Below are 72089 nucleotides of genomic sequence, written 5' to 3' on the forward strand. Positions count from 1 at the left end.
TGCATAGTAATAAGCCATATCGAATAAAAACAAAGACATATGTACTTCCAAATTACCACCTCTTTACCTGTAGCCGGGAAGCGGCTAGCTGCATACCTGAAAATCACGGGTAGCGACATGCATACGAAAATGATATAGCCCAAAATTAACATGAAAATAAATAATATATTCTATTTGTGACCAACAAAAATGGAATCATTACAGGTCCCCACACTTGCACTCTCACATTCTCTCTCAGATTCAATCCTCATGGGGTTATCGACATTAGAAATTATACATGACATGTACAGGTTTTATGACGACAAGCCCTAATTATTGCATTCTCAATTAATTTTATCTTACTTTTTGTCTAATCAGGTCATTTGTGATTTTGCTCCAGTGCTACTTAAATCCTAGCCAGCCCTTACTTAAGTTCACCTTTTGTTTTTTAAAAAAGAAACTAGTCGGCGCGGTGACCATACATTACTTGACCAGTATAAACAAAGGCGTCTCAACGGCAATTACATTCACGTGGGCGGACGTTTTCCTTTTACAAGACCTCACGTGGTTCAAACATAACAAATAACCTCCGTTGAGTGACGCAAACATGTACTCTCCAGCAGGCGGGACTTAAACACTTCGCCGCGACGAGCAATTCACATTACCAGGCAAATACTTTAACAAATAATCACATATGCGACCGGACATAGCTAGCAGCGACACAGCGCTGACACGTAAAAATGAACTAACCTCAAGTAGAATATGCAATTAAGCGGGCGGCGCTTTACTCTAATAATACGCACTTTAAACAAATACAAAGGAGCACAAACAACAATGAATTTAAGATCATAAAAAAAATATCACAAGGAATAAGAAAAATTGACCTGAGACGAATAGATTACAAATGACAAGCGCGACGGGAGTTTGGTATGAAGTTCGAGTTGAGTGGGCGTTTTCAAAATGTCGACGAATTTCAAGGGCGTTCTCTAAATCAATCGGGCCGTCACGTGTTAAGGTTCACACAGATGAATACTTTACCATCTCTCAGCTTCCGGGGTGCATCCTGGCGTCGTTGTGGGCGATTGAAAAACACATAGTATTCACACGGAAGGTTTCCTTGGTCGCGACGATGGAGATGCGAAACGTGTTCAAACACCTAGTTCCCCGGCTCCTCTTCCTCTCGGGATCGGTGGATCTCCGTGGTATGGCGCGGTTCGGACGTCGCATCTGAGCGGGCGTCGTCGGCGTCGTCGGGGCGTCAACATCTCTCTCTACGTCTCTCTGTCGCGGCTGGTAAGCGTCGTCGGGACGTCAACGTGGTGGATGGTAGGCATCGTCGGCGTATCAATGGGGCGGCGTTCGACGTTCTCTCTCTCTCCATGGCGGCGGATAGGCATCGTCGGCGTATCAATGGGGCGGCGTTCGACGTTCTCTCTCTCTCCATGGCGGCGGATAGGCATCATCGGCGTAGCTTCTTCTGACATCAGGCGAATCGACGTAACGCCCTCATCTCCTTTCTTCCTCTAGCCCGCCATAGTTTCCGGTGTTCCTTGTTTCTCAAAAATATAAATGGCGCAAGGTAATCACGGAAACACGTTTCGCTTCAACTTCCCCCAGCGGTTGAGGTAGGCGCACTCGTGTAGACTTACTGCCTATCACACACACTGGTGTTCGCACAACACAACAAAGTCCACTGTACACGGAAGGTAGCGCAAAGGTGCTCTCGTTCCAAGAATCGCGGCAAAAACTGTATCTGGAGAGGTAGCTCGGAGCTGCTCTCGCTACATGGATCGCGGTAAGACTGTGTGTCGAAAAACCATGTCCTTCGTTTTATTTAGATTTTGAAAAACGACGCTATGCGCACGTTGGAGTGACGCTTCCGAAGGGGTCAGTCCACTTTGCTCTATTGTCTCCAAACTAGGACGTACCGTGTCCGAAGTTGACTTGCGCGGATTAAGCTTCCGCCTGGCTGTCGCCCATAGCTCAACTGCAATCGCTGTCCACAAACTGATCAATTAGAACCGATTTGATCTGGCGTCCGTAATTGTCGCTTGATCGTGACGAAACTCCACATATCCGTCCTTGCACACATGCCGCTGCGCTGGTATAAGTTTCACATGAATCTGACCGTTGGAAACCGAGATATTTAAATGTTTGTCATTACGGTCGAATTTCCTAAGCTTTAGCCGCATAGCGTGACCCTTCAGGTGCTCGCCCTTAACACAAGCGGATGTCTCGTTCCTCCCGTCGGCTTGGCAAAAATCAAATATGTAATCTCACAAATTAAAACACTTAACACTTTGAATCAACTCGTCTTTTTACCGCTACATACATGAATAATAATGATAATAATAACGACGGTAAATCTGACTGTCACAGCATGAGTGTTTATTTGCAACCACTCTTCACCCGTTTAATTTAATCAACGTTCATCGTCATGGCAGAAATTAGGAAAAGCAATGGAAGAGAGAAGAAAATACAAATAATTTCCTCCCAGTGCATCTGCAGGGCACTGTGAAATCAGGAGCCTAGAATTCTCTGTTTATGATTGTCCCTCACGACTTTCCAAGCTCTTAGCTACTTATTCCGATTAAATCTATACAGCTAGAAAAAGCGATGGGTAACAAAACACAACTTTAAACAAACCATTTTTCTACTTTCTTCAATGATATTCATTTGGCTTTTTGAGTTCTGGGATACATTTTTCATTTCTAATTTTCTCATTATCCACTGCAGGCAGAGTACAACACATAAGAACAAGAATGCACGCTCGTCACGAATCCCGGCCTGAATTGTTCTTTGCGAGGTCCCTTCATCAATTTCATTATATCATCACTCATCCTCATTTTCGCTATAACCAAATGTGACAGAAAAGCGAAGTAAAATAAACCAACAACAAGAATTAGAACGAGCGTTCACTTTCCCAAATAAATAAATCCGTATTTATGATTGTTTAGCTTATCCATTTTTTTATTGGAGGCCAAGAGATTAGTATATTTTAATAAAACACTACTAAAACGAGAGCAAGAGAGAGTGTGAGCACATATTTGTTATTTAACCATTATATATTCCATATTTTAAAAAAAAGCATAAAATTTTGTCTGCACAGAAGACGTTCCAATTGCATAAATGATAAAAGCACATCCCATAGTGTACATACATATTGTACAACGTGTAAAAAGTAGTGTAAATACAGAAGACGGAAGTACTGCAGAAAAAAATCCCCTTAGTTCTTTAGAGGATTTCAAAGAAATCGAAGGGAAACCAATCCCCTATCTGTCCTATAGGAGATAGACTGGAGGACCTGAAAGCACGGGCTTTCAACCATTGCAGCGGGGGCGAGGGGGCAAGGGAGGTAGAGGCAGAAATCTTCCCTTTCCCTTCGAAAACCCGTTTCTACCTGGAACTGTGAGGCGGAGAAAGAGCGAGCTAGGCCGCTGAGCGCACCGAGGGACGAGAAGCGCGTGAAAAAAGTGTTGCATATAAACTGTGGCTTCAACAAAACAATAAATATTGTGATTTGAAAATAATTAGAGATTTGAGACTGATTGATCTATCTCTGCTAGACTAGCTACTCCTCAGTGCACGTCACTGCTAAAAATCCTGAAATAGGTCCTAAAAATCTTAAGTTAGACTCGAAAAATCCTGAAGTAGGTTAAAAAAAACTTAAAATAGTTCAAAATTTCTGAATACTGCTGATTAGGTATAGTCACCGGCAATGAAAATGGGACACATATATCCTGAAATATGCACTATCTTGCATAACGTTATGTGTGTTGCCTAACCCTACGGCGATGGCAGAACTCAACATTGGAAATTTGCTATTAAAATCCACTCATCGCCGTATAGTTAGGCACCAATCTGTTTTCATGTTATCCACAGTAAAACTCCGCAATTTTGTCTGTGAGGATCATCTTATATTCTGAAAATCTTACAACAAAAATATAGTGAGTGGTACAAACTTCAATGCTGAAATGTTAGTTTGCAAGGCGTGAATGCCACAAAGCATGGAAGTGACGCCAAAGTGAGCAAGACCACACAGATCAGACCACTTTGTATTGCACAGGTCACAGTGTAACCTAAAATAGGTTCTAACAAGCAAAATAGGTTTTTAGGCACTAAAAAACTTTTGTTGCGTTTTTTAACGAAACGCTGACATAACTTATTATTTCTTGCATGAATCCAGTATAGAAAGATCCAGTTACTCAACCAGTCGTTGCTTTGTTGCTGCACAATATAAAGAATTAAATTTGATAAATCATGAACTTTTATCACTAATTTTAATTTTACGTGTGGTATTTGAATGTAACTTCACATCAAATATTTTCAAGATGGCTCTAAGCCTTTTTATATTCAAATAAGAGCTGAAAAAACTCTAAAATAGTTTACATCTGTTCCATCTTACTTCAAAGTGGTCCCAAAACTCAGTTTGATGTGGAGTCGAATTATCCCTTTGCCCTAAGGGTTCACAGCGTATGGGTTAAATGTTACCATTATTTGGGGGCATTTTGTGAAGTTCATTTTTCTTCCATATTGAAATTCTGTGGACATTTCCTTTTTTCCAGTGTGTTTTTATTTTATGATCTACAGTGCTCGAAGTGGATACTCCTATAGCTGGTATGCTTGGTCGAGGAGGATTGGATTGATTTGGTGTTTTAAGTCCACTTTATGCACAGTAAGGCTAATCGGGACTGGACCTACAGTTTAAAGTGGGATCCGAACCACTTGTGCCTCCACCGGGTATCGAACCCGGGACCCCTTGATTACAAGGCGACGACGCTACCACTGCGCCATCGGGGAGGCCTCTTGGTCGAGGAGGGTCTTTGTGTAGATCAGCATGGAGACAATGAAGAAGTGGGGGATGCTTATGCAAATTATCCTAGCAGGAGGCGATGGTTAATGGAAATGTACATAACTGGGGGAAAAGCACCCCTCTGCACTCCTTCTCCATACCCACAACTCCAGCACTGATGATCTATTATTAATATAAAAAGGTCTTGTTTCATGAAATATATCGAAAAGAAATGCTATTGTTGAAATTATTATTAATAATGTCCACTATTATTAAAATTGAAATTCTTTTCGGAATTCAGTCTTTCCGATCGACTTTCATTGAGTGACGAATTTTCAGTGAATGAAGTCCCATCACCGCCCTATTACCCGTCTTTCAAGGCTGGAGTCCGCCATATTTCCTTCTACTAGATTTCAATTGAACTTGTGATGCTGGGTTAACACTGGAAATCTAGAGGTCCAGTTCAACCCCCAAAACAGAAATGAGCACTTTGTTGAATACATTAGTTACTATTAGTATTAGAAGCCTAATGTGAGGGGCAGAGGCGGCCGCTCATAAGGACGATACGGACGCCGCACTGCCGTGTGTAATCACAAGTGAACAAACATTACTTTAACATTTATATATTATATTTTACATTGTCTGAATTACAAATATCCCGTTGCTTATAGATCGTTGGTTAGTCGGTTCTGTGTTCATTCTTCCGCGACAATTGCGAAGTTTGCAGGCCACCGTGCGGGGGAATACGGAACTTCGAGAGAAATCTGGCAGGGCGGCGTCCTCCCACCTTACGAGACGTAGAGCATTTTCAGGCGCTGCCGCGAGGGGTAAGAGGCGAGGGAACTGGCTGAATAACACGCGCGGGATCTGTGGCTGGGAATGGGCTGGGAGGACGGAGGGTTTGTCGTCCGAAACCAACCCCCTAGGCGAAACTGGCCCTCTCTCCGGAGAACGGTAAACAATGAAGAGTTGCCAGAAGCAATGAAGTTAACGTAAGAAAGAAAATTACCAACCGTCGAAAGAAATCATTCTGTATTCCATAGAGCAATAAATAATGCAATTTCCAAAGAGGAAAGAAAATATCGGTAACTGAAAAAGTACAGACAGGTGCTTGATATTTGTTATTTACCGTCGCTTTCTGCTACTTTTCGGTAATCACGACGATGAGGATAAGTGATAATTAAATTATGGAAGGGCACTCGCAAAGAACACCCATGTCCAGGCCGGGATTCGAACCCAGGATCCATGGCTTTTTATAGTCACGGAAGTCGGCTACAGCTTCGTGTTACTCACAAAATTAGATTTAATTACATGTTTTGATTAGCACGTTTTGAAAAAACCCTGATAGTGTGACAAACTTTCACAATTTCTTTTCAAGCCGACTGTTAAATAAATTAGAAACTAGTCATCTAAACTCACCAAGAGCCGCTACAGGAACCTGTGTACTCGAATTTCTGAAAAATTGGCAAAATTGTCTGGCAACCCCGAGGCAATAAAATGACTGCATGGGGAGACGATATCATTGACACTTCTCTTCAGCGATGCCATCCCTAGCATAATGGTGTTAAACCTAGCATAATTTAACCATCTTTGGCACCTAGCACCCTGTGTTTAGCATAACAGCCAAATCTAGCATAATCTTAGTCTGTGGCATAATCTGCAACCGTCGGTAGATATTGAACTCAAAGGAATGTGCTCTGAAGAAGTAAAAATAAAAGCAACTGCACATCTCTATTTCAGGAGTGGACATATTTCCAACCATCAAAGGAGAGTAAACCTGCCCAGGAATCCCGTCTCCCACCAACGCCTTTCATGTCTTCCACATCTTCCTGCCATAAAATCGAAGAGGAGGGTTGGGGCGGCCCACCCTCAAAAGTTTGTCCTTTCTCAGCACCGACACAAGGGGTGCCATTTGCAGTGCCTGTATTTTCGCAAGGAATGTTTAGTAGAAAGTTGGATTGACAAATAAAATCTCATGTGCCAACCTTCTTTGTCGGCAAATTTTGACAATCTTTGTCTTCGGCTTGTGTTCGGTTCGGTTCGGTCGGCACCATTTCGGAAGCCGTCTCCAGCGGCGAAAAAAGCGTTGTTCGTGTGTATGATTTTAATTCTTCGTGCTTGCGTTTTTCAGTGTATTTTTGGGCGTGTTTTTGAGTGTGTCTGTGAGTGTTTTTTCCCCTGCTTTTTAAATATTTTTTTTGTAAAATATATATTTGGAACAATTTCGAAAAATGAGTACTAATAGCAAACGAAGTAACTGTGAAACTCCCGAAAATAAAAAAAAACCGTGGGGATTTAAACCAGAAATGGGAGTCGTATGCTCAGAAATATAGAAAGGAGTGGGAAGGAGGCAGTTTTTATTTTTTCGTTTGGTGAGTACCTTTTTCCCTTTCCTTTCCTTTTTCTTATTTGGAAATGTTGTTAGTTTACATAGAAATGCATTGTATGAGGATTTGAACGTTGTAAAAAACTATACACAACAGTGTGTGTGTCTAGCGGGGTGTTGTTGGAGGTGGAAATGGATTAATACGTCCTTCCATATAACGCAAAAAAATGCAGTAGTATACGAAATATATTTGTGGATTATACACCGCCCCCGCCCGTAATTGAAAGGTAACGACGCTTATACTGTGTCATGTCATTTTCCGTCTCCCCACCTGCTAGAAAAAAATATGTGAAGTATTTTTACAAATTTACTGAGCCACATGCCCTAGTTCGACCCTTGGCATGGTATGGACATGTAATTATGTATTTTCCATCACATAGTCCATAGACCATTTCATCGGTTCTTCATTCACCCTCATTGTCGTATAATCTTACTCCCAGAGAACCTAAGGCAAAAAAGCGACTTAAAATAAATAGATCTTAGGGTTGGATACAATATAACATCTAAAAATAGTAATAAAATATATTGTTAATAATAATAACAATAGTAATACTGCCCTAGCACAATTGGGTGGCGTTCTAGCATAATTTCACAGTTCGAACAGCACTTTTCGTAGCTGAGGGGTTGGCAACGCTGCTTCTCTTTGCTTGTTGTTTCTTCGTTTTCCATGGAAAAGTGAAGCTTTTTCGGTAGTGTGCTGTAGTTGTGCGTTTGTTGCGATGAGCTATGTGGAGAACTTGTTGGTGCGAAGTTTTTCTCCCAGAAGTCTAGATGAATAAAATAAACATAAAAAACCTAGGCCGGCCTAGACCGAATTTGAATCTAGAACAAGCATGTCTGAAGAAGATTTCTGGTGAACAAGCATGTCTGAAGAAGATTTCTGGTAAGTTTGAAGTTTTTACTTTAGAGCTTGAGCTTCTGGTAACGCAGATATCACCTTTCCAGTGAGATATTTACTTTGCTGCCCTATTTCATATATCAATTAGTCATGTTGGACAGGAAACGTTTTTTGTGTAAGATTTTTACTAGAAATTTTCACGTTCAATGCACTTAAATATTCGTCATCGTGCTTATCAAATTACCCCTCTGTTAAGTTAAAAAAACAAACAACTAAATCTGTTAGAACTCTATTTCTTCTTCCATCTTTCGTAATCTTCGCATTACTGTTAAATAATTATTAATTTATCATAATATGTGCAAACGTGCAAAGCATGATATTCGGTAAAGACGAATATATCAATTTCTTATCATGTTGGCTGTTATATACGAAATTAAGCAATTAAACTCACATTACAAGTAGAGCAAATTTATGAGCTGTCGCCCCTCCACTTTGGTTCACCACGAGCCGCCACTGGTGAGGGGATTTCTTTATATCATACATTTTAGTCCGATGAGAAGGTCCGTAAAAATGCAGATAGATACCTCAAAAATTTTTAGATCCAATTTGTGCAATTGAAAACAATATTGATTTATTAGTGCGCAATTAATTTCCCTGGACGCCATGGCATTCTCTCTTTTACAACTTTTTTTTAGATCATTCGTGCCCAATGGCTGGCTCCCGCCGCCCCTCTGAACTTGATGAAAACAAGAATAGCAGATAATGCGAGCGAAACAAGCAAGAAAATTTTACAAAATGAATTTTTATTTGCATAAAATTTGAAATCGAAGGGGTAATTGCTCGCATTAGCGCCTGTCCCCCCTGTAGTTGAGTCACTGTATAATGCAGACATAATATTTAAGCAATATATGTTTACTTTGGATACTTTAGGCTCACTGCCATTGTTAGTCAACCTTATTCTGCACAGTTGCTCGACTAACCTTGTGTTAATATGAATACCACGCACCCTTCCCCCTTCCATCCTAACCGATTCTAAAGGCATAAGAGATAATGTTTTATTTCAACCCTATCGCCGCGATCACCCACAGGTAGGTAGAAAACCTATACATAATAACCAAAACTAAAAATCAATAACAAGTCAATCAAACGATAGTTTAAAGTGGGATCCGAACCACTATGTGCCTCCACTAGGTATCGAACCCGGGACTCCTTGATTGCAAGGCGAAAACGTATTCACGGCGCAATCGAGAAGGCAGTTATAAATATCTGATACATAAAAAATATCAAATAAATTCCCTTATATGTATTAAATACTAATGTATTTTTACATGTTTAGTAATTTACTTTTATATTTAATAACATTATAAATATTAATCATATAGGCTCTTTCTTCTCAGTTGCTTGGTAGAAAATTTGAAAAGTTTCATGCACATACATAATATATATGTATAGTTTGTGTATGTCTGTGTAGACCACAATCTTCTTGCCCCCCCCCTGAAAAAAAAATCAATCTTCAATGATTTCGCGCCCTGGTAGGGTATGTAGCTGCCTGGCAAAGTCCTCATTCCGTAAATTCACGAACTGCATGAAATCAGAAAAAGACATATATTCCCCCCTCGTTTTCAGAAAACCTGTTTCACAACCCACCCCTGTCCTTTCTGTGGTGAAGGACACTCCAGTGGGACAATGAATCTCCCCCCCCCCTATTTACTGCGAGCAGCAAAAGAAGACGGCCGCGCCATCTACTGGCCACCGATGGAAATGCAATTTCAAAGCGCAGCGAGGTTTAAATGTAGCTTCCACTTCTATTACCTAACTTTTCTATGCTCTAGACCTAAAAATAGAATAAAAAAGTAACAATGCAGAAAACTTCGATATTTTACCACTTTTAATCATGGTAATTTGGAATTTTTCAACTGTTCGGGATCACGAAAAGTCGGAATCGGGACGGGAAATTATTTTCCCGATCCCAGTACCGACTTTACGGGATACCCCATTCCCCTACTATGGCCCTACTGACTCGTGGTAGTCTTGACACAGATATTCAGTCTGTGTGAAATGTTTTTGTGTAAACTGTGCATACACTGAAATAATCGATAAAGAGTAATCTGTGTAATCTATCTGTGTCATAATCTGTGAACTTCAGCGCAAATGACATAGCTAGATAATATCGTAGACAAATTGAGTGAGTGTATCTGATAATTTTACTGATAGCATCAGTACCTGGAATTAACCGGAAGTTGCAAGTGATATTTAAGCACATAAGAAACAAGAGGAACTATAATGTCGCGATCCAAAAATGGCGGGACTGTCAAAAGTAAACGCTATGTTGGGGCGTGCCGGTTGTGTTTGAAGAAAGAAGGGTTGAAAATTGGCATATTTTCTGCTGAAGGAAAACGTCGGCAACTTGGCATGAAGATTCAGAGGTGTTTACCCCTCGTTGTAAGTGTAATACTATTCAGATCTGTTGAATCTATTTCCTTGATTAAACGCAAAGCTCCCTTCCAATAAATGGCGAAGATATACTGTAAAGATCACACTTTACAGCAAAGATTCATAGCCGAAGTGAGGACGAAAAATGTGCCGCTACTGACCGTACAACCTCGAAAAGTTTGCATTCTTTATTAATTTAAAGATTTTGGGTGCTGTACGATGCCCGATACGGTATGATTTTACAATACCGGACACTTCCCCAGTTTCGTTCATATTTCGCATACATAATAATGTAGGGTTCCTAATCACGAAACTGCAGTTAAAATTTAGGAGCGATTTTACAATACCTCACTAATTTTGGCCTCCTAATCACGAATCTGCAGTCAAAATTTGGCGCTCACACGTGGAAATAGCAAAATAATCTAAATTAAGTTCTTATTTCGGTAAGTATGCGATAACGCCCGGACACCTTTCACTCATTTATTTCCTTAATTTTACCACTGGTACTTACCTCTTTTGGGTAAGAATTTACAATATAGAGAAAGTCTCCAATTTCGTTAATTTTCGGTATACTAACTAATTTTTGCCTCCTTATCACGAATCTGTTTTAAAAATCCGGGGGTCACGTCTGGAAATTGTACATTATGATGAAAAATTGTTCATTAGCACCAAAAACCATCCACGGGTAGCCCCACAAACCATTGATGTTAGCCCCAAAAACCATTCACACGAGGTTAGGTTAGGATCCATTAGCACTCATTTCACCCCTAAATTCATCGAAATAATAGAGATCGTACTAGAATTGAACATCATAAATCATTTTCTTGTAAAACAACGGCGTGGTTGGACACAATGACAGTAGATTACATTTTTTTTCATAAAACTACGCATATACACCTATATATAAAAAAAATTCAATCGGCTTTTTTTCAAATTTTCAGACGTGACCCCCGGTTTTTTTCAACAGATTCGTGATTAGGAGGTCAAAATTAGTTAGTACACCGAAAATTAACAAAATTGGAGACTTTCTCTATATTGTAAATTCGCTCCCTATTTTGCCTTGCGGAACATTCTTTAAGGTGAAATTATGCCTTTTTCCATAAAATAGTGTCAACTTTTCATATTACGATTGATTATTTGTCTTACTTGTTCCGCTTCTGTAATACACAATATGGCGTGCACTCGTAATGGATCATGGCGCATCATGACACGCCAGCTTTTGTTTGGTCAATTTTCAGTGCGCAAGCAGTGTTTCAAACCTTCATGACGGAAAATTACGTACTATTTCAATTTTTTTTTCATGCACGATAAGGTTGGGTTAGGTTTGGTTAGGTTAGGCAAACATAGTTAAAATAATAAACATTTAAACACGTTAGAAATAAAAAAAAATAATACATGACTAGACAAAATATATTATTTTTTCTTCTAGATTGAATTTTACATGTTGAAGTAACACAAGAGGCGCCAATGAAAAGTTCAATAAACAGAAAACGCATTATATTGCGTTTGATTGGAGAAATTTAAAAGTTCAATTAACGCAATTCAAGCCACTTACAATTTCAATGAACACAAAACGCAGTATATTGCTACTTGGAATATCTATTTTTGTACTCACATGTACTGAACGGTAGCTGCTTGTTTAAAAAAATCATGAACTCTTGTCTCCCGTGGAAAATTACTTTTGAAAAGGTACTCAGATAAATATCCTGTGAAGTGATATTTTCTTCTTCCAAACACTGGAATTGAATCCCGGACATTACGCCAAACCCTCTCGATATTTTGTGAATGGATTGGAATTTCTTCACCCATGAGTCGTTGCACGTTCTGCTGATGATCATCTTCTTGAAACACAACGACGTGTTTACGACAAAGAAAGTGCGGCGAACATAGTTAAAAATAGAAATTTCCATAAAAAAAAGGCACATTTGGAAACACTGCCGAGATCTCGTGACTTTCAACGATCTCGTCATCTGCCGCACGCAATGGAAACAACGGCATAATGTGGCAGGCAATGCCAATTTCTTACGTAAAAAGTGATTAATTCTTAATGGTAAAGAAACTCATTTCAGTAAGTACTTTCTCCTGTAAATTTGAAGAAATCCTTCCGGGCGATATTGCATATTTACCCTTATTTTTACACCCTCAATTTCCAAGTTTCCCACCGATTCCGGGCTTCGCCCCTGGGGTAATTGACCTACCGCCCCCAACCGCTAACGGGGCCCCTCCTCCGCTCCAGCTCCCCGGCTTTCTCTATAGAGTCCCTGTTAAAGGCATGTTAGAAATTGACCGGATTCACCTGCCCCCAAATAAGTGCCAAATTTTAAGTGCAGCTATTCGTGATTACGAGGCCCAAATTTCAAACAAATTGGATAAATTCCCTGTATTGTTAAATTATAACAAAATTTGGCGCTCACGAGTAGAAATTGTAAAGTAACGAAGAATTTGTCAAGTTTTGCTTCGACAAAATGCCATAATTTCGTTAATAATTTGAATACTCACTAATTATGGAGTCCTGATGACGTATATGCAGTTAAGATTTGGTACTCACGTGTAGAAATTGTAGAATGGCATGAAGAAGATGTAAAATACCTTTATCAATTACCACGATGATTGTCTATACACAATAAGTGATTGGGAACCATGTTTTCTATGAATAAGTTACATTCGCAATTTGTTACGTTGTCTACAGCATTGCAAGATGGGGCCCAAGTCCCTTTTGTTTTATTGCGATTTCATGATGATATGAATGCAATTTTTACATGGTTCGATTTCAATTTGTTAACACATACTGCGGAGTTTTAGCGATAACTTAATATTTTGTTCAATATATGCTTTTGTGGTTGTTAGGCACGTAAGGTTTGGTTCTCTTAGCATTAAAATAAAGTCCCTAGGCTCCGTGGTCACATCCTACACCCTCGATTCCGACCACATTTCAAATATTTTCATCAAAATATAAGTTTCTTCTAAGAAAAGGGTGTGCACCTCTGCATATTTTCTTTTTCTTCTTATGACTTCTGGAATGGGATAATGGATAAAGAGATAAGTTACCTTGTGAGGTTTAATTTTTTGGTAAAAACAGTGTTCGGTAGGTGGCTCCTGCCAGTTTCTAACAAGCCTTCCAAATGGACTCTATAGAGAAAGGCAGGTAGCCAAAGCAGTAGCGGTAGAAGGCTGTAGGTTAACTACCCCAGGGGCGGAGCCTGGAATCGGCGGGAAATTTGGAGCCAGCAATTTTTATGAAATTTCTTGGGGTATAGCCCTGAAAAACCGACTTTAAATATATCCATCGGTATGGGTGCAATGAAACTAACATGGCCACAAGTACAGTTCCACCTCGCAACTTCAAATGGCTACACCTCAACTTTAAATGACTGTACTGTAAATATTTGTTTTCGTGCTCTGAAATTTTGTTCTTCAGAATTTGCAAAACACAATCTTCATAAAAAAAAAAAAAATCTTGCGAAATTCAGGGTGTAGGATGTGACCACGGACCCAGTCCCTAAATGCATTCTACTAAGGTTCTGATTTATTTCTACTTTCATTCCAACTAGTCTTATGATACATACAGTTGATTGTCAACGGAAAAAACCTTGTCCATGGGAAGCGTGCATGCTTGCGTAAGGTAATTTTTAAGTTTTTCTTCTCAACATAAATAACTTTTTTTTGGAATCCAAACAGTGCACATTACTTTAAGGAAGGTTCAAATTTTGTGTGACAATGATTTCCAAAATTCTACGATAGATAGTCTCGCTGCTTGGAGAATTTAAAAAAAAAAAATCATAAAACAATCGGAACCGTTACCCAAGATGGCGGGCATCTTACGTGAAGGGAGGAAAAGTTTTGCTTTGAAAAAAGCCATTTTTTAGTCAATTTCGGTTGGGTAAATATTAATGGTAAAACTGTCAAAGCCGGGAATCGGCTGTAACTCGTTTATTCTGTAATTGTTGACATTCGTACTTACTTATTCTGCATTGCGAAATATTGTTTAACAAGGGATTTTGCTTTTTTTAACGAAATTAGTATCTATTGTCAACATAACGAGTAATTATTGTTCGTTCTTTTCTCGTATCCTGAACACGCAAAATGGCGGGCAAATCTTGACTAGTGTTGTGTTTCAAATGGCAAAGCAGTGTTTCAACCTTCTTAACAGAAAAATTCAGCATAGCCCCAAAAACCATTCGGGATAGTATGACCATCCACGAATAGCCCCAAAAACCATTCCTGCATAGCCCCAAAAACCATTCACGCATAGCCCCACACACCATCACGTTAAGGTTAGGTTCGGTTGGGCAATATAGTGAAAATAATTGTTTGAAAACACTTACCGGGGATTACGTCATCAAATGCTCGCAATATTCGGTTCAAGTACATGGATGGAAATGCAAGCAACAGCTTTCGTTCATCGGACGGACTATATTATAGAAAAATACATGAATTAGCATCCAAATACATTGAAAAATGCGAGAAAACACTTCTACGACCTTCCGAAATTACATAGAAACTCAATTCCGTAAGTACTTTCTCCTGTAAATTTGAAGAAATCCGATTCCCGGCTTTGACAGTTTTGCCATATTAATAATATGGTGGTATTCGTTCATAAATACTAAGTGCTACGAAAATGCACGGATAGCCCCACGAACCATTCACGGATAGCCCCATGAACCATGCATGGTCAGGTTATGTTAGGCTAACATAGTTAAAATTTGGGGTCATAGTAAAAAAAATTGGGCAAGAATTTACAATACCGGATCCTTCTGTAATTTCTATTCTACTGCTTATACTCACAAATAATTAGTCATGAGGATTTATCTGAGGTTAACATGTTAGAGTGAAGTGTAGAACTTGTGCATTAACGTGTAGAAGTTGTAAAATAAGCTTTTCTATTCTCGCAATGATTCTCCGTATGTAAGTATGGAAACATATTTGTTGATATGAACAATTGACGTTCGCAATTAGTTACGCTGTCTACAGCATTGCCACACTGTTGATTTCATACTTGGAGAGCATGGATCGTGTAAGAATGGCGGAAGAGAACAGTAAAAAAGTTGTTAATGTTGTACAGATTGTTAGGTGGAGTGTGCAGGATGATGGCCGTGGGCTAATCAACATACTTAGGGATTTTGGTATTTTGCCAAGATGACGACAGTGACAATCAAGATGTAGAAGAGCATGTGGAGTGTGGACTGATTTGATTACAGGTAAGTTTGGCAACAATGTATCGATCGTAAAATTGCAGGATACGAAAGTGGCATCTTCGTTAAGTTCATGCCGTTAAAGTGCTACGAAAATAAGATTTTTTTATCGGTTCGTTATGAAAAGCATTCACGGATAGCCCCACTGACCATTCTCGGTAAGGTTAGGTTAAGCAAACAGTTAAAATTTGGGTTTGTAAAACCATTGGCAGATAGCCCCACGAACTATTCACGGTTAGGTTAGGCAAGCATAGTTAAAATTTGGAGTCGTAGTAATATGAGGAATATATATTTCGTTCCTTAAGTATTCGAAACGCAAAATCTTGTGATAAATAATGAGCAATTGTGCATTGTCAGTTGCGATCACGGACCCCCTTATTTTGCAATTTCTATGCATGACCCCCAAATTTTAACTTCAAATTTGTGATTAGGAGGCCTCAATAAGTGAGTATGCGAAATATTTAAAAAATCGGAGAGGGGTCCGGTATTGTAAATTCGATCCAAAAAAGGAATATATATATGTAGTTTTCAAGGTTTTCGAATCTTTCGATAAACATTGCTTTTCTTGAGAAATCGAAGGTGTCGGTTGCTATCACGGAACTGCTTATTTTGCATGTTCTACACGCGAGCGCCAATTTTTAACTGCAGATGCATTATTGAGTATGCGAAATTTGAACGAAATTGGGGAAGTGTCCGATATTGTAAAATCGCTCCGCCAGATACATAAACCGCAAATATGCTAGATATTTAGCACCGAAATGTGACCAGCAAAGTCCTATTCCTTCTACTCCGGTCACGTTATTTTAAGACAGGCTATTTTCACCAGGTGGTGGGAATAGCATAAAAGTTACAATGTAATTTTAATGCTAATAGCCCTAAACCTGACCTGCCTAACCTAATAACAAAATCATTTAGGAACGTAATACCCCTTCATACTTACGTCATGTGACATATTAGCAGCATCAGTCCATATTGGAAAACGTTGTGGAACTCTTTTGACTCCATGGAATGCAGGAAAACAGTACTCTTATCCTGCACGAAAATAAATTCACACAACAACTAAAGTATACACACACCAGCGTAGCTGGGTAGGCCAGGTTGTACATCATGCACATTCATAGTTTAAAATGTGGTGAAAATAGCTCCCAACACTAGCTACACCACCTGGTGAAGATAAGTCACTCCATTATTTTAAAACAAATTTCATTTTACACGTTCAAATTCGATTAACACCTGTATGAGGATCAAACCTAACTACATAAACGTACCGATACTTTTAAATTGCATCACATTTCGTGCTGAATAATTGATCGTACATGCAAGAAAACACATACTTCTTGCCCTGTGATTTTAGTGGCAAATTGTGGTGACACATGTTGTAATGCTGAATTTTTTTAACATATGCAGAGAAGAAAGTGCAAAATCAAAGATTACATAAAATTACTATCAGCATCGAACTTGGAACAAGTTTACAATACCGGACCACTCTCCAATTTCTATGAAATGTCGCCTACTCACTAATTGTGAACTCCTAAACACGAATCTGCATGTAATAATTGGCGATCAAGTATGGAAATCGAGAAAAAAATTAAATAAACTATGTTTTCTTAACGTAACGTAACCCTACCATAAGAACAATAGCTCCACGGAAGATGCCATTTTCCCAACATGAAGAAATCAACAGGCAAGACAAGGTATAGTTCTCGTAGCTAAAATATTAATTTTTCTTTGTATTTATGCTAATGGAACCTAACCTAACAGGCCTAACCTAACCTCGTAGGCATTCCTCATCTTACGTCAGCAAGATTGTTGTGCATAAAGGAAGACCATTAACGAATTGCGAAAGAAAGATGGTTCCGAATTGCTGTGTAGGGACAATCAACATGGTAAATCGCAAGGTTATTTTACAATTTCTAGACGTAAATGTACAATTTTAACAAGCGACCGCCAAATATGAACTACAGTTACGTCATCAGGACACCTAAATTAGTAAGTAGGCGAAATTTTATAGAAATTGGAGAGTGGTCCAGTATTGTAAACTCATGCCTCGAACTTTACATTCCAATTCGTAGATTTGAAAAATCTGACACAGCTTGGTTGCCAGTGTCACATCAAATTTCAACAACTGACTCTCATGATCAGGGTTAGACAAGACAATAATAAACCAGGTGCTTTTTCTCAGGGTCCATTTATTTGGGGGGGGGGGGGGGGGTGGCAAATGGAGGACCAAGAAAACCATGAATCTGAGGTAAGCTATGAAATGTGATCTTAAAACATTTAATTTATTAATTAATACAAAATTGGATTAAAATTAATTAGCTAGGCCTAATTCTTGCACTGGAGTGGACTTCCTAAAGAAGGCTCAACTGGTAACCACATCAATAACTAAGCAATACATTCTAATATATAGCTGTATCTAACAAATCTCTATTATCCATTCCTATGCACAGGTCCAACTTCTACGCCAATTCTTGTACTGTTACCTCTGCAGGTCACTGGAACAGACTGCCCGAAATCCAAGCCTCTTCCTAAATTGTACCATTTCAAGGACAATTAAAAACACCCATGTTAAACAATTTGGACCTAGAATCAATTCTCAGAAAACAAATCATATTACTTTTAGCTAACGGAATTTGCTTTCTCTGTAGGTATTTGTGTGTTCATATAGAAACTGTATTGCTTTTATTTTTAATTTTACTCTTCAGATATCTTTTTCATTGTGTTAGTAAAAAATAAACTACTGTAATTAATGGTTAATCCACTTTTTTGATTTTAAAATTTTGGGTCCATCAGCACTTAGGCCATTTTGCACCCGTCATATTATACGGGGTCCAGCCCCTTATCGTTACAAATATCAACTGTAGGGTTGCATAAATAAAATCCTGAAATATTAGTCTGCAAAATGCAGTCCAGGGTGTACTATATGAAAGTGAGGTTTACTTTTGGGCACTTATGTGGAAGGTGCCCCTTACACCCCTAATCCAGTTTTTGACTCCTCATATGCAAACTGTATAATTTTTATTTTACTTTTATTACTTATTTTTCTTTTGTTACTTTGTTTGTAATTGTATACAATTAATTGTGAAGAAAAACAATTGACCACTATAATTAATCAGGGTGTCTGCCAGTCAAGAAATCAACAAGATGGTCAAGAAATTATGCTACTAGTCGAGAATTTTTGCTATTTTTTATAGTGTAGTGCAGGGGTTCCCAAACCTTTTCGTTTCACGGTGTGCTTAGTGTTTCAAGACATTTCCGCAGCACCCAAGTCAGAATGCAGGCCGATCTAACACTTGTAATGCTCAGTTAGTGTTGTTAGGTTGCTTGGCTGAAGTTAAAAAAATAAACACAGCTATTTCAAATTCAGAAACATTTTGTATGTAAAAAGTACTAAATAAGCACTTATTTGGAACAATCATATCATTTCACTGAAAATATTGAAACGTTTCGCAGTAAGAGATTAGAGATCGTACTGCGACCACACATGTTGCAAAGCATGCAGATGTAAATAGTAACATAAGAGTCATATAAGTCATATAGCCATAAACACAGTACTTACTTTTCAAATACGATTCATATTTCACCACGCATTGGAAAAATCATGCCATCTTAAACACCGAAGAGACTGTATGAAGGTATGAAGGTCTCGCACAATTAATACATAAAAAATGGCACAAACACACATACATATGCAACACATTAATTCACCAAATGGAAACTTCATTTTTAAAATATAAAATAATACAATTAAAATGTTAAACATCGGGTCATTTTCTTGCACACAGCATTTGGTTTTGCCACATTTCCCATCATGCTCTGACTCATACTGACGTCACATTGAATATCATACATTGGGGCTGGACCTACACTTTAAAGTGGGATCCGAACCACTGTTCCTCCAGGTTTCATAGTTGAGGCAATATATTATGTGATCAACTGTTGCAAGCTATTAGGGATGCATTGAACAGCTGATCATGTAATATATTGTCTGTCATGAAACCCTCTTCGAGTTTGACCCCCACCATGCATATTCCATCCATTTGCATGTATTTTGTGTATGTTATTCTCTCATGTGAGTAGGTTAGGCATATTCACATATGTTACCATAGAATTTTCTATAGTTTTACATCATCAGTGTATATAACATTTTTGTCATTTGAGGAGGTTAGTTACATTAGATTGTCTTGGTATTTTTGCAGTCCCTTCTACAGGGTGGCACGGAGCCAACTGACACATTTGATATGCTCATAGATGATGAAAGAAAGGAAGGAGAATTAGGAAAACTGTATGTAATTTTACATTGAAGTATGCAATTTTATTACTAACAACTTACAAATTCATTTTTTGAAAATTACATCAGACAGGTCGCTGGCCTCCTTCGGCATCAATGCATTGTTGCAGACATCTCTGGAAGTTATTGTACACACGTGTCCGTAGTTCCTCATCAATAGTTGTTACTTCCTCAACAGTGGCTTCTTTCAGTTGTTGAAAAGTTGTGATATGCCTTCTGAACAAACGGTCTTTCAAGAATCCCCACAGGAAAATGTCAGGGACAGTAAGATCAGGTGACCGAGCTGGCCATGCAATATCTCCGCTTCGAGAGAGAACACTTCGGAACAACCGTCGAACGAGTTCCATACTGATTCTTGTGGTGTGGGATGTTGCTCCATCCTGCTGGAAATCAAGTGTTTTGGGATCAATAGCTAGACGTCGTAACTCTGGTTCCACAAAGCGTTTCAACATTGCTACATAACGTTCCGAATTAACATTCACTTCTTCTCCATTGTCATTTTCAAGGAAATATGGCCCAACAATCCTGAACACACCAAACTGTCACTTTGCGAGAGTGCAATGGCGTTTCATGCAGTTCTTTCAGGTTTACTGGTGACCAGTAGTGCATGTTCTGTTTGTTTACATAGCCCAAAAGGTGAAAATGTGCATCGTCAGTCATTAGCAAGTTATTGATGGTTTCGGGGTTCTCCCTTAGCAAATGAATCATGGTAGTGCAGCATGTAACTATTGCTTCCTTGTCTGTGTCTTAAAGTTTTTGAACAACCTGCAGTTTGTATGGGTGAAAATTGAACCTTTTGGGTCCCAAGCATCTCGGTCGAGATACCCAAATGTAACCCTCATGGTCCCAAGCGTCTCGATCGAGACGCTCTTTCAAGGTCGTAGTTTTTACGTTATAACTTTTCTATTTTTGCCTAGAATTTCAATTTTTTAAATATTTTTCCTAACACATGTATTTAACAGAAATGTTTCTTGCACTTTTTTTCTTCATGAAAATGGAGGGGAAAAGGCAGGAAAAGGGACTTCTCTTTTGCATCTCTTTTCAAGGGAAAATTTTTGCCGACAAAGAAAGGCTTTGTTGTTCTAAAGCAATGCTTTCACTCTCGCCTGGTAACTGCATTCGAAGGAAGCTTGTTTATCAGTATCCGATGTCAAAATGAAAGTTTTCCGTGCAGGCGCAAGCAGGGGGTGGGGGTGGTATTTTTTTTAAAAAAAAGTATTTTTCAGGTGATTTCCCCCCTCCATATGTATGCCGAATGTGCATAAATTATATATCGTCTGACCCCATTTGAATTTGCATAAATTTCATACAGTCTGAATCTCTGGTTCATTCCATGTACAACGGTATATCATTCATCTCTCTAGGGCAATTAGCCTCCGATCTACACTCATTTAATTGAAACTCTGCATTTTGCTCAAAATCGGCTTGGGACCAAGGGGGTTACATTGTGAAAATGGCCTTGGGACTCAAAAGGTTAAAGATAAACTTTTCCTACTCATGCCTAAAATCAGAAACTGCTATCGTTCCGATCGTTGTGGACTACATTCAAATGCTTGCCTCACTCTCTGCAAGTTCTCGGGCGTACACACTGTTGTTGGAGCTCCATGTTTCACATCCAATACATTGCCAGTTCCTTCAAATTTCTTCACCCAAGCCAATATGATATTCCGAGATGGTACGTTACCATGTCGTCTAACAATGAATTGTTTTCTGAACAATTGCTGAATTTTAACCACTGACTTCATTTCATAATAACTACGAACACAGAAAACGTGATGTTCAACGCTCCAACGGTCCATTATGACTGTTGCTGTGTTCTTATGAAATGGCATCCTACCCTCTTCTCATCCCCAACGCAATCCACTTCAAACTATCGTGCATGCATAATATATTCAACTTTCAAATGTATCAGTTGGCTCCGCGCCACCCTGTACCTTATGGAGGTACATGTATAGTTTTTCAACACAATTCTAACGGCGATAATGTAGGAGAATGACAACTTCACTATTAACATATATTCTACAAAGTTGACATTCATTCATACTCATTTCGAATCTAAAAGATACCCCCCCCCCCCCATTTCCACACATTGCAAAAATCATCCTCCATTTATAAATCTGACCAAATTAGGAATGTATCAGTGTGAAATTTTTGCCAATGCTGATAAGAATTTACTAATGTTTGTTCCCATCCAATATATAATATGCAAATGCACCTTGAAGAACATGAGTGGTCACTAAGCTTTTTAATGCATGTGACCAAGTGACTATAATGGGTATTGCTTTGAAAGGAATGCATATTTAGATATCTAGTTTGCAAAACTAAAGCATATGAATTATATATACACTGTGTTTAGGAATTATTTGTCGTTTTTGTAAAGCCATATTTTCACCAATAGTGAAGAGAAATTAGTTTTTTTTTCGGCTTTTTTCACAAAAGCGTCTCAAGTTATTGAAAATACAGGAGTTGGCAGTTTTTTCCTGTTCCATGGTTTTCATTTATCTCCCTACTGTAAAATAGACACTCATTTCTAAATATAAAATACAACTTAAAATATGAAATTCGTAGCTAGACATAAACAGTGTTTTAAGAAAAGCTGGCATTTTTGAATGGGTGGTTCTTTCAGAGTGTTATCTTCATGTTTCAGTATGCTTATTAAATATATGTATGTAGTATAAACATATTCACATCACCAGAGTAGTTTTGTATGCATTTTTAATATAACCTAAGAGTGTTATTAATATGTTATGATTAGGGCCCGGGACTTTATGTCCTATAAAACTGTAAAATATGTATGTAATTATGTCATAAAAATTGAATAATATGTCATGAAAATTAAATAAAAAGTCATGAAAAATTAAAAATGTCAGAAAAAGGCAGGAATATTCCCATTAGAGCCAAAAATATCCACAAAAGTACTTTCGAATTTTTCATCATACGGGATGTCAGTATCTTCCAGGTTGGGAGGTGAGGTTTTAAATGAAGTCAGAATCCCTTTAACTGAAGAATGTAGTAGAAAAATACTGAAAATATCTTGAGGTTCACTGCAATTATCCCAAGTTTCATTTGCTATTATCTCATATTTACACCTTTGTGGAAACTAAATCATAAAATTGGCAGCTCGCTAGAACTCTGGTAAATCTATACAATCAATTCTCAAACACAACTTTTTAGGCAGATTTTGATGTTTTGCCGTGTCTAAATCCTGCAATACTAAAGATCTCTTCAAATATACTTCCCTCGTTTCACACAACTAGCAAAAAAAGTGAAGAAATTTAAACAATTGAAACTTGTTTACTTCCTGCCCGGTGATTCTCGTGCCGTGAAAGAGAACATTTTCTCTGAAAAATGTTTGCACGGCTATCAATTGTCGGCAGGATAAAAAAATGGGGTATTATTGTTCTGTGCTAGTTGATAAGAAAATACAGCATCTGCTTTCAATTTCTTCGTTCGTAATTTCCTTATCCTGCCATCGATAATAGTAACCATCAGTTACGCTATACGAAGAATAAATGAGAAAATAACATATTATATGCAAGATAAGTACGAAATTATACAGAAATATGTCTTATTACAAGAAAATTGAAGAAATGTGTTGTAAAAATGGGAAATTGGTAAAATATGCCTCATCAAGTTCGTCTATTTTGGCTGATTTTCATCAGATATGTAAAGATCTCACCCTAATATTCGATCTGATGCCAAATAAAAAATATGTTATAACATAATGTCCCAGGCCCTAGTAATGATTTTCAATGTTTGAATTTGTTATACAAACACGTACATGAAGCAAAAAGGAAAATACTGCTCTACCTTTTGAAAATCTAGTATCTAATCTCTTTACATTAAATTTTGTGTTCATTAAATTATATTTGTAGTCTGACTTTCTAGCTCATCATGTATAATTTGGTTAAATGGCTGCTAAAACTGGTCACGGAGCAACTAGTAATGTATTTTGCCTGCTTGTTGCAGTGGTTTTCAACCTTTCCGAGACCACAGCCCAGTTATTCACTCATAAATGCATTTCTGATTTTTTAAAGTTTATATGGAAATTAAAATGCACCCCCTAAACAAACGGCCCCAGCAGTTTGAAAAACATTTGCACTAAAACTAAAGTAGAAGCAAATAAGACTGGCCGCAAATATTAAAAAAAAATCTACTTAAGAAATCTGGGCCGGACCTACAGTTTGAAAGATCAGAAGCACTCTGACTCCACTGGGGATTGAACCTCAGACCCCTTCTTATTACAAGGTAACAGCATTACTTTATTCCACTCCAGAGGCCCATTCATGATTATTGAAGGAACCTTCTACCAAAATTCTAGCCTTATTAACAACAGTACTTGCAATTTGTTCTCTGTGATACAGGCTAAATTAAATCTTAATCTCTGATGAAGTAGCTAACAATCTTGTTAAGTATAGACAACGTTCAGACCGAAGGAACACATGACAGTGGGGGGTGTCACATTGAAGTGACATGGGCCCTTTCAGTCTGTAAGCAAGCATCCACCAGGCATGCACAAACAAGACCGAGCTGACATGATGGCGAACATTGAAGGAGCTTTCAGACTGAAGCCATAGATGACAAGTGACACAGTCTCCTTCAGTATAAAGCAAAACATTTACAATGCATTTAAGAACAACAAACCGAAGCAGCACGATGCAAGCCATTGAAAAAACTGTGTAGTCCGAGCAACATACAAGTGACATCTTTTGCTCATTGTTGCACTTCGGTTCAAAAGGTTGAATGGATTACTGAGGGTCTGCTTCCAAGTGACACATGTCACTTGTTGTTTCGGTCTGAAAATTCCCTGAGAAAACGGTACAGGCCAAGTGACACTTGCAGATTATGTTGCTTCGGTTCGAAAGGTTGCATTTAATTCTAAAGGTTGGTTTCCAAGAGCCACATGCTGCTTCCGTCTCAGCTCCATTAAATAGGATATATACACATTCACGTAATACATATACTTCTGCATATGTGTTGTGAACAGCAAAGGTTTTTAATTGTTCCGAAACATCGAATATTTTGGTATTAACATTCATTCAATATTTTATGGCATGAACATTTAAATTTATTTAGACACAAACATGTAAAGGCTTGTTTTAGATGTGCTCATCAGGAGTACGCATTTAGTTTTAACCCTAGCTTACCCATGCCATACAAGAAACTTACATTTGGGGGGGGGGGGGGGGATGACTTACAGGCCCACACTTTTTATCACTAAAATTCAAGAAACCGCTTTATTATTGAATCACTGCTTCCTTTGCTTATTATATATGTGCAGTTATTTGTTAATTATAATAATTACAAATATTACTATCATTAATAAAAAATAGTAACCAATTATTGCACGATTGTCTCATAGATTTTATCATTCACTAAAACTTACAAAATCCATAATAATTTTTTATTATTGCCTTCTTTTTTTGTAAAAGTGCAGTTGTTTATTAAATATAATAATTACAATAATTATGATCATTACCAACCAGTTGTCACTGGCATAGGAGTGTCTCGAATGAGACGCATTCAAAGATGGAGCCTGATAAGCCCATGAAGTGCATTTTGCCTCCTATTTACATTACATTTTTTTTATGAGCTAAAGTAATACAGAAATATGGGAAACATGCTAGAGAGCAATATAATTTAAGTTCAAACAGTTGAAAAATCTAAAAAAATAAATGTGGTGAGCCTGCAAGCCCCTCCTCCCCTTGGTAAGCTAAGATTAAAATTGTATCTGAACCACTATGCAATATGTATCCACTGTGATTGGCCAATATGTCATGTCCAGGGCTGTTTTTTTAATTTTTTTTTTTTTTTTGTTATTAGCGATAAACTCGAAATGTAACAGAGCTGCAGCAAGTAGTATATGCACGATTTATCACAAATGTGACTGATTTCCGGATGTAATTTTGTCGCGAAATTTGTCAAAAATTGACCTTTTCTGCGAACATTTTCAATTTTACAATAAAAGCACATTTTATCAAAAAAAATAACAATATATTCAAAAAAGAGTCCTCCTCCGTAGCCGAGCGGGTTAAGGCGTTCACTCATCTTGAGATTGTTCGCTGCGGGACGGCATAGGTTTGAATCCGGCTCTGGTCGGAATTTATTCGGCCTACGTATAGGGCCAGTGGCAACCCACCATCGTGAGGAAATTGGGGAGATCCGAGTGAGTGAGCATAATCCGGTCACGGAGACCTACTATAACGGCTGGGGATACGTCGGGCTGACCCCCCGACTATTCCACTAGTGGTTGAAGATCTCCATGCTTCGAGGTGACGAAGGAAAGTGTGGGAGGGAGACCGGCAGTCGGTAGGTCTGCCTAGGCCCTTCATGGGCTGTTGCACGACGGATTATTATTATTATTATTCAAAAAAGAACTCTAAGAGAAATACATGATACTACCACCATTTGAAAGAGAAATATTTGCAGTTTCCCCGTAGACCCCATGGGTAGCAGAACAGGTGTCCAAGAAGCAGTACTTTCACTCTCAAATAATCTTCTAAAGTATGTCCTGTGAGAAGTTTCCGATAATACTCAGCATGCGATTTCTACCTGTGGTGTTTCATGAAAGGTAATGTTTACGTTCCTCCACTTCCACAGATTCTGCCAGATTTATGACATCGCCATTGGAAATGTCACAAAGACATGCTTGAGAAGGTTTGGCAACAATAGGCTGGAATGGAAGTACCGCTGCTTGGACACCTGTCCTGCCACACATGGGGTTCACAACAAATACATTTAAGGTCTGAAACTGCAAATATTCCTTTTTTAAATGGTTGCAGTATCATGTATTTCTGTTCACTATTGGTGAAAATATGGCCTTACAAAATTGGCCAATAATTTCTGAACACTCTTTATGTTTATGTTCATAAAAATTCTTTTACACTCAATTTTGAAGCTATTTATTGACATATCAGATCAATAAAATTATCATAACTTCACTGATTCACTTCACCAATATACCTGCTTGGGCCAATTCAAATGAAATTGAGTACAGATAACAAATTAACGTTAATGCGTATTGACTAGTGTAATTGTGTCTGGCTTCTTTAATTATATAACAGTAAAGTTATTTATGTTGTGCGTGATCCTGCACCGAGGCCATGCAACTAAGGTATCGGGTCTTTGGGCTCGGTTTACAGAACATGCGCTGGTTTGAATCTTCTTGGGGGGAGAGTAATAGCTTTTTCTCGTGCTATTGCGTATGGGACCGATGGCCATCCACCATCATGAGGACATTGATGAGCTAGAAATGAGTAGTGTAACCAGGTCATGGGAAACCTATGATAACTGGTGGTTTGTCGTACTGGCTACATGCCACCCTGTAACTGGTTGGATGAGCGCCTACCTCTGCTGAAGCTTGTGGAAGGGTGTCAAGCAGTTGGTAGGTAGGGCCTGGCCCTCAAGGGCTTCTGCACCATGTTTTTTTATTATTATATTGTGTATTAAATTTCTGCAATAATTGTGTTTTGTAAATTGTAATTTGTGTATATTGCTTGTTTACTATAGTATTGGATAAAAGTTATACCATCAGGATGTCATTATGTAGGAGGGTACAAATTCCTCTTCTCTTCATGTGCATGTAAAAGTTATATTAACAAAATAAATATTTATTAATTAAACCTATGATGGTTGTAGAAATAAATTAAATTTCTACATACTTTGTTGTGATATTAGTCACATAAAATATGTAATGATAATGAGATTGTTTTAAATGTTGCAGATAAATGAAAACGACACATACACTAAGTTGGTGTGCCATCGATGCATTTTCAAAGTGGAGTCATTCTGCAACTTCCAGGAGAGATGCATCAAGTCTATCGCTGCACACAGAAGCAAGCAGATGAACTTGACAAAGATAAATGGGATGAGCGTTACCATTAATAAGGTAATTTTTCTGTTCCTCTTTTGGTAATAGTGTAATTGACTGACTTAGTAATAATCTTCTTACCAACATTTAAATTACAAGACCGGAGTATTATGAATAATGGAACTCTACACAGCAACAATTTTTCCTACCTCCCTACTTTGCTGTGTCACATACTGTCGGATTAAAAAATATGGATACTCAAGTTTTGACTTGAGGTGTAAGGGGGTGACCCTTCCAAGTAGTACACCAAACCAAATTGTCAACCTCACTTCCACAATAATGGATTTTAAAAACAGATGCAAAAAGCTTCAAAACAAGACCAATATAATATTTGTAGGACTACCCAATACTAAGAAAAAGTTGTTTCGTAAAATTGATAAGAAAATTTTTTGTCAAATTTTGAAAATCTGAAAATTAAGAATTGTGCTTAAAACCATGATCGGAATACAAATTTTTAATTTATAGAATTTCAAAGAGAGGGCCTCCCTGGTGGATGCACATACTGGTTCGGATCCCACTTTAAACTGTAGGTCCAGTCCCGATTAACCTGTATGTGCATAAAGTGGACTTAAAACTACAAGTCAATTCAATTCAAAGAGGGTGATCTATTGCAGAGCTTTAAAAAAACAACACACTTTTGTTCTCACGACAATAAAAAATTGAATTGAATTGTGGTTTCTTCGTCTCCATGGTGAATATTTTACTGCCATCTATTGGCTTTATCAGGCTTTTATTGTGCAAAATTAATTTGTGTTGGTTTTTGATTGCTTTGAAATGCTTTTTATTCCAAAAGGTTTGGTAATTTTCTGTTTTCTTTGAGTAACTGAGAAATTAAACTTTCTACAAATAGAGAGGTTATATTTTAAATTTGTTGTGTGGACAAACTTTACTTCACTTTGATACACTGATTAATATCTGTAATTCAGAGTAGAGACTTTTATTATCTTCCTAAGATTGTTCTTAACAACATATTAATTTTGCACCCGTGTACCACACCGGATTTGGAAAAATAGCGCCCAAAATCAGTTTTTTACAATTATCTCGCTTTGAAAGCATTTTACAGAAAAGAAGGTTATGATGAAAAATAATATACATAACATTCTCTACAAAAAAGGTTCTGTGCATTTTTCTTCTGGGGTGCTCCGTTTGGGTGCTAGATGAGTGAGAAATTTTACGTTATTTTCCCATCTAGTTTTGCAAGTGCGGAACTCACGGAAACAACTTTTACATGATGTTTTGCAGTATATTTCTTCTATAAAATTGGACTTTTTACATTTGTTTTTCTTTAAGAATGTCATTTATGGTTCAATTGCTTTTATCATTGCATGCAGTACTTATAGAAAATAGTTTAGGGTCACCTGTGTGCGGGAGATAATGTGTTTGGTCTGAAAGTCAAGGTATCTCTAAGGAACATGTTGACTTTATCCAATAGGGTTATTTAAGAATAAAACGCCAATCTAATCAAAAGGTTCCGGATTCGATACCAAGTGGAGGTACATTACACAGAGGTTTGGAGTTAATTTTAAACTGTAGGTCCAGTCTCGATTAGCCTATTCGTGCATAAAGTGGACTTAAAACAACAATACAAACTGAAATAACACGATCAGAAAAGTTTTGGTCTCTGATCTGGTCGGATATGACGATTGGTGCGCTCCATGAAGAGTTGTAGGGGATATCAGAGAAGTGACTGACTCAATGCTAAGTGGATTTTTGGCATGCCTAATCAAGGAATAAGCAAAGGCTTTCAGTTCTTGTGCCAGTAATTCTCATCTCACCCACCAAACCCTGGTTTTGATGCTATAAAATAAACAATTACAGGGAACAAGAAAACCAATCCTTTTGCTGCTCATGATGTTGGAAGTCTTCAATGTTGAGTATTTGTCAAATGTCAAGTTTGATCGAAATAAGAGAGATAAATCACTGGATCAGTCACTTCTGAAGTGAAAGTCGGAGGTGTATTGTATCCAGAGCTTTTATTTAAAATAAAATTTTACTAAAAAATCACAAGTCCTATTCAGAGTACAAACTTGTTCCATACCCATTGTAGCTGATGAGTTATGGATGTGGAAAACAAAAGAGTTTTTCTCTTTATGATCCTCTTTGTACCACTCTCTGAAAGTATCACATAAAGTATCAACAGACAAAGAAGCATCACCGCCAGAGCTTCTTCGCATTATAATCTGTAAACACCTTCAAGGCTGTAGGAAAATTGGGCTAAAGTGTTCAGTGATATGTAAGCATTGCAAGGATTAACTTGTTCAAAACCTGACACTCTTCTATACTCTGTCCTGGGAATCTTTGGAGCAAGATCGCGCAATTCTGTTCCGTCTCACGCGTTCATTGGTCGAGTATTCTCAAGTTACTATCTGCACAAGAGACCTGCATTCATTCGCTCTTTCCGGGGGATTTCCAGGACAGAATGTAGAAGAGGGAGGGAGCTTTCAGACGGAAGCAGCACTTGTGTCTTGGAAGCTAATCTTAAGAAATAAATTGAACTTTTTGATTTGAAACTACACGACAAGCTGCACATGTCGCTCCAACTGGACCATGGTCTCAATAGCATGCATCTTAGCACTTTGTTTTTCACGTATACACAGTGAATATTTTCCTTTAGACTAAAGGGGGGCATGTCATCACTTCGGTTTGAAATCCTTGTGTAGATTGTGGCCTGTAGCTTTCGCTTCGATCTGAATGCTCAGAGGACAACTCTGATGATCTTGTTCATCATATGTATTTACAATAATTCTTGCTGGTAAAAGACAAGGAATGGTTTGGTTTCTAACAGTAGCAGAAATACAGACATTATGTTCATTTGTTTTATATTAAATATTGCAGAATTATTGTTTAATTAACATACATGGTACCACTTGAAAACACATTTTCAAGAAAAGTTGTTAGAACATTTAGAATAAAAAAAGTAAAAGAAGATAAAGTGCTCCCTTGTGCTTTGTACCACACCATAAAGGCATATAGGGGTGTGGAGTTAGGGCTCCACACTTTATTGAGCACGGGTAAAGTTGAGGGTCATGTGATCAGCATGTCCCTGGCTGCCTTTACACCCCAGATTTCATTCCAGATACCCACTTTATATGAAGCTGGATGGGCGCCGTAACCACTTGAACAGGTGGAAAATATCATTGTTCTCCCTTGCTGGGAACAAAACCGGGTCTCCTGCATTATTGTCAACTTTTTTTTTAGGAATACCCCTACACGGTAGTACTGCCCGTCATTCACCATTTTCTCAACTTTTACACATACAGTAGAGCATCCATTATCCGAAGTAATTGGGGGACATGGGTGTTCAGAAAACTGGTTTGTTCGGATAATCGAACTGTACATGTTTATTTGCCAAAAAGAAGTACTGTACAGTAAATTTATTCATAAAAACAGGCATCTCTTTAAGTATTACAAAGTAACGTACAAAGGCAACTTTAGTAGGAATATATAGTATGTGGTACAGTTTATTAAACAAAAATATGTACATATTACATACGCATTTTGCATGAACAATACATACACCGACAGAAGTGTGCTGATTGTTGAAACACAGCGACTGGCGGCTTGGCCGGTCAGCAGCGCCTTATGAAGGCCCCATTAGAAGCAATTTTCCGCCAGCGGTGGCTCAGTGCGGCGACTACTGTGGGAAACTTGGTTTGGGAGTGAGGGGGATGATGGACGGTAGGGTGGGAGAGTAACAGGTGCGAGCGAGTACACAGTTCGGTTAAGCGGTCGTTCGGTTGACCGACGTTCGGATAATCGACGCTCTACTGTATCACTTTTTAGTGATACAGTAAGGTTGTCTGCTTTATATCCGACCATTTTTGACGGGTACTCACCTTAAGAGATACCGTGCCGCCACCACCGATCATGTTCTATTGGACCCCCAGCATTGTGGACTATCGCCCGGCATCATAGTTTCCATTGCAGCAAGCTCCGGCGCAGGACAGGCATGGGAATTCTGTCCCAATCCTCCCTGCAAACAATCCAGGGTGCGCGGGCGGCGATGTTGAAGACGTCGTTTCAACAGTCCAAATGCGCAAAAATCCATTGGACTGGCATCTGGGCTTTTCACAGGAATGTCTTCAAATGGAATGACACGAATTCCTAATTCCTCTGCCATTCCCTGATAAAAACGTAGTGATGTTCTGGCGGTATGACTCGAAGCCTTGTCCATATGGATCATCACCTGGTTCGCGTCCATTCCATACAATTGTGGGATGTCTCTCCGATAGATAGGTGTCAGAATGGAGTCTTGGAAGTATCTGGCATTCACCTTCCAAGTTTTTGTCCACCTGGCGTATCATCAACTTACCCTCATATCCGAATCCTGTCACAACCATAAAGCCATGAGGGAAACTTTCCCTGCACTGACGAACAAAGTTCCTGCGCCCCTTGCCGTCAATGTCACGGTATGTGATCGCCCGAATGTGACCACCAGCAGTGAGATGGACATCCATTGTGACAACTTTTTTCCATTTGGAACCCACCCGGTACTTTTCATACAGATTCCTGCAGTTCGTCTTACGTTCGGCAATGTGATGCGGTAGAAGGTCGTGTACACGGGCCTTCCGCACACACTTCAACCTGAGGCGCTTGCGAATTGTTTTGTTCACAGTTGATGATGCAAGGTGAAATCTGTGGGCCAAATCACGTTGAGTCGGGGGATTTTCTTGGCACGCCAATCGATGGATCCCCCTTAGCACTACGGGTGACACTTTGCTTGCAGCCCTTTTCCTGGTGGTTTTCGTGGCTTGTTTCGCAAGGAGAGCCTGTTGTGTGTAACGCGCCACAATAGCTTTCGCAGTAGTCATCCCGATTGTTAACCCATTCTCCCGACACTGTTTCACAATGCGTATGTATGAAAACTTAGCATGGAAAAGGGCCATTATGTAACCCTCCCAATACCGGTTGATTTTCGTCACCATTTGATAACATTCACTACCAACTCTCGCGCACCTCCAAGGTCAGACACAACACTGCTTCCGCCAGCAGACTCATAGTTCCAGCATTATACGCCAGGTGACAGCACCGAATTGAAAATGGTCAAATATAAAGCGAACAACCTATGTATTCTCGGTTTTTCTCATTATGGACATACACAAACATCCAGCTGGCATTCGAGCCCGAGATCCCTGGCATTGCAGCATGCTGTGCTAACCACTCCGCCACAAATGTCAACAGGACTGAGCTACCATGGCTCATACATTTACATTTAGAATAAGTTTTTTAATAAGAAATAAGCCCTCAAGTTACCTTGCAAAAAAGTTTCCTTGTCTTTTGCTCTTGCAAAATGGAGCAGAAAAAAAGAAGTGAAATTTCTTGCTCCTCTAACTTCCTAACGGTGCTTCCTATAAGAAAAATGCACAGAATCTTTTTTGTAGAGAATTTTATGTAGATTATTTTCTGTCATAACCTCTTTTGCTGTAAAGTGCTGTTCAAACGAGATATTTGCATAAAACTGATTTTGGGCGCCATTTTACAAAGATGGCGGCTAAATCCAGGGTGGTACAGGGGTGCAAAATTAATATGTCATTAAGAACACTTTTAGGAAGATAACAACATTTGTTCCAGCTTTCTCTGATTTTTTTCCTTATTGGACTCCAAAATCATCTTTTGTTGACTGGCCTAGTGCTTTTATGTGAGATTCTAAGGAACTTAAAAATGTTTATTTAAAATATAGTGACATTCTTACGCATCATATGTACATTAAGTGGTCAACTTTCTCTTTTGCCACCAAAGTTCCCTGGGTTCGATTCTCAGCCTGTGTATGTTCTTAGTGAGTGTTATTTCATCTAATCATCATTCATAATCGTCGTCACAATTAGCGAAAGGTGGCAGAAAAGTGACGCTAAATAACAAGAATAGCATAGCAAATGCCCTAATTATGTGGTATAGAAATTTTCATGGAGAAGTCAAGGAATTTTGTTTGTGTGAAATTGTAAACACCCTGCCAGTGATCTAGGCCATGTATTTGTCAATGTTGCCAACCTTTAACCAGCTAGTACAAATGTGAACAACCGCCAGTATTAAGCTTAGGCCAGTTGGTACACATGTGGCACTGCAAGGCAGGAATTAACACATCATTTTTTGAAAACAACAAACGATATTTCAGTTCTGTCTTTTTTTGTTCATTAGTATGCATACGAAGGTATGATATACTTGATTTTTTTTAAAAGTAAAAAGGTAAAGTGTTCCCCTGTGCTTAGCACCATGCCATGAAGGCGTATAGGGGTGTGGGGGTAACGCCCCACACTTTCTTGATCCAGTCGTGAGTGGAGGTGATGTGATCAGCACCACACCCCTGACTGCGTTTACCCCCCAGGTTTCCCCAGGTACCCATGTTATTCGACGCTGGGTGGGCGCCGGGGCCGCTTCCAACGTTAGAAAAGTTCCCGGATTTGAACCGGCCGGGGATCGAACCCGGGACCTTTAGCATGGTAGTCAGACGCGTTACCGACTGAGACACCGTGGCCATTATACTTGAATTACAAAACAATATATCTGTTGTTACTGTTACTAACAAGCAGAGCCGTAGCTAGAGATTTCTGTGCCCGGGGCAAGATTAAAAATCGGCACCCCATACGCTCGCTTTGATGAACATCTACCATTGTTTTTTTTAAGGGAGGGCTAGAAGCATTTGTTGTTGTGCCTTACTTAAATAATGTCGTTCATTCAAATTGATGTTTCATTTATGCTAATAATTGTAGCAATTACAACTATCGAGTTGTTTGTACTTATACACATATTCTTCTGAATCAAGGATCATTATTGACCTCTTGGTGTGCAATGATGATAAATCATAGAAATGAAACTAATTCATGCCAAAAAAATAATCTTGAATAGGATATATATTTTTTAGGCAACAGAAAAATCTTTGAGAAAGATCATTAATGTAATGTAATGTTTTTTTATTACATGAAACCCTTTCAAATACCCTGCAAAGTCATTATACAAACTAGCTAAAATCATTCAGTATTAATGTAATGTTTATAACATGAAACCTATTTACACTGCAAAGTGTTATACTGATCAGCTGAGATCAACAACAATAAAAACAAAAACATATTAAGAACTACAATCAGTACATGATTATTGGACAATTCTCCTGTGCGAACATACTAGCTGCCTTTCGAACAGCAAAATCATTAATAACATCATCGAACACAAGTGACTGAACTTTGTACTTCTCAGCAGACAAAATTGCCAGGTTAGTCATCTTTTCTTGACTCATGGAAGAATGCAAGTAATTCTTTATAAGCTTTAGCTTACTAAAACTCCTTTCACAAGATGCAACAGATGAAGGTAGATTTAAAAATAGTTCCAATGCAGTGACAAAGTTTGGGTACAATTCAATACATGATATTTTATGATGAATGAGAGAGCAGGAAGTGGTGACAATTCTGACAAGCATTCCGAGTGAAAGTCTTTTAAAAATGCTTGCGCATGATGTTTAAAGAACAACAGTTCATGAAGTAACTCACTTCTGTTGATATCCTCGTGGTATAATAAAGCCAGATCAAAGACTCCCTTTCTCAACATTTCTTCTGACATAGCTGCCATGTTTATTGGAATAATTATGGAAAATTCCTCCAAAACTCCTTTCATTAGCTTGAATCGATCGCCTTTTGTGACAAAATTGAATCCAATGCACAAAAGAAGCTCTTCCTAATTTTTTGTTCTTCATTTATGGCTACACTTTCATCTTCTGCAACTTCATCGAAAAACTTGGTTTTCTTTTTGGGACGCTGTTCTTTGCTTGCAATGTTCATATCATCGCAGATCTGTTTGCTCTTCTCAATAGCGTTAGTCACGCATTTTTCCCGATTGGCAGACAGAAAGCTTTGCAGTCCCTGTAAGTGACTAACACCTATATCTATTGTAACAAACTTTTCTTGTAGCCGTAGGTTAACGTCGTTAATATCTCGACGGATATCAGCCCGGCAGAATAAGAACACAAGAAACTTAAACTTCTTAAGGCTGTGTAGCAGTCATTTGGCACCGTGTACTGTTTCAGGTGACTCTTTTGAGAGGTCACATAATTCCTCCAAAGCTCCACAGACATCCGGAAATTGGGTACTTAGAGATTGTACTGCGTTTGCTTTTGAAGACCACCTAGTTGCTAATTGACCCTTTACAGTAATATGAACATGGTTTTCTAAAACACCCCAACGATGAGTTGATTTACTGAAAAAACTGTAAACATTTTGAATTGCTCCAAATCCATTGACGGTTTCTGTGTCTGCTGACGCAGCATGAACACCAACTAAATTTAATGAGTGTGATGCACAAGGAACATAGCGAACTGTAGGAAACTGCTGAGAAATGCGAGCTTGAACACGAGTATTTCCCTGACATATTACTGGCGTTGTCAAAGCACCGAGCACGGCAGTTTGACATGGAAAGGCCATCATTCTGAATAGCATGTAAAATGTCTCCAGTTTTGTTGTCAGTAGTAATGAAGCGAACGAAACTTTCTTTGATTTTGCACTCTCCATTTGAAGACACTGTAACGTAATGATAAATTTTGGGACATTTGCTCTTTGACTGGCATCGGGAGTCGAGTCATACAAAATGACAAAATATTTTGCCCTTTTAATGTCCTCAATTATTGTCTGACATACTTGATACCCTGCTTTGTGGACAAGTTCATTCTGAATTTGTGGAGATAAATATGTTACAGCAAGAGCTGATGGAGAGTGTATTATTGTTGACACGTGAGATTTTAACACACAGTCATATTTCGCCAACAACATGAATAGGCCCAATAAATTCCCATGTTGTTCTGTAGTCTCATCAGCTTTCTTCCACAAAACATCATCAGTGCCTCGTAATGCAAGATATCTTGATGCCAGAAACAAAATACATTCGAATAGTGCCCGTAGTATATGCCTCCATGTACCAGTTTAACTCAAAATTTGCTGTTGTAGCACGTTGTCAATAGCAGTGTTGGTCTTCAAACGTGACATAGCTGCCTCCACTCGGCAAAAGCAATTTGTGTGTAGGAATTGTGAATTTTCGTGATCTGGAATTCACGGAATAAGTTTACTCCAGTGGAAAAATCCTTGAGCACAACAAAACTGACGAATCTGATTTGGCAAACAAGGAAGACAGCACACATACGGTAAGCAGCATAGACTTTTATTTATTATTGTTGTTCTAAGTGACGTGTACTCTCGTCCTGTACACCTTTTATTTGAAAGCTGCCTGGGAAGATCATTGAAAGAACCAGAGACCATCACGACGTATTCTTTTAAATGAAATAGCTTTTTTGAAGAGATAGTTTTCCGTCAAATTTCGCCAAAAATATTTTGTTTTAAAGGAAAATTTAGTATGTTTGTTACAACATGCAGACTTCAGTTTACACCAATAGTATTTTTACAGCTGCATATACTATTGGAACTATTCACTAAGAAGTTGTAAAAAACATTCTCATTAAGAAAGAAATGATATATATATAAATTGGATATTTATTTATTTTATTTTATTTGTTTATAAGAAAATCTTGTAATGCGATAGCAGCGAGCAAAGACATAATTATCTTTGCAAACTGGCAATGATATTGTTTCAATAGGGCGCCAATACTTTCAAGGGGATTGCATGTATCCTTTATTACAAGTAATTTTCATTTTTCTTCTTCTTGCCGTTCGGCACCCCCTTCCATCAGTTCCCGGGGCGACCACCCCGCTGGGCCGCCCCTAGCTACGGCTCTGCTAACAAGCAGAGGTTGAGAATGTCCTTTGTTGCTCCCATAATATTATGGGATAGATTTATAAAAGTGGCTATAACTCGTAAACCACTCTATTTCTTGGAAAAAAAAATACATGTAATAATGAGTAAAAAGCAACACTTTAACTCTTTAAGGGGCAGGAACATTTTTTTTCAAGTCATTCATTTGCAACATTGATTACATGCAAGATAATGGGAGATAATTAAATGTTGCCTTTGGACTTTCTCTCAATTTTTATTATTTTCGTAGTTATTAACAATTACAATGTGGTTAGTACACATAAAGGGTGTTTTTTTTAGAGGCGGAGAACTTTAAGGTAAAATAAAACACAGAAAAATTATTTCAATATCCATGTAATTGGTTGTACTTTACAGATCATGTTATGGCATTAATGTTTGAATATGATTTCAGGCATGTGGCTACCGCGACTGGCGCGTACATGACGTAATCTAGAGGTCCAATTTTCACACACTCTTCGCAGTACATCAGGCTGTATGTCGGCAATAATGCGTCGAATATTGGCTTCCAAGTGCTCAATTGTTTCTGGTTTATCGGCGTAGACGTTCGACTTGACATATCCCCAGAGAAAATAATCCAACGGCGTCAAATCGCACGAACGCGGTGGCCAGTTAACAGGGCCATTGCGTGAAATTACTCCGTCGTCGAACGTTTCTTCCAGTAAATGAATTGTGGCATGCGCTGTATGACAGGTGGCCCCGTCCTGCTGAAACCACATGTCTGCCGCATTCATGTCTTGCAATTGAGGCACGAAAAAGTTAGTAATCATGTCCCTGTACCGCGCACCGTTGACTGTCACGTTCTAACCAAAATCATTTTTGAAGACATATGGACCAATTATTCCACGGGCCCATAGAGCGCACCACAAGGTCACCTTTTCTGGAAGTAATGGTGTTTAGACAATGGCTTGTGGATTACCATCACTCCAAATGCGGCAATTTTGTTTATTGACATAACCATTTAACCAAAAGTGTGCTTCATCACTGAATGAAAGTTTCAAATGAAATTGTGGATCAATAGCAATTTGTCCTTCAGCCCATTCACCAAATGTACGGCGTGAACGATTGATCATGTGGCTTCAATTCCTGTACCAGTTGAATCTTGTACGCACGTAAACCAAGATCTTGACGCAAAATATTCCATAACGTGGATGGTCACAAGTTTAATTGTTGAGCACGATGACGAATTGAGGCATTTGGATCATCATCAACACTACGCTGCACCACTCCTATTGCTTGCTCTGTCCGCACTGTACGATGTCTTACGGGATGCATATTATCGTGTAGAGTAAATGTATTGCGAAAATGATCCATAGTTTCTCGAATTAATCGCTCTGATGGACGATTATGAGCACCGTAAATTGCACGTAATGCTCGATGAGTTTGTCGAACGGAACCATGATTTTCAAAATAAAGTTGCACAATTTGCAACCGTTGCTCCGGCGTGAGTCTATTCATGATGACTTGCCAAACCAAACTGACCCCGAAACAAGTGGGAACTTCCTTGTATGCTGTCACAGAAAACAGTGTTGCTAGTTTAAAGTTCTCTGCCTCTAAAAAAAACACCCTTTATTTAAATACTTTTGTGAAGAATGTAATGTAATGTACAAAAAATATTTTATCTCAAATTATACTTTTTATATTTGCTTTATTGCTTGTTTTGTGAGACATTATTTTGTGTAAAACATCTGAAAGCAAATTTTGCTCTTCCTAAGACAGAATGGTACATTGTAGGCTCTGAATGTCCAAATTGTTCTGACTGGTGTTGCCGACATGTGAACTGCATATTATCTTGGAGTTCTCTGCACTGGTTGGTGCACATTTCCCTCCAATCTTATTTGTTTATCTACTTTTGGTTTGTGATTACTTATTGCAACACACTTTCTCTTCAAACTGTCTTCAATGACATTATATATAGTAACATTTGACAACAGTCCCTTGTACACTCTTCTACAAAAGTCCTTGTTTGTCAAATGTTCATGTCCATCTCCTTGTCAATTATAAAAGCATTCACCACACACATATCTAGGAAGTGGAAGAACAGACGATCTTTGGAGAGAGTTCTCAAACACATGTTGGCAAGTTTACATGGTCGCATGTGCACGGTGGGTACTGGCACTAACTACAAATTTGACAAGAAATTAGTGTCAGAATACACATTGAAGTCAAGTGTCAGAATACACCTTGAAGTCAAAACACAAAAATTTTCATGTGAGGAGTACAACTCATTTACTTAGAAAATGTCCACAATCAATTTGAAACAGAATCTAACATGTGACCACACACCTTGATTTCAAGCTTTGAAGTGTGTAAGAAATGTATCGAGCTCCCCAAGCACAAATGAAACAGCCAAGTGTAAACACCTACTACCACCTTTTGTTGATTTGAGGAACTATATATGTGGTTAGCGTTGATAACCACCTCACAGGAAAAGATCCGTTACAGTTTGAATATGTGGTTAGCATAGGTAACCACCTCCCCTCAAAGAGTTAAGCAATGTGCAACACTGAATGGACCAAATTTGCAGGGAAGCAAGACAAAAACAAGACACTCTTTGAGGACATGTAATGCCCATCCTTCAATCTTGGGGGGAAATGGAGAATATGGAAAATTTAAAAAAACTAATTTTCAGAAAATTTTGAAAATTGGACATTTCCCGCTGAACCCCTAAATGTTGCACCTTGTAAATATGTTATTTTCTTTTCATTATTGGGGCATTCTAGGGTCTAGACATTAGATTGCATTAAAATATTCATAATGAACTGGTTTCATAGAATTATGAAATATTTTGTAGTGTCTGCTAACAAATGAAGAAAAAACTTTGGTATGATGATGTAATCTGAATGCAGGAAAAGCATTAACAAAAATGTATTATGTGTGTGATGCTTTAAAAAATGTAGCAACATTTGACTTCATTTGTCTGTGGAGCATATAGGCTACACATGCTAATATTTTTTTGTGAAATATGTAAATTCACAAGCATTTTAACCTTAAAACAGCAAGTCAAACCAAACTTAATACAATTAAAATAATAATTTCCAGATTAATTCATTTTATTTACATGAAGTAGGACCACTTTCGTAGAATGCCCCCATCAGCAAGAAGCAGAGGTTGAAGAGTAAAGAACCTATTCATATGATCCATAATTTGCTGAGGGAAAAGGTCAACATTTACAAATTGTGTTTCTTAATAATAGTAAAAATGGATATATTGTTTTCTCTTTCCAGTAAGTCATACCTTCATATGTGTATAAATAAACAAAGAAAAAAGAAGAACTGAATTATTATATGTAGTTTTCAAGAAATTACATGTCAATTGCTGCCATGTGAAATCAGCTGTCCGGATTGCCATAATTTGGGCTATTTTGTTTGAAACCACCCTTCTACTAAAGATTAAGAGGGATTTCCACTGCAACTTACATGTTATATTTTGGGGCTCTTTGCCTACTTACTTCTGCTTGGTGGACAATGAATTCGCTTTACACGGGAACCTGCATTTGACACACTAGAGTGATATCTGTACTCTTTGTATCAAATATAATAATTTGTAAATGTGCTTTCATCCTCAAGAAAACCTTTTCAGTGCAATCTTGTTCTATGTAATAAAAATGGATGTATATGTGTATATTTGTTCCGGCATAACTCTCGAACGCCTGGAGCAATTTCAACCAAACTTGGTACACATATCACTTGCAACCTGGAAAGAAATAGTGTGGGGGTAAGACACCCGTGGCAACCCCTAGGGGGTGGGGGTGGGAGGGGCTGGCATGTAAAAATAATCAAAAACAATCGATATTAGTGTGGAATAAATAGTTTTTGGGGTCGCTAAGATGAATAATGACACTCCCAGTGAATGCCGTTCAACTCCAAGACACCCCTGGCACCCCTAGGGGTGGGGTGGGAAGGAGGTGGCATGTAAAAATAAATGAAAACGACCAATATTATTTTGGGGTTGCTAAGATGAATAGTGATACTCCCAATGCCGTTCAATTCCAAGACACCTCTGGCACCCCTAGGGGTGACATGTAAAACGACCAATATTAGTGTGGAATCCATAGTTTTCATGGTCGCTAAGATGAATAGTGACACTCCCAATGCCGTTCAACTCCAAGTTCATTTTACTATAGTTAGAATTTATTATTTTCCTGTCTAATAGAAGATTGAGATAAATAAATACCTGGGCAATCAGCTAATGGATAAACGTGCTATTCCCACTTACAATACCTTGCGGTGTCTAACCGGTAGGGCATCTGATTGCCATGTGGGAGATCTGGGGTGGTGATCTATGGTCAGAATTTTTCCTGCCTTGTCCCTGCATAAAGCGGCTCCAGGCCTCACCCAGCCTCAAATCAATGTGTACCTGCTATTATATAGTACATGGGAAAATTTACCCTACCTTCCCACATACAGTAGGGACTTGGTTGACTTGGTTTCAAACAATATATTTATAAATATGGCATTGTAGTTATACCGTATTAATTTACCAGAATTCTATTTTAAAATATTCAGAAGTTCATACAGGACATCAGAATATTGAAATAGTTTTCAGGTAATCACAAAATCATTTTGTGAACCCCACAAAATATCTTAACTCTCAAAGTATTAACTTTTATTGGTGATCAGTTTTGAATTGGTACTCTCAGATACTATAATTATTTGCCCAGCTCTAAATTTGCATAAATAGTCCTACCAGTATGCTGTTTTGTTAATACAGGGTGGTTCATAAATAATTGAGGGCTTACAAAAAATTATTGCATGTAAACTATTGAATTACGTTAATGAAACCAGTCCAGAACGATTAAGGAACGCAAACAGTTGTGCGTGTATGTTTTGTTAAGCTGAGTTCATATCCCTGCTGTTAGGTGACACTCAAATCACCTACATCACTCAGTGTTTTGTGCAATGTTTTGGTCCCTAAAATCACTGGAACTTACACCGTGTAACTTCTTTTTGTGAGGTTTCATGAAAGACAGGGGATTCATCTCACCGATGCCGCATGACATCACAGTCGTAAGGGGGTGTTTCATAGCAGTGATAGACATTATCAACAGGCCCATGTTCATGTGATGTGATGTGATGTGATGTGAGACTATCGTGTCTATGTGCGCTGTGTCACCCATGGTGCACACATTGAACATTTGCAGGTGTAAAAATAACGGTTTGCATTCCTCGTTACTTCTGGGCTGATTTCATTAACGTAAGTTTAATACTTGCAATAAATTTTTGTAACCCGTCAATTGCTTCTGAAACACCCTGTATAAGTTCACAGTTTATATTTCTAAACCCATGCAAGTCACATACTCTTGAGATAAATTAATCATTTATAATTTTCATGAAATACTTGACATTTTTTATTGAAATGTTGCATAATTACTATTGCTATATTTTATTATATCAATGGTGGTCCAGTCTGCAGAGCATCTGACTGCAGGAAACCTGGATTTAATTGTAAGGGCGGGTGAATTCAGGTGGGATGATTTTCAGCCATGTTTTTGGTTGGAGCAGCTCTGGGGTTCACCTGGTCTCCAATAATAACTGGGTATGTGGACCAAATACTGGGAGTATAGGAAGCCAGAGCTGATCACTTTACCTCCAAAAATAGCTGAATTGTAAATGTGTGGGACCCTACCTCCACATCCATATGCCTTCATTCATGCTTTAGCTTATTCAAATGTTAATGAGCACTCCATGGGTATTAGTACTTATCTAATGCATTTTAATCATGTAATTTCACATTAATTTACCTTCTCAGTCCAATGAATTCTTTTTTTTTTTTCACAATGTATTGATTTATATTCTTGATGTAGTTCTAAACAAGGAGAATTCAGCTGTCCCAACTTTTGACATTAATGAAAAAAAATAAGAATTCATTGCACTGAGAAGGTAAATTAATGTGAAATTACACATGTGGAAGTTATGAAAATATACTTTTTTCTGTTACATTTGGATTGTTCTTTTAGATTAAAATAGTTTATCTATGTATGCATACATGTGTGTTTCAGGAGGAATCTGCAACATTATGGTAGGTGAAAGTGTTGATGATTCTAAACAGAAAAGGTTACATGAACATGAGCAAAATTCATAACGTTTATCTGGAAATTGCAGTGTGTAGTTGCTAGTAATTTCCTGGCCAGACATGAGATGTCAGCATGGGCTACTCCCATGTGGCATTGTGCACTTCTGCCAGTCCTATAGTGGAACCACAAGCAAAACAACCTGCGCAGACCCACGACTCCTGTGCACCGTACCCCCGCGAGTAGGGGAGGGGGAGAGTGGACCATGCTTCCTTATGGCCCGAGGTGGAGGGAAGATGGGAAAGCTGCGCGGGGACTTCTCGTTCCAAGTTTTTTTTTTCCTTGTGGTCGATCTGTAGAGCAGTTGTTAACAATATGTAGATGTTGTGGATGTGTAGTTGACTGTTGTTAGTGGCATTGACCTGTCAGGGACCATACAAATGCTGCATATCTTCACACTCTCAGAGTATGTGGACATGGTATTCATGCATGGATGCTATAATACGAGTGCTAGTGCAGTTGCTAACAAATACTGGCGAGAATGTTCATTGCTCGGAGCATCGAATTAAGTGGTGTTTGCAAACTTCTTTCGTACATTGCAGGAACTGGGAAACCTTCACAGTGTACATGTGACATTGGAACGTTCACGCAAACTATTGATGAAGAAGAGAACATTTTGGTTCAGCTGTGCCCACTACCATCATATGACATGCGTCACAAAGTTGTGTACACATTGCATGCGAATGTTTTGTTCTCATTTCACCTGCGGAGTTTACATCTTGTGGACCTATAATTTTCTGATTGATTAAACATAAGAGCAGTACTGTCATTGATACATGGCATGCTTGATGACATGTTGATTTGCCCACTTTTTTTTAACCCTGCATTGGTCGTGCAAGGTCTCTAGTTCCAAATGTGTGGTTTTAATGTGGCCATTTGTCAATGATTGTTTTGTCAACACTGTCCCTCTGTCTAAATGACTTTCTGACCTTCCACTTTTACACCACGATTTGGTTTTCAGTGTTGTCAGATCTTCGAGCCACTAAGGGGTTTTGTTGATGCCCCTCCGGTCTCTAAGATGGACATAAAGGAAGAAGAGCAGATAAAACAGCTGTTCCTAGAAATTCCAACGCCCACCATTTCTTGACAGAGATTTCACACCTGTAGATTTATTTCAGATGTTTTTTCACGATGACATGATAGAATTCATCATTAACTGTACAGTACAATACGCTATAGAAAACGGGAACATGTGTTTTACTTTGTCGAATGATGAACTCAGTCTGTTCTTTGCCATTCTTTTCCTGTCAGTACCAGAATGTACTGGGAAATAGCAGAAGACGTCCATCATGATGCCGTGTCAAAAGCTGTGTCCAGAAATCGGTTTGAAGAAATTTTGAGAAATTTTCACTTTTGCAACAATTCTGAAATAGATGAAAGGGACAGGTTTAGCAAGATAAGACCAGTGTGGTGTATGTTAAATGAGCGCTGGCTTAACTACTTCCCTGGGGATCCATACCTTTCCGTAGCCGAATCCATGGTTCCATATTTTGGGCATCACGGTGCTAAACAGGACATACGTACATGGTAAGCCCATACCGTTCGGTTACAAAGTGTGGGCAATGGCTACGAGAAGTGGCTATCTCGTTCAAGAAGAACCTTACCAGGGTGCTTCAACAGGGAAGTCAATCCCTGAACTTGGTGTTGGTGGATCAGTGGTTATGGACCTTATATCGGAACTACCACAGGAAATACCGTTGATACTTACATTTGACAATTTCTTTTCTTCAGTTGGATTGCTAGCATACCTGAGAGAAAAAGGACATCTTGAAACGGGAACTATACGAAATAACAGGGTTGAACTAGCATTGCTACCAGATCCAAAACAATTTAAAAAAGCTTCCTTGAGGCAGCCACTCTCAAGTGTCAGATCAAAAAAGTGGTATTACATTAGTTCGGTACAATGACAACAGTGTCGTAACTGTAATTTCTGCAGCTTTTGGTATGGACCCAATCTGTAAAGTTAAAAGGTGGTCACGTGCACAAAAAGCATATGTTTGTCCCTCAACCAGCTTGTGTTGTCATGTACAATACATTCATGGGGGGAGTTAACTTATAAAGTGTCTTCAGAAAACCTGGACTTGCTGGGATTCACGAGATATGTTGTCAGGATATACTTAGTTATGTACACGAAACAGCATCCTGCAGCCGGTAGGCCAACCATGAAAGTTGACAAACAGGTACCTGATGAAGTACGTTTTTCTGGCCACGGACCAATTTTGAGGGAATGAACTAAGATATTTTCATTATTTCTTTGAGAACATCCTTATTAGAAAATCCTTATTATTTGTTAGATTGGACGATATTGTGTATCTGTAGAGTTCAAGTGTAAGAAAACAATTTATATTTATGTCATTAGATAATAAATACAAGATAACAAAACACTATATGTATTTTTTTTATTAATTTTCGATGTTCACATAACCTTTTGCTTTGAATCATCAATAACTTTTGGCTGGCGTAATATTGCAGATCAGTCTTGAAACTCCCCTGTAACTGTATGTATACAAATACAATTAAAAATAAACAATTTTATGTTGTAAATTCAATAAGTATCTTACATTTCATTATTTATTTAAGTCTTTGTATTTATTGGTATTTCTGGCTCATATTTGGTATGTACATAATTCAAGTGTTGAAGTATTGTTCAAAAACTAGATATTATATTATTTATCATAAATCATATTTTATAAGGCTTATGTTATGATTCAGTATACTAATACTTTCTGGCAACATTTCAACTCCACCATTCATTATTATATTACGTATGGAATTTTTCCTCGGATTAAGTGTTGTAAAAATGATTGAATATTTTCCAACAATAATAGTACAGATTATACAAAATTTACTGGCAACATTTCAACTCCACCATTCATTATTATATTATGTATGGAATTTTTCCTCGGATTAAGTGTTGTAAAAATGATTGAATATTTTCCAACAATAATAGTACAGATTATACAAAATTTACTGGAGAGTAAATTTAGAAGCATCCTGCAGTGTGGTCTAAAATGTAATGCTTTGGGCTCCGGTCGGGACACATGCTGATTTGAGTCTTCTGGGTGAAGCGTAACAACTTTTCTCCTGACCAGTCATTTAAACCTACAAGGACTGGGGGTTCACCATGCTGACCACATGCCACCCCGTAACTGGTCGGATGATCTCCCACCTCGGCAGATGGGAGTGAGGCTGGCAGTCGGTAGGTAGTTCCTGACCTCCACGGGTTATTTCAATTTAGAAGCAGTGTGTAAAGGTAAGAAGAATTAAAACTATTTTTTGTTGTTTTCAAGCTCACTTTTTACTTGCATATGCAATGTAAAGTTTAAAGTGGCATCTGAAACACTGTGCAGTGTACCACCACTGGAATCGAACCTGGAACCCCTTGATTACATGATACCCTTGGAGAGGCCCCAACTGTATTTGAGTACATGTCGATTATTTTGTTAACTATCAACCTGACACAGTTTTTGCATTTTTAGGATCTGAGAGAAGCTGTGGTGAAGAACAGGAATCTGTGCCCGGTTGTCGTCATCAAAAAAGAGGATATATGTGAAGCACAGCAGCATGAGCAGAATTCAGCCCCGGCAAGGCTTCCCACATTTAAGACTGAGCCTCAAGATCATGATCCAAGTGAAGATGTTTCCATGGACACTTCAGACTGGAGTGAACCAAGTAAACCCTGCAAAATGGAACTCGATCGAAACGTGACTGCACCTGTTAAACAAGAAGGACCTGCCAACAGTGAACCTTTGCAAGCCAAGCCAGAGCTCAGCGGCAACTTATCAGGCACAATTTCTCAGACTCCAAATGAAGACTCGAAAGCTGCCATCTCCCCAGATTCGCAGTTGATGAAAAATGAACCTCCTCCAGCAGCTGAAGTCCCTCAGCTTCCTCCTCAATTGCAGATTAAGACAGAACCAAAAACTGAAACTAACCCGAATTCCTGCAAAGTAGAGAACCCAGAAAACACAGTACCTGACCCATTGCAGTTGCCAGAAGATGTTAAAAATGGTGATGTTAAAATGTAAGATCTGAATCCTCCTAATCCTTCAAAAGTGTAGATCTTTCCTTGGAAACTTTGATTTGTTTCTTTTGCTTCATTTAACAGATAAGAAAGTATGTTTTGTTATTGGATGGACTTTGCGAGTGAAAATGGCTTCTTAAAAATGGGATGAAATCTGCTATAAATAATATCCTGGCCTCTATGCAAGCAATAGATAAGGTTTGGGAATCACCGGACATCCAATTTTGTGTTTATTTTCAGAGTATTTGGCATTCACTAGATTTAACACATACAGTTTGAATGATTTATGTAATTTGTTATTGTTAATGGATGAAATAATGTATTGTTTTAATCAATATTTTCAATTTCTTTTGTATTAGACCAAGTTTTCCACATGAAAAGTTCAGAAATATTAAATATCAATGACCTTTCTTGCAGTTATATGGGTACTTCACTTATTTGTAAACCCTATTTTGATGCAAAAGTTATTTGTAAATGAAATAAAGTGTTCTGCTAAGTTATGTAAAGCTGTTGCTCAATGAGAGATTGAACCTGACTTTTTGCATTCTGTGGCAATGTTCTACCACCTAGCTACCAAAACAACCTCTGGCCTGGATCTCTCAAGATAAGAAATATATGTATATTTTAAAAAATAAAAAATACATGTTTAGCCAAATCTTGCAATTGGAACCATAATTTTAGTATTTCAGCTCAAACACACACACACTTGAATTTGTAAATTGATTGCAGGTGCCAATAACAAATTAGAAATAAATATAAAAGAAGGCATTGGAATTGTGTTAAAAACAACAACAGTAATTTAAAGGACACAGAATTGATATCCTTTTTTTCACTTGGGTACCAAGAGTCAAGAAAATATATACCATATTAGCTTGTGTATAAGACACTTTTCTCCTCTAAAAATAGGTCTGTAAAACAGGTTGCATCTTACATGCCAATACTAAGTTTTTGATTACCTTCATTCTGTAAATTGTAAGTGTGGCATTAGGCCAGCCACACACCGACTCTAATGTGATGCGACACGATGCAACACAATAGGTCTTTTATAATTTGGGAAGCGGGTTAGCGATACGTAACAGTTTACAGCAGAATCAATGCATATGTTGTGTATAGTCAGTTTTTAATATTCCAAAATGTGACTTAATATCTTCATAAAGATGCAAAAGGTATTAGCATCTTGCTTTGGCCTTTAATTAAACCTTAATTCATAGGTCAAACAACAATACACGAGCTATTTAGCTTATTTTCTAAAAGCAGCATTAATCTGGTCATCCAAATTTTCTGTTTCGGCGATTGCTTGTATCAGAATATAACCATGTTTAATTTGCATTTAAATAAAAATTTCGTCACCATGATACTGTCCCGCAGTGCAAAAATTTTGGCCTGAAGTTTCCAGTCTGTAACTAGATTTATGTGGCTGAATTGAATGGATTCACGCATGCGCAGATCGTTTTGTCGTAAGCTGCTCCTTGCAAATACGAGCCTCTTGTTAAACCTTCCCAGAGTCTGTTTGCAACAAAAATGACTCGTTGCATCACATTGTATGGGATCTGGTGTGTGGCTGGCCATAGTAATGCACTAGATGGTACAAAGGACAGTTTGTTGTATGGGAACTCAAGACTCTTCATGTAGCTCTGGAGATGAATGGGTTTTGAAGAAGAAGATCAAAATGAATTCTTTTCTAGTTAATATTACATAAGTTGTTTGTTGAAAGTAGATCTACATATTACTTTATATTTTAAATACTGAAATTAATGAAAATATCCAGTGAAAGTTTTTTCGTCAAAAATGTGTACAAAAAAGGAATGCATTGTATACGCCAACAAATACGGTAATTACAACAGTAAAAATTTAGAGTTAAAAATTGGCATAGAACTGGCAACAGTAATATTTAGTGTTCTTTCAACAATAAAGAGTAAACCAACTGATTCAACAAAATACACACACTGATTTATAAGTCCATGAAAGAATTTAGTAGTAATAAATATGACACTAATTAAATGTGAGAAGGAATTTTCTGTTGGAACACATGCAAGAACATTGTTCGCTCTGAATGCGCAATGACGATTTTGAGCAGAATTGCAAAAGGAGTGATGTGTGTACCACATTATCAAGAAGTGGTATAAGAAATTCCAAGGCGAAGGCTGTCTACGCACTGCTTCTCAGCTGGGACATCCAGTGTACCAAAAACATAGTTTATCATTCTATCGGTATGAGAATTACCACTGTCGGTTGTATTGTTTATCTGTAGTAAATTTCTAAAATGTTTCACACACACACACACACACATGAATCATCCATGTGAAAATTACCAACGAAGATGAACTTTTCAACCTCTCATGAAATTTGGCATGCTGAAATGGCCCCCTGAAGTAGGAACCTATGCAGTTTACAAAATTACAAAGGTGCAAAATTTGCTATTTCAACCAACTTTTTCACAATTTTAAATGGCAATATTTCTGCAATCAGGCACCTTAGAAGTCATTCAGGTGCCGTTGGAAAAGTCTTGAAAGAACTCTTTCATACAAGATATTACATGCCTACATGGGAGGGGAAGGGGGCATTTAAGGTGGTGTGATCAAAATTTGGGGAGCTATTTTCTCAAAAATGAGTTGTTTTTTTTCTTCCAAAAAAATTATGTAGCTTATGTCCACTATTAGTCAACGAGGCAAAATTTGAAAAAGGATGCCAATTGAATCCGGAGTTATGCTAGATTTAGGTTAGGTTAAGTTAGCTTATGCAAGATAAAATATCTATAGATTAATTCCTGTACTTTAAAAGTAAATGCCTAACAGAAAAATGTAAACACAATATTGTTGGAATTAATATACATGAAGCTGACATTTACATTACCAATCCTTCGAACTACCATGCCGGTGAAATGCGAGGCTGATTAATAATAATAAGTAAAATTGCAATTTTTTGGGCAACTGAAATGTTAACCACTCCCATAATACAAACTGTTTCAAAATGATGTGAACGTTTTGAACCCATTATATTTCATTCATAAATTGTGTGCCAATGGTTATCGCGGAGTTAACTCACAAATGCTCAATGTGAGCACCCTTTGTTACTCTTCACATGTCAACAGTAATCTAACTCCATCCAGACACATTTCACCATGAGTTTGCACTGCGGTGGATCTACCTGATGGATCTTGATGTAATGTGGTATGACCGACCTACTCTCGCAAAATACTTCCTCCTCACCACTGGCAGCCACTTTACAACTGGTCAGCCTGGCACCTGGAGGCAGAATTTAGAACTACTAAGACAAGAAAAAAAATGTGTTTCACAGGGTACTCGATCGGTGAATATGTTGTATTGCTCATGGAACGTGTTTTTATCATACAGATCATTTTGAAACATGCTCAGTGTGTGTACCGGTCCGGAAAACCTGGAAATGCTGTTTTTCTGGGAAAATCAATATATTTTTTAAGTGCACTGAAAATAGGTTCTTGAACAAAGAACAAAAGGGCAAGCAAGAAATTTAAATGTGTTGTGCTATGCTACAGTTTGATAAACTATGTATTATCAGCAGTTACAGTAGAAATTGCATGTTAACTACTCTAAGAATAAGGGGTAATATTTTGAACTCTTTTCAACTAGAAATCTACTGCAATAAGTGGCTATTGGCATTTACCACTTCCTTGTTGCAAGTGCTGGTTTGTGTTTAGTACATATTACCAAATTTTACTATAATTATGTATTATTAAACAAATTTGTTGGTCATTAGTTAATACATGGCAAGTATTACATAAAAAGTCACCTGTGATGCCCCTATCTCAACAGTCCATTTGTGTTCAGTTTTCCTTCTTTTTCTACTTTTAACTTTGTTTAGTGGGTTTCTAAGTGTGGTGTTTAGATAAAATGTAGTGTCCTTCTTGTACAAATGTGTAAATACATGAATTGCCCAAATGACTTGCTCTGGAAAATTTTGGCTCTTGGTCTGCAAAGTCAGGGAAATTTTTTCTACAAATTTGTATTCAATCAAATGCCAAGAGAGAATCTGCTATCACTTGCTCGCTCCGGATCTCCATTAGTAGTCTAATGCCTGAAGAATCTCTGGAACAGTTCGGAAGTGAATGCCCTTCATCTTAGGGATCAAATCGAAGTCACAGGGGCTTCAAGTTCAGGGAGTATGGGGGATGGCAGCATCTTTGCCTGCCGCTGAGGAAGGTTTCTCGGCATACTGCAGCCAGATGTGTGAGGGGCAGTGCAAGGAAGGGAGGGGGTTGCCCGGTTTTATGAGACCGTAAGGAAGCTCCAGTGGTATCCTCAGTCATTGATGCCAACCCTATCATAATAGTTCTAAACCTAGTAAAATTTGAGCTTCGTTGGTACGTAGCACACTGTGTTTGGCATAATGGGGAAACTAGCATCATCTATAAAACGGACATCCTTGGGAAACGGAGAAATTGAATTCTAATAAAGATATTTTGAGGAAATATACACTTAAAAAATCTCCAGACCTTCATTGTACTTATCCAGCAGACTTTTTTCAAACTAAAGGAAGTATGCCGACCACATGCTTTTGCTTTTGCAGGCCCTGGTCCATCCTCTTGTTTTCATCTTTTTGTTATCCTCCCTGATTTAACAAGTGAGGAACATTTTATGATGGGAAATCGGTAGAAAGTCAGGGGACACAAATGAAACAAACGAACGCCTTTATCAGTCATCAAATTTTCTTCAACTTTTTTCAAGCACTTTACTGAACCCATTTTATTGAATGGTTGAAAATCCTAATGTTGCTTAACTACAAGAAATAAGCAACAACGCAGTTCACAACTCCAAAATACAGTATGTGCCAAAATATTCAGTACTGATATAAAAAGACGAACATTACATTGTTGTCATCTGCCAGTTTATTTATCCTGAAAGAAACACAAACATACACACTATTAGCAAGTTATAACTTCCTTTTTACTACTGAGAACACGAGCGGCTGGAGCTATGCCCCATCGACAAACGCACATGCACGTTCGAGGTGCGCGAGTTTCATTACTGTATATTTTGGCGCATACCTTAGTTGCATAAATTGAACTTGAAACTACTACAGTTGTCAGAAAATGATAATTATAATTGTATAATACTAATAGTAGACCTTAGCATAATTTTATTGCATTTAGCATAATTTAAGAGTTGAAACAGTGCTTTTCTCTTATCAGGAGGTTAGTATTGGCAAAGCTGTCCTCAATCCACACGCAATTGAATGCATATTCGAAAACTTTCTTCTGTGTGTTTACCATAACTTCCCACACCCAAGAAAATCCATGAGTCGCCACTGAAACATTGGGTAGAGTGCTAGGCACATCCAGCTTGCAACAAATGCTAAAACTAATTGCTAAGAGCTCTAAACCTGGCCCTTCTAACCAACAATTCCACTTAGGTCTAATAATGCATATGTGGTTAGGTTAAGAGGGTCGGGTTTAGAATTCTTATCAATTAGTTTGTGTTTGTTGCAAGCTGGATGTGCCCCGCACCAGACCCCTCAACATTGAGCAAGATCAATCCAGTCTTGACCATCCTCAATTTGCATTTCACCATTGGCATTCTTTCAGACCTCTAAGGTCAAGGAAATATTTTTTAACACTAGAAGCGCCAGGATTTTTTACTACCTAGAAGTGCCACCTCCAGTCAAAATGACCGGTATTTAAGATTTGACCATTTCTCAAAATGGATATTGCCAATAATCATTTTATTACTAATAAAACAAAATATTTTGTAAAAAAATACAAAAATATCATGAAGCCCAGCGATTTTTATTTTCCATGCACTAATTACAACAATAAATATTAATTTTCTTCAAGGAAATAAGTTTCCGTCATGAAATTTCACATATTACATTTTTTGCATTTCAGTACCTTTTCTACACCAGAAACACATTTTCCACAAACATATTTGTTGCACGTTGAACAAATGTCACTTGTTTTGTTTTCATTGCACAATGCCACCTGGCATTGGCGCCTCTTTCTGGAAACAGAGCCTCTTTCATTCCGTGCATGTGATATTGATGTTGACAATATTTTATTGGGCTTTGCATTCAAATGTCCTTCTCTCAGTTCCTCAGCTAATTCTATCAAAACGTTATGTCTCGTAACGTTCCTCCCCGTGACTGCCTTGTAAACTACCCATGCATTTATTGCTGCCAGATCTAAGATATTGTAAAACACATGTACCGGCCATCTACGTGATGAAGCACGGACTGAATATTTGCGTGCCATTTGATCGACAACATCAACACCGCATTTAGTTTTATTGTAATACTTGATTGTTTCTGGGAGTTTCTTCTGGCTTTGCAAATCTACTTCTACATCTGAATGCACGGAGCTTAGGAGTAGAACATTTTTGTTTGGTTTATCTTGGTATGCACACAATGTAATGTCCCCCTTTTTTAGCAAACATGTTTCATACACTTGTGTTCTAATGTTCACAATTTCATTAGGAATCTCCTTTCTATTTTTCTTCATAGTGCCAATTAGGCTTGTCTTCTTCTCCTTTAGCTTCTCAGCGAGTTTTAGCGATGTGAAATAGTTGTCAGTAGTTACATTTCTACCCGCATTTAGATAAGGTGAAGTAATTCTCAATACAACATTTTCAGGTACAGTAAAATTATGATTCCTTGATTCATCTCTCCCAAGGCTTGGAAAGGCATTGCACATGTATTTGGAATGTACGTCCACTAGCATCGAAAATTTTATACCAAATTTGTCTGGTTTGTTTGGCATGTACTGTGAAAATCTACACCTCGCTTCCGAAGGAAACAATTGTTTGTCAACTGTCAGATTTTCCCCTGGAGTGTAGCAACTCCTACAATTAGCTATAAATTTGTCCCAAATTTCAGAGCACAGTGCAAATTTATCAGTTTGTAATTGTTCAGATCTGGATGATTTTGAATCGAATCTAAGATATTTCATTATTTCCCTGAATCTGTTTCTTGACATTGTTTGTTGAAAGAAAGGTGGCCCCCAAGTAGTTTTCCATAAAAAATCGTAGTCTATAGAACTGCACCCATACGCTCCTCTAGCATATAAAATAGCCAGGAAAGCGTCAAGTTCTTGTAATGACAAACGCCAGTTGGGTTGCTGGTTTCGAGCTGCTTCTTGTTCCGTACACTTTTGTATGTGTCGAAGCATGGAATTGTCTACAAGAAGTCGCCATGCACTGGCAACGTTTGAACCAACATGGCGTTTTGCGTATGGAGTGGGACCTGCTGTCTCTCTCAGTACAGTTTGAGTGCTACGTTGCCCTCCAGCATGTGCTCCAGTAGATTCAACAGTCCAAGAATTTATACCATCTTTGCCAACATACACTGAACCTACCTCCTGGCTTCCAATGAAATGTCATCCTCCTCGGCCTGTTCTAGGGCTCCTTCCTCGACCTCTAGCTCCCACAGATGTCTTGTTTGTCGAATTTTTCAGTTTCCCTCTTCTAAGAGATGGTCCTGAAAAAGAACGGATTTGCAGTGATATTAGTATTACAATTGAAAGTATTATTATTATTTGTTTGTTGCAACAATATTAGTATCATGATTCAAAGTGCAATTATTACAATCAGAATGAGCGAGTATAAAAAAACGAAATAAAAAAGAATGTTTGACGACCAGTGTCTAGTGCCAGTGACTCGTCAGAAGACATCATGTTACTTATCAAAATTGATACCTATAAATCAAGAAAATATCTCTCTCCCTCCCTCTCTCTCTAGTGGACCACTGTACAGGCATTCGGGATGTCCCAGGGGTTCGAATCATTGTGTGCATACACACACACACAGACACACCCCCACACGCACACACACACACACACACACACACACACACAATATCATACATGCGAACATGAACAGTACATTCACTTATATCCATGTATGCTTGCACACTCACACAGACACACACACACACACACACACACACAGAGGATGTAATTGCACAACTACCTGCTTCATTATTTGAAGATTCATTCAATACTTCATCGTCTTCGGAATCCACAGAATCAGTTACATCATCACCATCCGTTGTAGGAATGTAGTCCATATCATCATTAGTAAGATCTGGGTCCTCGACATCGGATTCATTTTCACTAATCTCTTGTAATACTTTCAAATATTCCTCAGGACTGAGGACACATTGTCTAGAAAACATGCTTACAAACTGCAGTGTTCAAACGAAACTGAGTCTTCACTTTCTCCTTCTTATCAGATTTGACAATACGCCAACATATATGGGCAAGTCCAAAAGAGGAAGGAAGAATAGGGGTGGAAACTGTAAGTTCAATGTTCCAATCGAGAAGTAGTTTTCCATTGAAATACATTAGCGGTCAAAATGACCGGCAATGGCGCTTCTAGGTAGAAACACAAATATTTCCATTAGTATTATTTTTTTTGTAAATAACGCATAGCAGTAATAATGTACTGCAATTTTAGGAAAAGTCACAAAATTTCAACGCATGAAGAAAAAGATTTATGTACAAAGCAGAAACTGCAATTTGAAAAACGGTCAGACCGGCTTGGCGCTTCTAGTGTTAAAGGTGGTTCTCTTTCGAAAGATTTATCTGTTTCTTTCCAGACTTTGGAAGAGGTTTAAAAGTTAAAAAGACTTGCAGCATTGGTTAAAAGTTTACTCATGGCCGTTTAATCTTTAGCAGATGGTTGCTTCTGATAGTGCAATCAAAATAGGAAAAATAAAGGAACTAATTCATAACGAGTTGAAATTTAGTACACAACTTCTTCATATCAGTTAGAACAACATATCAAAAGTCCCTGGCGATCACCTTGGCACTAAGTCGACCATATTGAAAAATGGCAGACAAATCTTCACGAAAGAACAGTGATATCTTGGATTTTTATATGTGTGTACAGTATATTCCTACAACACTAGCAATGCCAAAAACGAACAAATGTCTTGCTGATCATTCATATGGTAAGGCCACTATATTGGGAAAAAAAGCATATCACTTCGAGCACTGGATATAATCGACATATGCATTTTTTTTTTTAGGTGGTCTTTGCTGTAGAGGCATATTTACAGGCTTTTAAGTCTTAAGAATCGTAATAATTGCCATTGATTACAGAGAAATTGATAAAATGAAGGGATGAAAAATATAAATAAACACATTTTAGCAAGTCATAACTGGGAAAGGAATAGCATTTAACATGTCTTACTATTGACATTTTTCTCTTTACAGTATTTCCGTATGGTTAGTAACATAGTGGTGGGTGTCAGCACATTATAATTTGCTGTCTTGTAAGGGAGGCTATGGTTTTCACGCATATCGTTCTGTTCACAAACAAAATCAAATTGATCACTAAGGTAGTGCACACTAATATTATCATCTCTATGTAGCATGCCAGAAAAGAAAGTATCTGAATCCAAGAGTTTGTCACCTTCTTCATTGTATGTTGGTGTTCGACATCTTGAACAATGTCTTCGCTAGAAACAGAAATGGAAATTGTACAGAAAATGCTTTGACAAAATGTAAATAATATTGAAAAATCTTATGTCTGCTTTCATGGAACTACAATTTTCATCACAGTATTTAGAACAGCCACATGAAATTAAATTTAGTAGTTTGTTTGTAGCAGGTTGCATCTAAGTAGTGACATAGTCTAATCCTTGATCCGGTTTCCACCCCATCAAGTAGCAGGTGATTTCCTCGCCACTGTTGGGCCTGGCGATAAACACGTAAAAATATTGCTGTCCAATGTGGGTGGAAGTATTTCAAGCTTGACATCTTTTTTGTTATAAATTTTTGTACGGAGCTATTGAGAGATGTCTCTCTTTTTGGATGCACCATAAAGGGGTAAAAGGAAGCATTCTCCATTTTTTGAAATTGCATCTGGTTTTGCCGAATTAACAAATTTTCCAAAAAGTCACTTCTATTTTCACATATTTGCCTGAATAAAGAGGAAACAGTATCACATCCATTGACTGCATAAAGGAATAAATTGTAGTCCTTAAGCTGAGAAAGAATTTGCTGATTTGCAAATCTGTTGACTGTAAATGCATTTTGGTATTTATCTTGCCCAGGTTTATATATATATATATATATATATATATAAAGTACAATATAGTCAGGAGTTAAGACAATTAGAATATCAAGCAACTTGACATCAGTACCATTGAACTACTAATACTGTGTTCAATGGCAGATCATTTGTGCATTAATGTAGTCAGGGAAAAGTTTTTGATACAGTACCACGACAACTATGGTCAGTGTTACAGAAAATAGGAGCCTCAGAGAAACTAGTAAGAAGAATACAAAGTGTCTTCAAGACAGTTAAAGGAATAGTGAGAATAGGAGGTGAGAAATCAAAATAATTTATCATGAACAAGGAGTTAGCCTCAGCCCCTTACTATTTATAATACTAATGGATCAAATACATAAACAATGTAGAAGAACAACTCGAAAATGTAAGGTTGGGAATAGAAAACTGAAACCAGTTTATGTACAATCACTTCTGTATGCTTATGACATAGCATTAATAACATCAACTAAACAGGAACCAGAACATACAATAATAGAATGGGCAAGCTCTACAAGATAGAGAAATGATAGTGAACCCAAAGAAGAGTAAAGTACTGCATATATCAAAGCATGGAAATGAAGAGAAATTGGAAATAAAATGGCAAGGAGAACAGCTAGAACAAGTGAATAGATATGTATATTTGGGAACAATAATAACAGGTGATGGAAAAGTAGAAGAAGAAATAAATAGCAGGGTTCAAAAAACAAATAAAATATATTACCAAATAAGTAATACAATAGTAGGAGAAAAGAAGGTACAAGAAAATACTAAATTAAGGATTTATAAAACCATAATTATACCAACAATGCTCTATGGCATAGAAAGCTTAATGTTCCAAAATTAGCATACATGTAGATTAAGAGCAACAGAGATGAAATACCTCAGAAGAGTCATAGGAAAAACCAGACAAGATAGAATGAGGAACACTAAAATCAGGGAACAGCTACAAGTAGAAACAATTAAAGAGATAATAGAGAGTACACTGGGCTGGTATGGCCATGTCATGAGAATTGGAGAAGAATGAAAACCGAAACAAGTAATGGAAGCGAGACCAGGAAGGAGAGGAAGAAGAAGACCTCGGATAGAATGGGTGCAATACCTGTCGGAGATGGTTACTAAAAGAGGAAAGGCACTAATGGAAGTTAAGAGAATGGCACAAGATAGGAAGAGCTTTAGCAGATGGCTGAAGGACCCCGATGCCTAACAGCATGAAGGGGAAAAAGAAGTCAGTAAGTAAATATCCTGATGATATATCACCGACACAACACGTATCACCAAAATATTGTGACAATATAACACCGACATGATATATATCAAAATATTATGACATATATTGTCTAGTTGATATCACCTGGATGATATTTTTTTCAATATCGCGATATGTCATCTGGATGATATATCACCCAACACTAATGAAGAGTTGGCCCTAGGGAGGGGCAACTAGGTCCCCATGTCACATCACAATATATACATAAACACACACATAAGAGAGAGAAACAGCACTTTTTTGTAGGTGAAAATAAAACTAATAAGATTTTCCTGTAACAAATGTATCTGTAATTAAAACTTATTCGTGTTATTTCTGTTATTTTTTTTTTTTTTTAAAATGTAATCTGCCAAATTTGTGGTAGTTTAAAATGATTCAATAATGTGTCTGAATCTGACTACTCTCTCTAATTCTCTTCTAAGTAAGAAACTGAAAGAAATTAATAAACAACCTAACATGAAAAGTGATTGGACAATTTCTGTCTCTAGGTTTGAAGTAATTTTGTAAAATATTAATAGTTTCTAGTAGGCTCCTAATAACAATGCTGTAATGTTATGGCCTACATGTAAACAACTTCGAAAAATTATGCATGATGTCATTTATTTCTGCTCCTCCTTCAAACACCTTAAAACGACATAAATTTTTTCTACACCACTTTTTCAAATCCTGTGTTCATCCAAAAACACTAACTCTTACAGTGTCATTTTGATATATTGAGTGCCGAATGTTATGTATTGAAGGGAGACCATTGTTATTGTCTATGACAGTATATATATATATATATATATATATATATATATATATATATATATATATATATATATATATATTGTACATATTGATCCTACTTTTTCAATAGTTGCGTGTAGCTCAGTGTGAGCTTTTTTTTTTTTGCATTGTTGAAAAAAATATTTCATTTTCCACCTACTTGAACAAGCTGTTCCTTTCGAAATTCCAAACATGTCGTTATTGTGCTAAAATCAAGCAAAAATGAAGTAAGTCACCAGTATTCTTCAGTTTTATTTGCATTTTATTACATATGGTTACTAGAAGTTGAATTATATTAATTGGACCTAGTGGCTAAAACACGCATCCGTGTTTCATGTCTTTCTTATTTTCAACATCCCCCCACATAATTTCATTACACAACCCCTCAGCACTTCTAGATGATTAATCCTGGCACAGCCACTGATTTACAAAAAATGAGCACGACAAAGTATTGGCATTACAATATCACGAAATATGGATCTGCTAAAGAAATCACATGTTCAAAAAGGGAGCAAATACAGACTTTTGGCCGATGGAATGTACACATTTGTAGATGTTGATAAATGTAAGGAAGAAAGTCAATATTGTCTCAATCTCAAGAGTTGAAAGAGCAGTATAGCAGATTCATTACTGCAAAATATTCAGTTCTATTCAAAATCCATTGTGATAAATTGGGGGGGAAAGGATGGGGGTAACCCATCTCCCTAACTCCTCTGGCTTTATCCCCCTTCAATTTGAAGAGAGAAAAAAAGAGCAGAATGGAAAAATCCAGTGTAAAATTGGGGTAAAATTTTGGGGAAACCCATCCTAAACCTCTGATGCTTATTTGCCTTTTTGGATCTACACCCTGCCCCGCTAACTGTAGAGCATGGTCGTGCATACCAGCAGAGATGGAAGGAGGGAAATCGAGTAGTGAAAGTGCAGCATTGCCAACCGTACGGTCCTGACTGTACATGCACAGAAATGTCATGGCATGTACGGATATACGGTCCAGATCTTAGTCCGTATGCTAAATGCATGGCTTGTCAAACTTGCACTTGCAGTTTTATCCCTAATATCTCCCTAAGAGATTTCTCTCACTGTTCATTGGTGAAGCCATCTCGCGTCACTAAAGAGACTTGTTCTCGTTCCCTGGTGCTGGCCCCTGTGGCGGAGTGATTAGCACATCACCCTATGATGCTAGGGGTCCCAGGTTCAAATCCTGGCCTGGGCATGGATGTTTCTGAGTGTCCATTCATCACTTTCATCATATCACCCTCATTCCCATCTTCGCAAATTAGCCAAAAGTGGCACAAAAAGCCAAGTAAAATAAAGCAAATCAAAAATCAAATAGTTTGCCTGGTCTACAGTTAGCTGGTATGGAGTTTATTTATAAATTACCTAATATCACCAAATAGGTCTGAAGGATGGAAGAGGTCTGATAAGATGTTACAAACTCATTGTTAACATACAGCATAAATAGTAATGTTTGTATTTGGACACATTTGATAAAATTCAATTTCCCTCACAAAACTTCCACTTTTTCAAGTGGATATCAAGACTTTATCTAGTATGATATACAGCACTATGAAGGTGTATCGAAAATTAATTACCACCATGGACCAAATGAAACAGAAACTTTATTTCAAGTTGTGGTCCTTAAGACTTCTCTACATAGTTATCATCCAGATGTACACATTTCTCCCAGCAGTTCTTGGCCTTCTGCAGGCCGTCATTTTAGAAGTCCTCAGATTGCATCAAAACCAGTGTTCCACCTCTTGCATTACATCATTTATGTTGTCGAATCGCCAACCAAACAGTGGATTTTTCATTTCGAGGAACAAGAAAAGTCACTTGGGGTGAGATCAGGAAAATAGGGTGGATGCAGCAATATTTCGTGGCTGCATTACCTTGTTTCTACAGCAGTAACCTGAGATGAGTGAGCAGTTGCATTGTCGGTAAGGAGACGGACAGTGGAACCCAGCATGCTGGCAACTTAGACATGCAGTTCGTTGTGAATAATTTTCCACACACTGCTGTAACTAAGCCCAGTTGTATACATAACCATGTAGAGGATTACTCTTCCGTCTTCCAGGAGAGATCCTCCACTTTCTTCACTGTAGTCACATTGTCCGTGAGTGATAGTCGTCCACTTCTTGGCTCGTCTGTGAGGGACATGTGGCCAGTTTGTAAATTCCTCTTCCACCTCACAACAGTGCCACATGACGGAAAATCATCACCATAGACAGGCTTCATGTCATCATGCATTTGCTGGGCACTGTAAGCCTTTAAATGCAGGAACTTAATTATGCTGCAAGCCTCACTCTTCTCGATCTTGCAGGTTACAGACAGCTACCTGTCAAAAAAGTAAATGATATAAGAAGAACATTTTTACACAATCATGAACACAAGGACCAGTGATTACACTGGTGAAATTGCATCCACATAGCTCAATTCCTTCTGGATGATAATTTTTTTTATAATACCCCTTTGTACATGAAGTGCATTTGAATTTCTTATCCTGGGTGTGGATTGTAGTCAGAATGTTTCAGCAACTTTTGATAGCAAATGCCTTCCCAGAGATGTCACATTTGTATGGTTCCTCCTCGCAGTGGAGACAGAGACAGGCTACATTTAATAGTGCATGATTTTATGCTGAAAAGCTTCCATGTTTTCACAAGGTACTCTTCTGTTACGTTTACAGCCGTTCGCTGGCTTAAACTGCTTGGCTGTGAGAGGATTTTAAATGTGAAGAGGCAGAATAATTAATGCTCTATGCCCCTTACTACTATTTGTTTATTTAGGATTCGATTTAGGATATTTTCGTTACATGGACTATTGAAGATATGATCTGAATTTAAGAAATATAAAGAGAAGGGATAGACATCCGTCTAAGTAGATGGGGAAGATGTTGGTATATATATGATCTGTAAAGATGTTTTGACATGTTGAGGGTGGGCATAAGTTGTTGAAAAGGCACTGAATTAGAATTTTACAGCAGTTGAAATGGAAACGTATTTTGATGCCAGCAGTGGAAATACGAGAGATCTCTTTCCATGTGCAGTAACTATAATCATCTCACTTGTACTTTTGTTTGCATGTAGATACATAATGCTAGAGATGCAGAAGCTCGAGCTGATTCGATGTTGTCTGAGAAAAAAAAATGTTTCACGTGTACAAAATTTAATATCTCAATTTCCTTCACTGTTGTGTTGGACTTTGCTCTTGGTTGGAATGAGAGTTTCATTACTCAAAGTCGGTTCGGTCATCTGTGAGCATTGAACTTGGTGCTGACGAGGGAAAAATTCTGTAACATCCTTGAGTACTTGGAAACGGCGAGTTGCACGTCTGGTAAATTAAATGTCACTTGCTTCTGGGCTGGAATGTACTGACTGTTGCCTCCAGTTCAATTTCCTCTGCACCCGATTTCTAAGATCGTCGTCATCTCTGCGGAAAGCAATAGTAATTGAAACTAGCATTTCCAAATTTGTAATCAGGGTTGGCATGTTTAAAACAAGTGTTTAAAACAACTTGTTTTAAACATTTAAAACACACGGCTTTGTTTTTTTACAAATGTTTAAAACATTTTTTAAAAAATGTGTTTTAAAAATGTTTTTTAGACTTGTTTAAAATACATTTTGATACTTGATGTTTGATAGTTTGTGGTTATTTGCATGTTTTGTAACTTTGTATTTCATTCATTTCGTGTCATTTTGATTATTCTGCACAAAAATCTGTTGAGTGGCTGAAAATGAATAATCAGTTAACAAAGATCCGTGAGCCTCTAAAATGCCTGGGTATGTTTTTTTACAAGTGTTCAAAAGAAAATAATTGAATACTAAAACCAGAGTAGCTACCACGTGGATAGTGGGGCCTGGCAACTGTGCATTAGTTGAAGCTTCTTGAACAGCCTACGTGCGAGACTTAATTTTTAAGAAGAAGGTTAACAAAAATAAGTATTTTAAGAAGTTAGTCAAGCGTTTACTTTATAACTAGGAACGTTTTATTTTTTTAAAATATGTTTTTTCCGTTCTTGTTTGAAACACTGTTTAAAACATTAAAAACATGTTTAAAACAAAAAAAAAACACAAATTTTGCTAACCCTGCCTGTAATATATTAACAATATCTTGTTGGGTTTTAGAGCCGGTAATGAAAACTTTATTTGTGACTTATTTGATGTCAAAATGCAGTCTCTTAGCACTTTATTAATATTTTCTCTAGTTTGAAACAATGTATCGATAGCATTAGACTATCAAGGGTGGTAAAATTTGAGTCTACTCCTGCCTGTCTGAGATCCTCCTCGAGAATTGTGAATTTACAAGACATAGTGGTACTTATTTTTTCCACATTGAGGTGGGGGACCGGCAGCTATTTTGTCTACTACGACAAAACAGGTACTTAACCACCTTGTTACGTTACAGCCATTCACTGGCTTAAACTGCTTGGCTGCGAGAGGATTTTAAATGTGAAGAGATGGAATAATTAATGCTCTATGCCCTTTACCACTATTTATTTAGGATTCACTTAACGAGGGAGAAGTTCACGCCCGAGCCAGATCAAAGGATAATTAAACACTGATAATAGAAAGACCAGTTGTCATCACTGTACCTGTTGAGGTCCCTGCGGTGCTGGCCCACGAATGGCATCTACATTGGGTACAACCAAGCAGGCCTGCTCTACGGTGCACACACTAAGGCTACTAACTTCCGACTCTCTCGGTCAATAACTTCTCACTGTCCCGGCGACCTCTCGTTGCCGGGGAATTGGCTGGTGTTTGCTGATTTGGCATTTAATGCCGGCTCATGACACTTTCATGTTGATGCTTTTTGATTTCGCAAAAAGCATCTACTACACCGTCAGCAAGAATTAGTTGTGGTGGCAAGATTGGTGTTGAAATGGCTAAACAAGAACCTCCTGTTTAAAAAGTTTAATCACAAATCATATATAAGTATCCTTCTCTTGAATTTGCATGACCTTGTGCAAGACAATCTAGATGATTTTATGTAAATAGTGCAACGAAGATTATTTTGAACATCAACATGCACACATCTCAGATGGCTATGGGCCATTCCACAGACAGTGAATCTAGATGTCCTGACCGTGATAGTGCATAAAACACAATTATCTCTCCATAAATCCAGCAGTATAAAAATTAATCAAGGATATCATGTAGTACAAATGGTCAGCAGTCTGTAACGTGTTTCTACCGATTTTACATTGAAGTGGTAACCAACAGAGAAACTTTGAAAGCACTGTTACTTATGGTCAGGACATCTAGGCTCACTTTCTGTGGAATGGCCACTATGCATCTAGATTTATCTGAAAAACATTGGTTACACATTGGACATAAATACATAAAATTGATGAGAAACTTGATTTACATGTGCTTCCATAGAGCCAAACAATGCAAACTGCTTGTTAAAAACGTAGCATTAATATGGTTTGTCACCCTATGACCATAATCTACTCCAATGTTTACAACTTCACAAAAATCTCTTTGCATTCAATTTGAACGAGTAGATTCGTAAATATTCTTATTCTCTAACATTACTTCTTTATTATAATGATGGTTTATGGTTTCTTGACCTTATGTTAAGGAAGAGAATGAAAATATTTCGGCAGGCAAAGTGTTTTGACATCATGGAGAGTGTCATCGTTAGTGTTTCCAACCCTAAATAATGATCGTACTCAGTGGCGGCTCGTGACTTTTCAACGATGCGTGCTACAACTCATGCGATTTTTCATGTACTTTTAATCGTACTCCAGCCCCTGCAAATGCAGTGGATTATGCTTGTTACTGTGAAACATATTGGTCAATGGCAAACATATATATAGAATTTAAAAACATTTATTTAACTAAGAACAGCCATTCTTCTGGAATCTATGAAGACATGGATACCGCATGTACTGATTTTGTGAACTTTATGCTAGCTTGTAGGGCCTCCACGATGCCGTAATGGTAACATGATCGATACCCGGCAGAGGCACATGGCACAGTGGTCCAGATTACACTTTAAACTGTAGCTCCAGTCCCGATTAGCCTTCTTGTGCATAAAATGGACTTTAAGCAACGAATCAATCAATCATTTATACTACCTTGCGTTCAGATTCATGTGTACTCAAAAAAAACAGCGAATCCAAAAGTCACTTGAGCAGAGTGACATTTTATATGATTAATTCCCTATTTTTGAATTTTTACCAGGCACTGTTAAACATAGTAGCAGGGATATCAGGGTTCCTACACAAAATCATGCATTTTTTTCCAGGACATTTCCAGGAATTTTCAAGGATTTTCTACAATTACTCCAGGACAAGTGTACAAAGTAATCATGGCAAAATACAAATCATTACATATTTTCTTTTATTAAAAAAAAGGTTTTACATTTTTTTAATGCAGGCTCCCAACTCCCCTACACCTGCTCCTTTCCACAACTTTTATTTCTTAGTATAATGAAGGTTATTTAATTTTTACAATAATACAGAAAAAATACAAAGGTAGAAAGAATAAACACAAGTATATATAAGTTTATAAAAAATTACCATCTTGTATTACAAATAAATAAGGATAATATCTTTATAAAACTTGGAATATTTAGGATAGCAAACCCTTTTTTTAACCATTATTATTATCATCATATTTTCTAGTTTTTACATATTACAAAATACAAAAGAGCGAACTATAAAAATATAAAATGCAACTGAATTGAACTACAGAAGAACAAGTTAGTAGAAATCTTACCAGATATCTTGATGGTTCAGAATCAACATTTAGTATAATATACCCTTACTGTTTGTATTGTGCATGATAGTTTATGTCATGAAAAGAAAAAAAGAAAAATAAGATTAATAAACATGACAATATTACAACCTACTTTCAATAAACAATTCAGGAGTTTGAAAAAAAAATTTAAAGGGATTCAGACACCTTATGAATTTCCTCTGATATCTTGGGAATTTCATCTACTGACTCAGTATCTCTTTTCCTGTGAGCATTTGACTTGGTTAAAAGAGTAAAATCAGACTTTTTTTCAGCTTGAATAGCCATATCATCAGCTTCCTGCAACATAATGTTAATTGATTTCTCAAGTCTGGCCTTTTTCTTCTTCAGCTTATTTACAGATTCTTTTACCTGTTGTCTCTTTAAATACTTCTCTTCGCTGGCTTGTTTCTTCTTTTGATCATCGAAGTACTGATGGTATCTCATTCTTGCTGAACGCACACTTGCTATAAGCTCCTTTGTTATAACAAACTCGTGAACATTCTTGTCTTTTAGTTCATCATACACCAACCTTCTTGCTACAAGACTATGGGCCTTCAAGTTTTCTAGTCATTTCCTTATTAACTGAGTAACCACGTTCCACAGTGGCATGTCCATGAGAAAGGGTTAGAACAAGTTTCACAACTTTCCACAAGTCACCATACTGCTTGTTATTGGAGAGATGAGTTGAAAGAAATGAGTCCAAACATTGGCTTTTCTGGTTAAACTCTTTAAATGCTGCGAGTTTGATTTCATTTCCTTAAGAAATAGTTTCATTTTGAGTAAACCTGAATCACACTCATTGAAATCAAAATATTTTTGTCTCAAAGCTCTTGAAGCAAATGAGTAAAGGATTTAGTTGTTTCATCCTCATCAGACAGCATAGATCTAGGATCAAGGCATCTAGACATTCTAACTACTGGATATTTCAAGGGATTTTCCACTTGGATCTTCTTAACTAAAGTTTTCATAAACTCATAAAATTAGTTTAAGAAACTACTTACGTAAGTGAGTATGCAATTGTTAAAGAACGACGTTTCAGGGTACAACTGCCCCTTTCATCAGGTTCACAATTCTTTCTAAGCACTAAAACATAATGCTGCATTGAAAAGTGTAAAATGAGGATTAGGTAGAGGGTTAGGTTAAAAACACTTAAAAACTGTCCTTGACATGTTTCAATTAAAAAAAAATCACTATTTAAGAGACCCATTAAGGCTGAAAACACCCATGTCCATTAAGATCTCTTAGAGGAACTCGTAAAAATGATAAAAGCACACACAGTTGCACAGCAGGCAAAGTGAAACAACTTCAATCGGAGAAGAGGTAAAAGCTATTTCCCCTCTATCCCTGTCCTACTCTCCCCTCCATTTACGTCACCATTCTACCTCAAACTCACGTTCTACACCGGCAGCTCTGACTACTTATGGGGTAACATGGAATCCAATGTTAAGATTCTTTTTTCGTTGCTTTGTACCACTTTTTGAAAAGCCTCACCCATCCCTCTTCCAAATTGCCATCATCCTGATTAAGTTTCACATTCCTCCCCATGCAAATATTTGCAGCCTCGTAAACATTTCTATTCAATTTATTTCCTTCTATTCTGATCACCTCCCTCTTAATAATTTTATGCCTGCTCCTAATTATATGCTCCGATAGCCCTGTTTTGGGGACCCCTTCTCTAATGTCATCATCATCTTACACACATGCTTCTACCCGTCTGTCCTATATACTGTTTTCCGCATTCACATATAATTCTGTATACATTTAAATCCCTCGGTGTTTCCTTTCCCTTTGTCCCCCTTTTTATACTCTGTAATTTTTTTTTTCAAATTCCGGGGGGCCTTCATCCCACATTTAATCCCATATTCGCTTACAGTTTGTTTTTTTCAATTTTATCCGATACCCCTTTGAAGTATTGGATCCCAACAAAACTAACTATCCCCTTACTTTTTCTTCTTCTTTCCCAATTTTCTCATTTGTGTCTATGTTTGTATCTCTTTTGATAATTTTCTGTGCTTTCCCGGCTATCCTATCCAATTCATGTTTGGTGAACTCATTCTTTCTTCCCACCTCCATAATCCATTCTACTTCCTTTTCTTTTTCCTCTTCATTGCTCTAATGAAGAAATTAAGAAAAAACATTTGTTTTTATTTTCCCAGGATGATCTGAATTTTTATTTCTGTACATGTCCCTGGCTAATGGATGGTACACATCTGTCTTTATTCTCTTATCCAATTTTGTAATGCTACGATCCAAATAATTAATCCTATTATCTACAAGGTTTTCCCTGATGAATTTAATCCATGGGTCTTGCTTTCCTAACTTTTCAAAAACAATATCAAGCTCTCCTTTCTTTCCTATTATTAGTATATCATCGACATACCTCCCGTAAAAATTGATATCAACCCCTGTTTGCAAAAGAGCAGCCTTTTCTATATAGTGCATGAAAATGCTGGCTACAATACCGGAAACCGGATTGCCCATTGCTAGCCCCTCTTTCTGCCTATAAATCCGATCATTCACATAGAAAAAGTTATATCTGATTACCAGTATAAACCATCTAACATATTCCCAAGCTATTAATACGAGGGTAAGTTAAAAAAAAAAAGGTAAAGTGCTCCCCTGTGCATAGCACCATGCCATGAAGGCGTATAGGGGTGTGGGGGTAATGCCACGAGGGACATTCCGAAAGTAAGTTTCATCATTTTTTCACAGGGAAGCTGTATTACAAAGTGAGAAAACACATTGCCATAACAAAAGACAATCTTTCCTGAATTCACGACAGCATGAGCGAGAGCAGAGAAGTGATGGTGCATGCGCAGAGTGCCAAAGAATAGAGATAAGCAGCACACCTGCGTGCCCGAGCTCATTCGAGTGCATACCAGTATGGCAGCAAGACATGTGCTGGAAACTTGGTCACAAATGGAAGTGTGTGCGGTCTTGCGCTATGAATGGGTGCATGGGACTATTGTTTAGATATTCATCGATGCCTACAGAGCATCTATGGAGACGTCATGTTCTGTCAGATGGTTGGGTGCTGGTGTTCAGTGTTCAATGAAGGAAGGCAGAACACATTCGTCGTCTGGGATGGAAGAGATTGAATCACCTGGCCTACAGTCCCAATCTTGCCCCATCAGACTTCCACCTTTTCCCTGCATTGAAGTCAGCACTATCGGGACGTCACTTCAGAAGCAATGTGAAGAGGTGCAACAGGCTGTGAAGAACTTCCTTAAATCGCTGGGTACCGATTTTTGCCAGGAGGGTTTCTTGAAATTGATTTCACGGTACGACAAATGTATCAATGTCAAAGGCGACTATGTGGAAAAATAGCCAAAAGATTATATTTTGTTATGACGTTGTATTCTTCTGTTTGTAATAAAGTTTCCCCTGTGAAAAAAATATGAAACTTACTTTTGGAACGTCCCTCGTATATCAACCCCTTTTTCTAATAGCCATCACTGTAGAGAATCGGCTTCTTTCTCTCTGGGTACACTTGGATACAGATTGACCACGTCAAAGCTACTAATTTCATCCTCTCTCTCAATTAATTTCTTAAAAGAGTTTTTGACACTGAACTGGGTGGAATCTGGGTGGCTAACTCGTAACCTGGATGTTCATAGGTTGGGATTATGGGTCTCAAGGGGACACCTATTTTATGCATCTTGGGTATATCAAAAGCCGTTGGAATCCCGCCCCCTTTGACGTCTTTTATAAGTTTATTTTTTTTCCACGTTTCCTAATGTAATACTGGTTTAGAGCCCTTTTCTGAACTCATTCTAAATTTTGTTAATCGGGTTCCCAGTGATTTCCTCAAAATCGTCACCCTCAAAGCTCATTTTCAACTTTCTATGATATTCCTCCCTCCCCATTATTACCACTTTGTTCTCTTTATCCGATCTGATTAGGTATACCCTTCTATCCTTTAGCCATTCCTTTACTCTACGCAAACTTTCTCTAAGATTTTTGTCATTACTCTTTTGCTTTGAACCCATATTCTTAATTCCCATTCTTTTAACCATTTCATCATGTACCTGTTGTTCAATTATACCCCGTATTTTTTGCCTAACCTCCATTTTATCCTAACTGTCATGCAAGCACCCCACGATCTTTTCAGTCGCTATAATGGATTCTTTCTTTTCAAAGTTTTCACTCTTTATGGCGAATTTCTGTCCTTTTCCCATAATTTTCATCAAATCACTAGGTAGTTCATGAGGAGTTAGGTTCAAAAGGTTTTCCCCTATTCTTCCCCTCCCTCTGTTCTTTCCTGTTTCCCTCTTTCCTTCCCCCCTTTATTCTTCCTTAACCTTGCTAATTTATTCGTTATTATTTTTCTATCATTAACCTTCGCTTTTTCTAGTTCTAAAATGTCTTTCTTCGATTCGACTCCATATTACTCCATCTAGCCGCCTACTGATCTCAAGGTGCAACTGCAAACATTCACGGTTAAGTCTTTCCACATGCCCATATGCTTTCCTTATACATCTTCCCAATATTCTAAATTGCATTTCCCTTTTTTGTTCATCCATGCTAATACTTAAAGGTTGATAGCCCCATTTTAATAAAATAGAGAAGGGAGTAGAGAGAGAAGAAGCAGTGTTTTTGAGGAAACGAGAAGGGATTTCATCAGGACCATTTGCGCGATTTTCAGGCATTGAAGATAGGGTATATTGCACTTCTTCTGAAGACGTGGAGAGGTGACAGCAAACTGGAGTAAGATTGGGAAGAGAGGAAGCCGGTGTATTTGAGGTTTTTTTTTTTTTTTCAGCTCTGTCAGAGCCCTCTGCGTGTACCGAGTCATGTTTACCTTCAAAAGACATGCGAGAATTTTGCCTCCTTGAGTTAATAAGTGACCAAAATCGTTTCGGGCTTGATTTAATTTTGTTTGTGATACGTATTGCCAATGTATTCACTGTATTTCACTTTCTGTAGTTGTTTAGAGTGGCTTAGTCGATGAAAGTTTTTCGTGTTATTTCCTTAGGAATTTTTTTCCAGAGATCCCAGGCCTTCTTTCGGTTGTGAAGGGCAAATAATAGTTCAGTGTCGAACCAAGGAGGGAATTTGCGTGGTTTAGTTGTTTTAACTGGCACGTAGTCTTTTATCACTGCATGAATCACATCAGTCAGCATGTCACACGCTTCGTCGGCACTTCCACTATCGAGGATTGTGCAGGGAAAGGAATCCAGTGCCGCACGGATGTCGCCCCAGGGCGCTTTGCTCCAAACGAGGTGTTGGCATCTGGGTGGGAGGTTGTTGATTCCTGAGGTGATCCGGGAGCCAGAATACAGCATCCAGCAATTCATGGTCAGAAGGTATTAAGTTTCTCGAAGGAGTGATGTGCACTGAAGGGAGAGAGGAAACAATGTAATCCAGGTTGCTGTCTTTTCATGTGGTACATATTGTGCTGTTCAAGTCGTTTTTGTCTTTTGCAAAGCCATGCATGGAGTCTGTCCATGTAATTGAGAGATTGAAGTCTTCAAACAGAATTACTTCCCCCATAGAGGATGCCGACAGCACAGAATCATAACAAGCCTCCAGAATTGCAAGAGGGCAAGTTTTGTGTGGTCTGTAAAAAGAGCCAATGAACAGTTTGATTTGTTTTGTCCATAAGCACCTCCACCCACAGAATTTCCCGGTCATGATCCAGGTCACTTCGCACCACACTTTTGGCCTGGG

The 72089-nt window shown here is 37.9% G+C and overlaps 1 protein-coding gene across 1 annotated transcript; it reads left to right on the top strand.

Annotated features, from left to right (window-relative positions):
• Positions 1-10117: 10117 nt before the first annotated feature.
• Positions 10118-48281, top strand: LOC146004563 (uncharacterized). The gene is made up of 3 exons (XM_083143430.1): positions 10118-10437; positions 27635-27799; positions 47078-48281. The coding sequence occupies exons 1-3, from the start codon at positions 10279-10281 to the stop codon at positions 47624-47626; spliced, it is 873 nt and encodes a 290-aa protein (XP_082999556.1). The 5' UTR covers positions 10118-10278; the 3' UTR covers positions 47627-48281.
• Positions 48282-72089: the final 23808 nt, after the last annotated feature.

The sequence above is a fragment of the Lepisma saccharinum genome, chromosome 22, assembly GCF_977018435.1.
Source record: "Lepisma saccharinum chromosome 22, izLepSacc3.1, whole genome shotgun sequence".
Lineage (NCBI taxonomy): Eukaryota > Metazoa > Arthropoda > Insecta > Zygentoma > Lepismatidae > Lepisma > Lepisma saccharinum.

What these genes read in the sequence shown, in the direction of transcription:
- LOC146004563 (XM_083143430.1), top strand. Translation starts at nt 10,279, where the DNA reads ATGTCGCGATCCAAAAATGGCGGGACTGTCAAAAGTAAACGCTATGTT. An exon ending in AGAGGTGTTTACCCCTCGTT is followed by an intron (nt 10,438 to 27,634) that starts GTAAGTGTAATA and finishes TAAATGTTGCAG; the next exon opens with ATAAATGAAAACGACACATA. An exon ending in TGAGCGTTACCATTAATAAG is followed by an intron (nt 27,800 to 47,077) that starts GTAATTTTTCTG and finishes TTGCATTTTTAG; the next exon opens with GATCTGAGAGAAGCTGTGGT.